The sequence below is a fragment of the Lolium rigidum genome, chromosome 7, assembly GCF_022539505.1.
Source record: "Lolium rigidum isolate FL_2022 chromosome 7, APGP_CSIRO_Lrig_0.1, whole genome shotgun sequence".
NCBI lineage: Eukaryota > Viridiplantae > Streptophyta > Magnoliopsida > Poales > Poaceae > Lolium > Lolium rigidum.
This window is the reverse complement of record NC_061514.1, coordinates 309525841-309595139: the sequence shown is the minus strand read 5'-3', so window position 1 is coordinate 309595139 and position 69299 is coordinate 309525841. Positions and strand designations below refer to the sequence as shown.

At 46.6% G+C, this 69299-nt stretch overlaps 2 protein-coding genes and 1 long non-coding RNA gene across 3 annotated transcripts; all 3 read left to right on the top strand.

The window, feature by feature from the left end:
- The first annotated feature begins 14290 nt into the window (after positions 1 to 14290).
- LOC124673149 lies at positions 14291 to 16544 on the top strand. The gene is made up of 4 exons (XM_047209277.1): positions 14291 to 14570; positions 15124 to 15208; positions 15993 to 16099; positions 16452 to 16544. Exons 1-4 carry the CDS (start codon positions 14493 to 14495, stop codon positions 16542 to 16544), a joined length of 363 nt encoding a protein of 120 aa, XP_047065233.1. The 5' UTR covers positions 14291 to 14492.
- Positions 16545 to 18724: 2180 nt separating this feature from the next.
- On the top strand, positions 18725 to 20447 carry LOC124669668. The gene is made up of 3 exons (XR_006992289.1): positions 18725 to 18789; positions 19472 to 19873; positions 20289 to 20447. It is a non-coding gene; the product is annotated as an uncharacterized LOC124669668 (long non-coding RNA).
- Positions 20448 to 43802: 23355 nt separating this feature from the next.
- LOC124673147 lies at positions 43803 to 46072 on the top strand. Its single transcript, XM_047209276.1, has 4 exons — positions 43803 to 44082; positions 44636 to 44720; positions 45521 to 45627; positions 45980 to 46072. Exons 1-4 carry the CDS (start codon positions 44005 to 44007, stop codon positions 46070 to 46072), a joined length of 363 nt encoding a protein of 120 aa, XP_047065232.1. The 5' UTR covers positions 43803 to 44004.
- Positions 46073 to 69299: the final 23227 nt, after the last annotated feature.

Sequence of the window (69299 nt, the reverse complement as noted above, 5' to 3'; positions counted from 1 at the left end):
GTGCCGTGGTGGTACCCGAAGCTATGCGCCCGGTGCCGGCTCTCGCTGGACCGCCGCGAGTTGTGGCGCCGGAACAGGCCGGCGCGCGGGATCGGCGGGAGCGCGAGGAAGTCGCCGGTGGCAGGGTTGGCCGGGGTGATGGCGCCACCGGGCTTGGTGTCGTCGCAGAGACGAGCACGCCGTTGCGGGCGCCGACCACCTCCATGTGCTTGTAGACGTACGTGCCGCCGCCGGCTGCGCCATAGCTCTCGGGCCGGTCGGGACTTGGACGACCCTAGGTCGCCCGGGACGTACACGGATTCCGTCGTGACGATGAGCGGCACGGTGTCGCGCGCGGCTGCTTCATCTCCGTCGTGCGCTTGTGGACGAGATCGCGCCGGGACCGGCACACGAGGCGCAGCCGCCGGCGCGAGGTCCATGGGAGCCGGCTGCGGGATCTCCACCACGAGGTCCGTCGGGATGATGTCCATCGCCACCGCGCGCGGCGGCTCCCGATATATCGGCGGGGGTGTTTCCTATCCGTTCGGTGTCGCCCCGGGAGCTCCGTTGCGGGGACCGAATTACCTCTTCGTGAAACACCCGTTTCGTCCCCGCCGCTCCCGCGAGCGCAGGGCGAAACCCTAGCCCTCCCCAACTCCAGCCCCTCCTCCCCCCGTCCCTCCCTCGCCGCCGCCAGAGGGCGTTGCCGGGCAAAGCCCCGGGGCGCCGGCGGCGGCGGGGCTTCTCTCTCCCCCGCGTGGCTGCGGTGGCGCGGGCTGGCGCGGTCGGTGGGGGCGCCGTGCTTGGCGTCTGGCGCGGCGGCGCGGTGGCTTGACCACGGCGTGGTGAAGGCGATTCTCCGGCGGGGTGGCGGCGCGGCTCGGCCTCCGGCCGGCTGGCGCGGCCTCGCGACGGCGCGCCGTGGCCATGGGTGGCGGCGGCGGGCCCGGATCCGGGCCGGCGGGCCTAGGTCCGGGCCTCATCGTGGCTGCCTCGGGTGGGCGGCCTCGATGCGCCTCGGTCGGCGAGCGGCGAGGGCGCTGGTTCGTCTCCCCGATGTCCCGCGGCGGGCATCGTGGTGGGTGCCTCGGTCCGGCGTCCTCGACTCCTCGGGATGTGAGGCGGCGGCGGCGCGGCGTCCGCGGCGTTGAGCTACGGTTCACGTCGGTTCGAGGTTGTAGCTGCTATCCCGGGCTCTCGCTCACCTTCCCCCACCTCCCGGACGAAAGTCCAAATCTTGTTGATTGGGCGGCGGCGACGCGCTGTTGCGCCGTGACCTTCTTGGAGGCGCCGCACTGGGAGGTTTCGGTAGGTTGGCGGAGCTGAAGGTTGCAGCTTTGGGCAATGTCGGTCCCGTGCGGCTGCGGTGATCTCTAGCCCGTATGCGTGCGTCGAGGCGCTCCGCCCCGTCCTCTGCAGGTGCTCCTGGCGGATTTCTCGTCGTTGGTGGATGTCCAAGTGCTCGGCAGTGCGGCCGGTATGGTGTGATCCTTGTCAAGGTAGTCTTCTCCAGGGTGGCGTCGGGTCCGGAGCCCAACACCTCTGCGGCTCTAGGGTGAGCCTCTCTCATGTCCGATGGTCCGACGCCTTCGAACCAGGCGAGTGGGCGGGGGCCCTCTTCGGCATGAGAACAGAGTTGGTGCTTCGGTGCTCGGAGTCCTGGCTGTTCTCCTCGGAATCAAGACTACAATTCTGCTCCGGCGAGTGCCTCGCCGTGCCTCCGGTCGGTGTCCTTGGTGTCGAACGGCGGCGGTCTGCACTCCTGCAAGCTTGTCCTCGCTCGTAGTGCAGTGTTGTAATTCGTTCTATACGTACCCGTGTATCTTTCCTGCCGTGGTGTGCGTGTGTGGTGTGGTGTCCTGTTGTAACTCCTGGCCGGTTGATGGCTTTGTTAATTCAAAGCCGGGCTTTCGAGCCTTCTGTTTAAAAAAAAGCTCCGTTACAGGGGCAACGCTTGAAGCGTTCGATCGTTCCGTGTGGGCCGGCCTATTTAGCTCCATCGATCGATGGTCCCATATAAACCCACGCCACGCCTGTAGTAGGAGCCGGAGTTGCTGGTATGCATCTCGGTGAGCTGATCGATGGGTCCGTTACGGTTTTCAACTGCTCGCTGTGGTGGTCCTCTCCGACTCCCGCGCGGGCCTCATCGCCCTCCTCCCGCTCCTCAGTCGCCAGGCGCCTTCTTCCTGGCCTGGCTCATCTGTACCGGAAACAGGGAGGTAATAAATGGATTTTCTCCTCCTCTCTTTCTTTCACGGTACCGGAAGCCAAATCACGATTTTCATTAGGATGCATTTGGCAGAGCAGTACGGAGTCCATTGCAAACAATACGAAAAGATTCAGTAACGCGAAATCCATCTGTCATTCACAAAACGAGCAAGACCTGTCAAACTGTAGAAATAATTGCCTTCCAGAATGCTACCAAACTCTACATCAAAACAAAGAACTGCATATTAATTCTCTGTGAACATTCTTTACGAAAATAACAACCGATTATTGAGAGTACTGATTCCATTGCAAGCAACAACAAAAAATCAACTAATGATACATCAGCTAATAATTAGAGAACGACTACCAGAAGGACAGATACAGAAGCAAACATACCAGCTGCAGCACCAAACTCGACGAACCCCTGTGAACAAACAGTGAAGAACTCCACAGCATCTCAAGCAGGCGTGTCCCAACCCCAGAAGCATGCTTCGTCCGCAGAGGAGAGTGCCCTCTCCTCTCCTCTCGTCGACAAGAAAAGTCTAAGTCTAAGTCACACACGCTCCCCGCACGCGGTGGGTGACAAGGGGCTTCTACTTATAGAGCTACATTCAGAGGAAGGAGAAAGAGAATAGTACTACTTAGGTTTGAACTATGTGTTGGAAGGAGCAGATGTTATCACGGGATGGATGTATCGGACGGCCGGTATGGACGAAGCACACGGATCGCTGACATGGCTTGTTGCCCCCATCTAGTCCAGTCCGTAAAACGATGCGGTTGAGTAATTGATTTGTGCTGGAGTCCCATGGGTACTTGTACGTAATAAATGCTTCCACTGACTGTTCATTTTCTTGCAAATCTACAGCTCAATTAACCAATTCCACTGACTATTTGTTTTCTTTGCAAATCTCTAGCTCAATCAATTTCATTGACGCTCTATCTCAATCAATCAATCCGTATTTCCACGGACTGGCTGGATTTATTTGTTTCTTACTGTACCATCACCTTGCTCTTTTTTCAACTACATTACTCACTTGTATCTCCTTATTGCTCACTTTCAACTATTATATTCACTTTCCCCGGAATTAAGTGACCTCACTTTTTCTAGACTCGCATGCAAATTTGCATCACTTACTCTGATAGAATAAGAATTTGTGTGTACCTTTATTTATACCTAGTCTTCAGTTTCCTTGCAAATCTATAGCTCAATCAATCAATCCGAATTTGTGTGTACCGTTTGCTCTCTTTCAACTATTATATTCACTTCGTTCGGAATTAAGTGACTCACATTTGTCTAGTGTCACGAACGCATCAGGTATCAAAGACAATGTCAGGATGATTAAGGATACATCAGGTATCCAACAATAATTCATTTTAAACTTCATCAAAATTTGGATGCACACAGTTGGTCAAAGTACAAAAGACACATTGATGTATGAACTCGTCTCAAGAATTAAAAACGGAGCCAACGCACCAGGTCCACAACATCAATAAACTAGCTCATGCCAAACTGTTTGTATTCAGGACATCAATAATAAGCCATCTCATGTCTCAACAAGGCAAACATCACACAACAAAACCTATTTGTTACAAACCTTTCAGCAAAAACATTGTACACCACAACGGTAAAATACGCCAGACTGTTGAAGATGCTCCAGGCCAGCATAGCTAACTAGAACTTAAGCCACTTCAACATCACAAAGAAAAGCATTTCCCGCTGGCCGGTTCAAGCGTCCAGATCCACATCGCATCTTCATGGGGAGAACAACAACATACGTGCTGCTCCGTCGCCTATGACTGCCACCAGTTGAACGAGCTCACCTCCTTGTCACCTGCACGACAACACTACCAAATAAAAGATTCACCTTCACATAAGGCAACTGGACAAGCATAAGCAAGAGATGGTAAACTGGAAATAGCAGGATAGTAGCAAAAGAAAGAAAAAGACTGAGAAGAATATCACTTGCAATCCATATCAGCCAATTATTCTCTGGGTCACATATTTCTGCGGGAAGAACAAAATGAGAGCACATATGTATCCACACCAATAATCAATCAAAACTTCGAAGCTAGCATCCCAATGGTAGTGTTCATGGATGTGCTACATAGATGAAGAAACAAAGACCCCATCAATAAGACAATACTTGTCATAGAGCATTTGAAAACAGAAGATAATAATGATGAGCATTACGATTTTTCTCAACACATGGAAACATGAGATGCATCCATAACAATTTTGCGTCTCTCACCGTAGGAAGGAAGTTTTCGATACAATTGTTCGCCCTTTTTGCATCACACGTTCCGTGGACTTGCATCGTAGAAATAATTTTCTTCTACGGATTACAACCATTCTATTGTTTTTCTGCAAGAGCACAATCTTTTTGCTACGAGAGCATAATCAGTGTGGCCCTTTTTTGCAAAAATGGAAAACCTATTTATGCATCATAGGAATATAATTTGTTTTCTACGTGGAAGCAGAGCCATAAGTGGTTTTTTCTACATCGAAGTTAAAGTGAAAATTTGGCAGAGTTGGAACACATGTTAAGCAGGGAGACGCCCAGCGTTGCCCCTTTTCTTCCCAATAATGGAAACCCTATTCATGCATAATTTAGTTTTTATTTTATGTTCGAGCTATTACGGATTTTACATGAACGCTTACGAAGAAATAGACAGAAGTCATTGGTGAAACACGCACATACACGTATGTCAATCACGGGCTATAGTTAATGCAAGAATTCTCCTGTTTTATCTCCCCAAAATTGTTTCAGAGGATTCTTATCAGAAAATAGCAACCACGAGAAGGTATGAACACTCAAAAAAGTGCAATAACAGAAACCTTGGTTGATCACAGACAAAAATTAAGACATCAAAAAAAGACCACTCAAAGATTGATAGTTGGACGAATTTTGATTCGAGATTAATCCGGTACTCTCAAACTAACAGTACAAATAAAAGAGAATTTGAACACAAACAGGTATAGTAGGATGTCTTTATCGCGAGTATAAATAAAAGAATTCATTCGTATCTCCTCACCAACGCCTGTAAACACCCAATGCATCCGTGCTCTTGACGTATGCAAACACTCGACAAATATCGCCTTTCATATTGGAAATGAACGCCTGTGGGTCACATGAGTTGATATGAACGGCGCTGCATTCCTGCCTCGTCACGTAAGAGTTGGGCCGACGACGATAAGGCCGCAATCTCTGGCTTTGGCCCTGAACCATGAGGATGTAGTCGCCGTGGATGAAGTTTGGCCGCGCCATCTGGATCGACGATGGACCGGGCAAGCAGGATAGAGAACGCAAACTGTATTGATGAACCCAGGTCTGCTCTTTACTCGTATTCTCGAGAATCCACACCTATGCAATCAGATCAAATTTGCAGATCATGAGATTTGTAAGTTCAATACAAGCATAAGTGCTTGCCGGATCGAGAGAGGTATTTGAAGAGTACCTCGATGGTCCCATCCCCACGCCCGTAGTAGTAGACGGAGCCGGGGTCGACCACTGGTTACAATTGCGACGCTCGGCCTGCGCCGCACCTCGGTGAGATGGCTGATGGGTGCGTCGGAGACGGGCAATGGCGTTACGGTTTTCACCTGCTCGCTCCGGTGGTCAAAGGACACGATCCTCGCTCTCCGACCCCTCCACGACCCGGTACGTCGCCCCATTCACGGCGACCACGCCGGCGTCGAGCCCGCACTGTCGCCGGGGCCGTGACCTCCCTCCAGGACGCCTCCCCGAGGGTGAACACACGGAGCGTCTCCTTGGTCTTGAAGAAGCAGGGAACGTGCACCACCTTGTACTGCCCCGTGCCGTGGTGGTACCCGAAGCTATACGCCTGGTGCCATCTCCTGCCGGACCGCCGCGAGTTGTGGCGCCGGAACAGGCCGGCGCGCGGGATCGGCGGGAGCGCGAGGAAGTCGCCGGTGGCAGGGTTGGCCAGGGTGATGGCGCCACCGGGCTTGGTGTCGTCGCGAGAGGCGAGCACGCCGTTGCGGGCGCCGACCACCTCCATGTGCTTGTAGACGTCCGTGCTGCGCCATAGCTCTCGGGCCGGTCGGGACTTGGACGACCCTAGGTCGCCGAGGACGTACGCGGATTCCGTCGTGACGATGAGCGGCACGGCGTCGCGGCGCTGCTTCATCTCCGTCGTGCGCTTGTGGACGAGATCGCGCCAGGACCGGCACACGAGGCGCAGCCGCCGGCGCGAGGTCCATGGAAGCCGCTGCAGGATGTCCACCACGAGGTCCGTCGGGATGATGTCCATCCCGATGGATCAGCAGGGGTGTTTCCTATCTGATCTGGACGGTGTCAGCCCTGGCAACGCTTGAAGCGTTCGTTCCGTGTGGACCCACCAGGCGCAGATGCCTCCTGAGTTTTTGTTGAGTGGGCCAGCAGTCAGCCGAACGTGACAGATGTGACCAACTGCGAGGCCGTGGATTCCGTGCACGCGCGCCAGGTGCGTGGCCGCGCGCTCCTCCGCGCTGTCGATTATTACCGCTTCGTAGTATTGTTTGCAGGTACCGCTTCGTGAGGACGAATTAATTAGGTTTCCATGTACAGTGGCAAAGTGACGCCAACCAGCATTAATTAAGTTTCCATGTACAGTGGCAGACGAATTAATTTGGGGCAGCACAAGGGAAGCCACGGCCGGTCGATGAAATGCACCAAAGTGGACTTACTATTCCTTGTTCAAACAATCCACGCGCGCGACAAGGTCGATCTGCGTCCACGAATTAATTGGATCCAATCCAATAAATTAAAGGAAAAGCCCGGCCCGTGTGAGTTCCAAAACTCAATCAATGAATCAGTTGAATAAAAAAAAAAAAAAAAGGAAACGACGGCGCTAGCTAGCTCCAAGTTCCAACTATACTACTACTAGCATGCAACGCCGCTTGGACGGCATCCAACTATACTACTACTCTCTCCGTCCCCAAATAAGTGGACATCTAGCGCTCTAAACTTTGTCCGCAAAAGAGTGTCACTCCTATCTTTCCAATGCAATTTAATTGCTTCTCCCTCATCGCACGGAAATCAAACCCAATAATATTGAGCACATATTAATTTTGGATGGAGCATTTCAATCTGTATATAGTTGCATGTTTTCATGTAAACATTTGCAAATGTGCAAATTACACTATCACAAGTTCTTGTTCAAAAAAAAAAAAAAACAATTTGACTCCACATTGTTGCCAATAATGTGCCGCAACGACCACCTCTCCCTCCCGTGCACCAGACCAACCGAAACATGCACACAAGCCAAAATGCACCAGCTGATGGTGCTCGGCCTCCACAAAAAAGCACTAAAGCAGGTGAATAAGATCCTTCGTGGATTCCATTGGGCTGGTCCATCAGAGAGATGGCGTCGAAGGTATACGCTCTAGTGCCGAAACGTCGGCGGAAGACAACCACGGTTCGGGAGGCGTTGGCTGGACGAACCTGGATCCCCGACATAGTTGGTGCACCGAGCGCCCTAGCACCGTGGCAATACGTTCAGCTATGGGGCCGGCTCAGGGACACCCAGCTTGGGGCGGATCCGGACAGGTTGATTTGGCGGTGGACGAGGGATGAACAGTATTCGGCCGGTTCCTGCTACGACACCCTCTTCCAGGGGCCGATCATCTCAGGTTCATGGAAGCTTAACTGGAAATCCTGGGTGTCGCCGAGGGTGAAGTCTTTAATCTGGTTGGCATGCCTTGACAGATGCTGGACGGGGGAGAGACTGACATGGCGCGGCCTTCCGCATGCGCCGAGATGCCCGCTCTGCGACCAATCTGTCGAGACCATGAGCCACCTGCTCACAGGATGTTCCTTCTCCAGGACGATTTGGTTTGAGGTTCTGTCGTGGATCCGATCCACCTCAGGCCCTCCCACGACTGAGGGTGACTTCGCGGAGTGGTGGTCGCTGGTGGTGCGGACTACCCCTCGCCAGCTGCGCAAGGGCACTTCGTCGGTGATCATGCTTACGGCATGGTGGATTTGGAAACACCGGAACGCGGCGGTCTTTGACAACATGCGGCCTTCAGTGTCATCCTTGTTCAACGACATCGTGGCCGAGGCGCGGTAATGGGCGGACGCGGGAGCCCGGGATGTGCGCCAGTTGCTCCCTAGATTAGTTTTTTTTTCTTGGGTCGAGTTGTACGGCGTGTTGTGTCCGTCCTCAGACTTGTACATAAACTCTTCTTTATCTATCAATGCATCGAAACGCAAGGATTTTGCGTTTTCGCGAAAAAATTGACTACATCTTTATTACTGGTACTATTACAGCAACTTCACATAGAGCACCGTCCAAAGCACATGTACCAGTACAGTTGTTATTATTATACTATGTATGTGAATTGATATTTGTTGCACGACAAGAAAAACTTATTATTTCTTGCATGAATACAAAATTGATGGATTATCTAAGGTTAATCCCCGTACGTGGAGCACTAGGTCTTGTCGTCTCATTAATTCTTCACCTTGCCCCCCACGAAGATGAACAATGCAAGAGAAGTAGTAGTACTACACAAAAATTGAGTTTGCATGTAGCAAGGGAAAGTATTAATTAGATCGAGCGGCACAAGGGAAGCCGCGGCCGGTCGTACATACATGCACGCGCGCGAGGTATCTCGATCGGGCCGTCGCGGCTTTCGTTCCTTTCTTGAACTGCGCATTAATTTTCTCCTCGCACAGCGGCAGCATCCTTTTTCGACGCATCACTTTTTTTTTTATTTCTCCATGATCGAAGCGCCTCAAATTAATGAGGCCCCAGCGCGGAGCCAGAAATCATAAACCACCCGACGTCTTTTATCGATTATCGCATATTCCTCTTCTTCCTTCTCTTTTTGTTTACTCGATCCACCCAATTGACCATTATGAATCCAACTAATGGGCAATATAAATAAAAAATTCTTACTACTACTACTATCTCCTCTCAGAGTACTAGTACTAGCTTGCATTACGAATACTGCAACCGATCCATGGATCAAGACAGCTGCTTTTTTTTGTTCAATAATACCATACGGCGAGATCAGCCAAACAAGCTAGGCTCACATGACTTGTTCTGCTAGCTTCCTCGCTACTTTACTCCATCCAAAACCTAAATACGGGTACTTATTATCGGAGGATCAGTAAATCTACAAATATTTTTGATTAAACCTGCAACAAGTATTTATGTCCTGAGGCCTGAGGGAGTACCTATTAAAATCTCATTAACAAGAGTGTCTGACTTAACATGTTCTAATTTTTGGGGCATTGCATGACTTCTCATTACAAGTTGTAAAATAAACATACGCAAATGTGCTAATTACACTATCACAAGTTCTCTCTTTTTTCTGACAAAATCTGTTAGAGTCGACATTATTACAAAACTTTAAGGAATACATTATGCACACAAGCAAAATGAAAACTTTAAGGAGGGTCTGGGCTGCATTAAACGGTGGTGGAACTAAAAGTTACGTGGAGGACTTCGAAATAAATTGAAATTATAACCAAGTCCTCAACTAATACAAATAGTACCCTAAAGTAAAATAGGAAATTACAAATTGGTCCTTCTCCAACATCGATGATGACACGCTTGATGTCGCGGCTTCCTACATGCCATCGCCGTTGCGAGGTCGCTCGAGGACCTCCTTGGCACACTGACCTAGAGGTTGAATATGTTGCGACGCTCGGAACGCCACAACACGGAGAGCCCTTGATGACTATGCATAAAACCGCGACACTGATTTGCCACCGTTGATGTAATCCGCCAGAAGTTGCAACTAGGTCGCCACATGGAGCACTAGATCCCCTCTTCTCATTCCCTCCTTCACCTTGCCCACGTAGATGAACCGTACAAGAGAAGTATTCCACCAATCTGAAGCTCGGTACCTCCAGTCTTCTCTTGGTCAACCACCATGTCCAAGCTAATAAGAATACATGGAGAACATGAGCTAACCAACTCGAAGTTATTACAAAAAATAAAAATACGGGGTTTGGGGCCAAGGGGGTTGAAGCAATCCCTTGCAATGGAACCAACAGAGAGGTGCCACCATAGGAAACATTGACACCCTCGCCGTGCCTCCCACCTTGTTTCTACGCAGTCAAGGAAGATAGGCGCAAGTGAGAGCTTCAACTGATCAATAACCGACCACCTTATTATTCACCTGGAGGGAGATGAAAAGAAAACAACATACAACTAATGAAAACCAGACCCCATACCCCTCACATTCACAGCCGCCCACCATTTTCGTCACCGTCAAGGGGCGAGGGTGGTGTGGGGCTCCGGGGAATAAAATCTCAAAGTGAATATTCGCCACAGGGGCACTCATGGGAGAAGACGAAGAGGGAGAGTTAGCGGATAAAATTCTGGAGCAATGCCTACTTTATTTCTTTGTCTATTGCCAGAGTGATCCACCGAGCATAGTCTTGTCGTGTTTTTTTTGTCCAATCCTACTAAAATAGCACGCCAAGTTGTTGGTACGAGACAGATTTTTTATGGTGCATGCTACCCATGATTCTTCTTTTTGGCACTGTACTTTAATATATATAGACCGTTTTTTGATTTATGGGATCTACCTATCATTTCATGTTTCATCTTGATTGACATTTGTTTTCATTAAATATTAACTTGATATAGGAGTATTTTGTGGGTAGTTTCTAGAAGAAAAGAATCAACCTAATACGAGAAGACAACATTCACATAAAATGATAGGTAAAATCCGTTTACAAGAATAAGACAATGACCCCAAATAATGCTTACCATCATCGGGGGCACATGAAAATGCATGACAGGTCATAGTCAAGGGCGGTCCTAGAAAAAGTTTTGACCAGGGAATATCATTTGAGTGGGGGCACTTCTTCTATGAACTTGCAAAATTTGAGTATTTGTCATTCAACACATTTACATGTACTAAGTGAATTCAAATTTTTTAGTGGGGGACTGCACACCTAGGCCCACTCTGGTCTTAGTCATCTCCTAGAATAAAATAATGACCTCTCGCACATTAAACAGTAGGTAGTATCCATCTCCCAACATGAAATAATGACCCTAGTAATGTGTGGCGATGTCATTGGCATATGGAATGATTAGTACTAATAACATGTGGTGGTGTGCTTGAGACGCGTTATCAACTTCCGTACCGGCGCATCTAGAGGTAAGAACCATGGACATTCAGCTGAGTCGGATCAACGACGACATCTCGCCGGACCCGGTTGGAAAAAGCTGTTGTTGCTCTTCATGCTCCAAACATGGGACCCAATAGATGGCTCAGAAGAGGAGGGGAGATGAATAAAATAATAATGGTGGCTCTGGCGATACCAAGGAGGGGGAGTCCTCACTCATAATATAATTATGGTTCTAATGAGCCAAGGACCGGGAAGACACCGTTGGGAAAGGCGGGGCACACTAGGGTTTGTCCAAAGTTTTGCCTACCGAGTGACATATGTTATCTATCGATATGAGTCTTGCTTACTTAATTTGGTTATTTAACATATGACTTCCCACTGTTGGTGCACTCAAATCGCATGGGACCCGTTGTTTCTTCATCGACTCATTCCTGACAGCATCGATCCTCATGTCTTTGACCATCAACCGTCGGTCCCTCAGGGCAAAGTAAGATCGCTTTTTGAAGGCATGAATCAACCATGTCTTTCGGAAAGCACATGGGCGTGTATGGCCGTCATCAACCAAACCTAACTAGATCGTTGGGATCAAACAAAGCTTCACTACACTATTTGCTCACAAAACAAGATAGCACTCCCGTTCCTTATTTCTCTCTCCCGTTCCTTCATCGGACGTGGGATAAATTTTTTGCAGTGCATCTAATTTAAAGGGGGTGTGATTGGCAGAAGTAAAGGAAGAAAGGGAAATTAGGTTTTAATTAGGGAGAAGCGAAACCGATTTGTAACAAATACAGTATCATGCAAATCTGCAAGCAACTTGATTCCCCACCCAATAAATGTGCCTCCTCGGTCCAACCTCCACCGGATCTACAACCATTGGGAATGAAAAATTCTCTGAAAATTTTCGCGCGCGTCCCAAGATTTTCTTATGGTTTCAAAAAGGGCTTTGGGGAGGAAAATTAGAGCCGTAATTCTGGCCCATCGCGACGTCTCTTTGCTCCCCTCACTTCCAGCCCCATTATTCATTTTCCTTTCTCCCAAGAACTCACCGTTCCCCAACCCCAACCTCGCAGCCGCCGGCGCAGCTCTGGATCCTAACCCCGCGGCCGAATCCCTAGCCTGCACCGCATCCAGGCGCCTCCAATCGCAGATTTTGGTAACCTGCCTGCCGGCGTCGAGGACGATGGGGCCTGGGCTCGCGCGGTTATACTCGCCTCCGGCCCGGCCTTGCCGTCGGTTACCGGCGGTGGGACATCTAGCACGTCGAGGGCTCGCCATCCCCGGTCAACGTCCGCCTTCGAGGTCGTTGACGCGTGCGAGCTCCGTCCGCTGCTCCGTCCGCTGCTCCGCCGGCGTGTTCGTGGGGTCGCCCGACGGACACGGCCGTGAACGCCGCATCTGAAGGCGGGGAGGGGCGCGTCCACATCCAGCAGGTGCTCGCCACAAGGCCCATCGCGACGTCGTCGTTCAGGAGGAGCTCCTTGTCGACATCAAGGTCAGATTTCCCCCCCCCCTTATTCGCGCTCCAATCGAGTCCGACCCCCTCCAAAACTATATGTCGAAGATTACCAATCTGGAACCACATGCAGGCAAGGGGATTTGTTGGACCTTCTGTCCGACGAGTCGCACTGTCATTCCTGTCGATGGAGGACGTATTATGTTTCCATCTCAACATACATATGTAGTTGTTGCTTGCTTGCTGCTCGTACATAGTACATACGTATATACTGCTACTAGGAAGATAATTTCGCCGAATGTATTCTTCTGCTCTGGAACTAGTACATCACGTACCAAGTGTTGATATATAGTCTTTCCAAAAGAGGGTAGAAGCTAATTATTCATCGTAGCACACTAAAATAAAATCCTTTTCCTGCAGGCTGTGACGGCTGTGCACGAGGACAGGTGCTCGGTCACCATTGATGATAGCGGTATCCTCAGCCTGCAGCAGCAGCGGGAGCAGGTACAGCAACGGGTGCCATTGCACACCCACAGATCATCAAGGTGCAGCGCCGGTTCAGGGGCAGCCGCGAAGAGCATGTTGTAGCAGCTAGAAAGCTCAAGGTCGTCTTGCTCTCCTTGTTGTTAAAAGGCCCTTTTTTGTCGGCCTTCTGGATTGGTGATGTGTAGTTCTCTTGATCAAATTTTGTTTATTTCCTGTGGTATTCTCTTGCCGTGGGTTGATTGTGATGATAGGCACATATAAGAACAGAATGGTAATACCTCCATCCCAAGAAGGATGTTGTGGATTTGTCTGAATTTAGATTTATCTATACACTAAATCGTGTGTAGATACATCTAAGTTTACTCAAATCAGCGACATCTTTTTTTGGACAGACGGAGTACTACAGGTGATCTTAGCTTATTAATCTTGGTATTCTTTCAGGCGCCTCCAATCGCAGGCCTCGAGGACGATGGGGCCTGGCTTCACGCGGTTATACTCGCCTCCGTCCCGGCCTTGCCGTCAACTTACCGGCCGTGGGGGGCGATTCTCGTCCATGCCATCTAGAGCGTCGAGGGCTCGCCATCCCCCGTCACCGTCCGCCTCCGATGTCGCGGGCCGCCGTCTGCTTTTCCACGCCGGTGTCTTCGCGGGATCGCCCAACGGACGCGGCCGGGAGGTGCGTGTCCGCGTCGTTCAGGAGCTCCCACCCCCCACCGCGACGCTGCTGCCGCTCAAGACTTCCTCTTCGACAGCAGGGTCAGATTTTTTCCCCTTACTTACTCGTGCTCCAATCGAATCCGAGCCCCCACCAAAACTGCATGTCGAAGATTACCGATTTGGAACCACATGCAGGAAGGTGGGATTTCTCGGACAGAAAGTCCGACGAGTCCCGCTGTCATTCATGTGGATGCAGAACATACTGTATTATGTTTCCATCTCAACATACATATATCTAGTTGTTGCTCCTAGGAAGATAATTCTGCTGAATACATCATGTATCAAGTGTTGTTATATGCAGTCTTAACGAAAGAGGGTAGCAGCTAATTATTCACGCTAGTTTCATCATGCCCTGTGCTTCTCCACAGTAACATAAAAGCCTTTTCTTGCAGGCTGTGACGGGAGGACATGTGCTTGTTCACAATTCACCATTCATCATAGCGGTGGCCTCAACCTGCAGCAGCAGCAGCGCAAGGACGTGCAGCAGGTTGAGATCAACTCAGGGCACAAGCCATATTGGGGGAGGCTTCCAACAGCATGTTGTAGCTGCTGGAATGCTCAAGGTCGTCTTTCAGATAGATCATGTGCGTGGTGTTGCCCTATCACTAGGTTGCTGGTTTGTAGATGACATGGTATGTACCGGTTTGTGCTTGCTTGGTTAGTACTACACGCTACTGTTACTTTTGAGAGCCATGATTGGCAAGCAGGTTGCACCTTTGTGGTTATGCTGATGTAGCTTCAAACTCATGTGATTCTGGTTTTCTTCAAGTACCGAGTTCTGTGTTATATCCTTAGAAGCATGGCGTATCTATCCATAGGAGTCCTTTGTGTATTTTTAGTGTTGCATTCTTGTTGTTGGCTTGTGATTTGGCCCGTGCTTGTACAATGTTGTACATACATATGCACTGCCGTTAGTAGCAATTGATCAAGCAACAATAAGTTGTTAAAGGGCCATTTTTTGTGTGGGCGTTCTGGATTGGTGATGTGTAGTTCTCTTGTGCATTTTTTTTATTTGCTGTGGTATTTGCTTGCTGTGGGTTGTGTAATCTTGTTGTTAACATAAATGCAATGAGCCAGTTATGCTTTTATGTGAAAATTTGGGGATCTGAATTGTCAAATAGTGGATGATTTTTTCATGTTCAGAACCTGCTATGTTCTTAATTCCAAGTGTCATGTTCTATGCAGGTAGTGCCCAGCTTCTCACCCCCAAGGCATACCGCAGCAATTCCGTCGCTGCTATTCAGCAGCTTGTCGACATTGGTATTTGAAGGTACCTCCTTGGTCACACTCAAGTCGATTGCTGCATTTGTTTTCATATATACTGCAGAAACTTGTAGGTGTGAGGATTTTTCTTCTCCATTAGTTTGTTTAGTGCTTATACAAATTTGATTTGCTTGCATGGATATGAATTGGATTGAACTGACAATAAGAGAGAATGATTAATAAGTGGCAATGACTGAATGTATTGCAAGCTTGTGATACTTTGATAGTTTGATTACATGTAACATGCTTTGCATTGAATCTTGTGCTGTAGCATGGTTTTTAAGGCGATGCCTTGGCGCCTTAAGGATGGAGGGCGCTTTGGCGGCGGGCGCTTTGGACGCCTAGGCGCCTAAAGCAGCTGTTTTTACAAAGCGGAGGGGGAGCGCCCTGACGCCTAGGCGTCGCCTAGGTGACAACTAAGCGACGCTTTTTAAACCATGAGCTGTAGTTTTGCATTTGTGTTCCATATTGAGGCTTGATCTCTTATTGTTTCCAGAAAATAAACTCCAGTAATTGTGCACACCACCCTTTTCTTTTAATATGTTTTTCGTGTGTTATTGAAAGTTTTTCTTATTGCTATAGTTGGCTATATATATGCTCTCTGCCACATTGGATGCCTGATCATCCACTGTTTACATGGTTGTTTATGCTGCCGTAGGACACTTATCCACCTAATTCATTTTCTTCTAGTGTGACATCATTTTCGTCACCTATCCTGCGGCCCTTGACTTTACCTCTCCGCCTCCAAACCTTGATTTCATCTTTGCTCATTCTCATGCCTGTTCTTGCAGTTAAGGACAATGATCTACTGTTGCTGCTCCTAACAGTGTCCCTGGCCTCGAATGGACCACAGGTCGGCATTTTACGGCGCGCACAGAGATCGCCATCCCCTTTTCAGGTAGCTATAGCTCTGCTCTAAGCTATTGCTGTGGCGTTCTAGCGTAAGGTTTTGCATAGTTAGGGTCCTGATGCCGCAAAAAAGATGCCATCTTTTGATTACACCGTCATCATGTTTTAATTATTACCTAGTTCTATATATGGAATGAGGGAATGTTTGGCATCTTGCTGAATATAAGGATTTCCATGTCTCCCGTGCCAATTTTTCATTATCTCGTGAAAGTTTAGTACATTCATGCCAGAAACCATCCTAGTATTTTTCTTGTACTAAAAAGAAGGTAGCAGCTAATTTATTCATCCTTAGTTTCATGCATTGTGCTGCTGCACTCTAATATAAAAGACTTTTCATGCAGGCCGTGTCGGGTGTGCTAGAGGACATGTGCTCAATCACCATTGATGGCAGCGCTAACCTCATCCTGCAGCAGCGGCGGCGTGAGGAGGCGTAGCAGGTCGAGATCGACTCCGGGCACAGGCCACTGCCCACCCAAAGATCATCGAGGTGCAGCGCAGGTTCAGGGGAGGCCGCCAAGAGCATGATGTAGCAGCTGGAAAGCTCAAGGTCGTCTTGCTTTCCTTTTTTATGTGCGTGGTGTTGCCCTATTACTAGGTTGTTGGAAGTACTGGCTGTTTGTAGATGATGTTGTATGTATCAGTTTGTGGTTCCTTGCGAAGTACTACATGTGACCTTTTGTTTTGATAGCCATGATTGGCGAGCAGGTACCACATTTGTGGTTCTCCTGCTGTAGTTTGAAACTCGCTGGTATTTTGGCTTTCTTGAAGTACCGAGTTCTATATTATATTCTCGTAGATGCATCGTGTAGCTCTCTATAGGAGTCCTGTGTGTACTTTTAGTGTTGCATTATTGTTGTTGGCTTGTGATTTGGCTGGTGCTAGTATAGTGTTGTATATACAAATGCACCACCGTTACTAGCCAGCTATCGAGCAAGCAACAATAATTAATTTAGTTGTTAAAGGCCTTTTTGTGGGCGTTCTGGATTGGTGATGTTTAGTTCTCTTCATCAAATTCTGTTTATTTGTTGTGGTATTCGCTAGATGTGGGTTGATAGCACGGATAAGAACAGAATTTTACTACATTTGATCTTAGCTTATAAATCGTAGTATTGTACCTTCACTGAACCTGTTAGCTTTTCTTGTTTTTCTTGTTGTTGAATGCCTCTTTTTGGTGGGCGACCTGGTGATGTGTAGTTCTCTTGATCAAATTTTGTTTATTTCCCATCGTATTCGCTTGCTGTTGGTTGATTGTGATGATATGCACGGATAAGAATAGAATGATAATACCTCCGTTCCAAGAAGGATGTTGTGGATTTGTCTGAATTTAGATTTATCTATACACTAAATCATATCTAGATACATCTAAGTTTAGTCAAATCGATGACATCCTTTTTTGGACAGACGGAGTACTACAGGTGATCTTAGCTTATTAATCCTGGTATTCTTTCTTCGCTTAATTTGTTATCTTTTGTCTCTATCTAATAATCAATGCTTTTATTTACCATTACTATCGCTTATTCGTGTCTGTATTTTGCTTCTGTTAAATGGTTTTACTGGACATTATGTAGTTAACCTAGCAATACTATCCTTACAAGTATTTGCTTTATTAATATTATCCTTAAAATAATCATTGCTATGATTTTTATGTACTTAATCAATTTCCTGTTAACGGGCCTTTTTCTTGTTGTTACTGGACATCACCGGATAGCTAGGTGTTGTGTAATCTTGTTGTTAACATAAATACAATGATCCAGTTATGCTTTTATGAGAAAAGTTGGGAACCTAAATTGTCAAATAGTGGAGGTTTGATCATGTTCAGAAGAACCATCTACGCTTGAGTAGGTTTTAAACCATTAAAATGTGTTTTGTTAATTCCAAGTGTCTTGCTGTATACAGGCACCGCCGAGCTTCTCAAAACTAGGCATACCGTAGTGGCCCCCGTTGTTCAATAGTTTGTCGATTTCGGCATCTGATGGTACCTCCTTGGTCACACTCAAGTCGATTGCTGCATTTGTTTTCATATATACTACAGAAACTTGTAGGGGGCTTCTCTGTTTTATTTGTTTACTGCTTATACAAATATGATTTGCTTGCACTTATATGAATTGGATTGAACTGACACTAGGAGGCAATGATTAATAACTGGTGCTGACTAAATGTATTGCAATCTTGCAATACTTTGGTTACATGTAATATGTTTTATATTGAATCTTGATCTCTAGTTTTCCATTTGTTTTCCGTATTGAGTCTTAGTCTGTTATTGTTTCAAAAAAAAAAAAAAAAAACTCTAGTAATTGTGCAGGCCATCCTTATCTTTTAGTCCATTTTTCATGTGTTACATTTCTTGTTGCTATAGTTGGTTATATACATGCTCTTCCTCACCTGACACTTAATCTTGGATGCCCGACCAGCTACTGTTTACATACTTGTTTATGCTGCTGTTGGACACTTATACACCTAATTCATTTCCTTCTAGTGTGACATCATTTTTGTCGCCTACCCTGCTGCCCTCGACTTTGCCTCTCCCTCCAAACCTCGATTTCATCTTTGCTCATTCTCCTACCCGTTCTCGGAGTTAAGGACGAGGAGCTACTGCTGCCCCTGCCAGCCTCCATGGCCTCGGGTGCACCACATGCTGGTGCTTTCCGGCGCTCAACGAGACCACCATCCCCATCTCAGGTAGCTCCAGCTCTGCTCAAAGCTATGACTGGTGTTTTAACGTTAGGATTTTCATAGTTAGGGTCCTGATGCTGCAGAAATTGCCATCTTTTGATTACACTGTCATCATGTTTTTAATAATTACCTAGTTCTGCCTACAGAATGTGGAAATTTTTGGCATCTTGTTGAATATAAGGATTTCCATGTCTCTTTGGTATCCAAGTGCCAAATTTTGATCTTGTGCTAATTTAGTCCATTCATGCCTGAAACCATCCTAATATTTTTCTTGTACTGTTGTTGCAGGTTTGATGTTGACAATCCTAGCTAACTTTGTCAAGTCAAAATTGTCTCCTTAACCCTGCTTGATTGATGCCATTCCAGTTTTATCATGTCCTTGATATGTGAGCTTTATATGTTGTGTGATGTAATCTTCTAGTGCAATGCAAAGCACCCAGTTTTGACATCAAGCATCCTGCTTTCTGTGGTGATTTAACAAAAAAAACTGTTACATATGACACAGCCTGGAATAGTTGAAGATGTTGCTAGAAAAACTTTAATTATGTACTTTGTTATGGTATTTCCTGCAAGTTAGAGAAATTCCTTGAAAGATATAAAATCCTATTTGACTCCATAGTTTGTTTCAACACTGCAGATTATATTTTAAGCAACCCTCTCATCATATTTCACTTGTCAATTTTTTCAGACTTCAACGCTGAAGATCTGGTACATCTGTTACAAGCTCTTCCTCGATCGCTCAACTTGGCCAAGGCGGCGAGGACTAAGCTCCAGGTGGCGGCCCTCGTCTCACCTTCCTCTTACAGGTTCCCCGCTGCCTGTCACTGAGCATCGGGGGTATTAAAGATGTCAGCGGTGGCAGGGAGCATGGGAGCGATGGCGAAAGCCGGACCGCAGGAGCTTTCTGAGGTGGTCCATGCCATGGAAGAGGGTGTCGCACACAAAAATTGAGAGAACGTCAGCACTGATATGGGAAAAGGCGTCGATGTGGTCATTGCCTTCTGAGATGACGCTCAAGGGAATGACGCGAGTAGGCCATCTGATTTGTCTCCTTCCTTGCCCCAGCAGCATGCTCATCTTCAGCTTGCAGGTTATGACCTTTCTCCCCCATCACTTCTCACTGGTTTGCTTTGTTCAGTACAACTACAACACATACTTATGGAAGTGCTTCTCACAGATCTTTGTTTATGCCTAGACTTGGCTTCTAGTTTTAGGGATGCACAGCATGTGGTTTTCCTTTGGATGCCTAATTCTGTTGTCTTCGGTTGCGTAATATGTTGCCTATGGATGAATGATTTGATTAATTAGCAACCCCTTTGAACAAAATTATGTTTGTAACGCATGTTCCTTGTACTTTTGAACATTTTCATTGTTTTTTATCAACATATACAATTATATATACGTCATATTATGATCTTTAGATTTCATCATTTCCATTTTTTTGTAGTATCAGTCCCACAACAATAAGCATGTCACCTGACCAACTGGCCACTTTCTTCCAACAGCTGATTGTTCTTTTCCTCGAAGCTACATCACGAAGATGGGGCACTGCAAAAGTATGAACTTTATGCATGGATGTCTTTCATGCTGCTCAACCCAGGCATGTTGTTGTTGTTGTGCCATTTTCTCTGAGATGGGGCTGGTGGTATTCACCGTGAAGGTACTTGAGGTGAGGTTGCTCTACCATTAGAACTTGTTTCTTTTGTTGGGTGCTAGTATACTTTCCAATTACATTTTGCTCATCTCCTGTCAAGCTGTCCACCAATGTGTAGCATAATTGGTGGTTACTTCTTGTTGGCATCGTGGAATCTAATCTTATAATCACATAGTAGTTATCGTAGTGAAAACGGAAAACATCTTTCGTCCTAATTAAACCTAGGATGTAGTTGTTTGTTCTTCTCTAGCTGTAGATCCAAATTAGTTTTGATTTTAATGCACCATCATGTTTGTTGGTTCTAGTTACACAAAAACTTGATAGCCTTCTAATCTTGCTGCACCATAATGTTGTTGGTTTAGATAATGTTGCTATTCAAATTGACCTTCTGGAAGACGTTCGTTATAATATTTTGCTTTGTTTATTTAGCTCTGGGCTCTAGTGTAGTTTAGATGGAGAGATGTCCAGTGTTGATTCCATTTTTCTAAAGTCAAATGAATATCTCGCATGCCCGCATTATTCACCGTTTCAGCTTAGCCATGTGCATTGCAATACTCATGAATGTTTCAGCTTTTCAACTCCATGCACATGTGCTCAAATTTCTGGTTTTCGAATTAGTTTATTTCACTGATTGCACATGTTTCACTGATTGCCTTCCTGTTTTGTTTGAAGTAGTCTAATGGTTTGGTCCATCAAATTTGCTGGCTCCAAATCTTATCATTTCTGTGGATTTCTGAGACGATGTCGAAGCAACTGTTACTCAGCTCACATCCTTACTGGTCATTCTTTGTGCCCGCTCTAGCTCTGAATTCTATCTCGTTTGTATGTTGAGTAGTAGTTTCTTGTGCCGTTCATATTGGTGAACCTTTCTTGGTGTTGTTTTGCAGGTGATGGATGGACTGCCCAACCAGTACATGCAGCAGCAAGCTGCCGTGGCGCCCTCTCGTTGGTGTTGGAGCTATGCAGGAGGGAGTGAGGGAGCCATGGCTGCTGGACCGAACCGAATGGAACAAAACATCTTTCAATGGCTAATTTCGAGTTGTTATAGTATAGCTGTTTGTCGTCCTCTAGCTGCAGATCCAATTTAGCTTTGATTTTCATGCACCATCATGTTTGTTGGTTCTTTTTACACAAAAAACATAATCGCCCTCTAACTGCGTATTGCTGCATCACCATCCTGGTTATTTTCTTCTGCTATCTGTAAGAAATTTGACTATGGTATGCATGTTCTCTGTCTAAGTTGTATCCATCTAATGGTTTCTTGTGAACTAATGCTAGTTGTTATGTTCTCTGTGTTGTGATGCTCTAGCAGCTGGTTTCTGATTTACTAGGTGTTGACACTAGTTGTTGTCACGTGCGTAGTAGTGGTTGGTTGAGTTAATTAATCTCAACCTTAAACCAGATTTTGATTTAATGCGTGGTGACCTAGAGTTTTAGTTATTGAAGTGTTGGTCTTGGTATATGCTATCTTGTGGTTGTTTGGAGCTGAACTGGACTTGACTGATGCAAGTGTCTGCTCTTTTGTTTAGTTGGCTAAGATGATCTTTTTGTTGCCTTATTGATGCTTGTGTTGTTGATTATCGAAAGATGGATTTATGTTGCCTGACTCAGAAATGGCTTTATCCATCCTTTCTATTTCATGATGAGTTATATATCGGATATGGATTTGATTCTGCATATGTCTTGCAGGAGAAGCATGATGTTGTGGTTGAGATTGAGAAAAGGGAAAATTTGCCACAGGACACCGTTATTTTTTGGCGTTTGCTGTAACACACCGCTCGATTGTGTCTTTGCCATGTACCATTACAATTATGTGGCACATTTGATAGAACACACCACCTGGCTAAAAAGGGAAAGTTTTGCACTTTATCTTCAAAACCAGTCATCACAACAAAAAGTGCAAAACTTTCCGTTTTTAGGCTGGTGGTGTGTTCTGGCAAATGTGTCAAAAATTGTAATGGTACTTGGCAAAGACATAATCGGGCGGTGTGTTTCGGCAAATGCCAGAAAATAACGGTGTCCTGTAGCAAATTTTCCCTTGAGAAAAACACCAAGCTAGAGGAGCAGTTGACTCCACTATCCCTTCTTTCATGTCTTTCAAGGTATTGACCGAAGGCACTCGTTGCATGATTTTAGAACTTATCAAGTTTTTGTACTTTTACATCTGCCTGTGAGAGAGCTTCTGATTCATATACATGCTAGTGCTACTTCTTTTAGTACTATTCTGCAAATGTGATGTGTGTTCTTGGTTTTTCCTTTGTATACTAATACTCAGTGTTGCTAGCTGTCTATTGTGTGATTTACGTAGGGCCTAGATTAATTTGACTAATCTGCTTTGGTTGTATGTGATTTTTCTGTCGCCTATAGATCTGACTGTTTGGAGGCAGTGATTTCGTATTTATTGTCATCCAATCACTATGCTCCCGGGTGGTGGGACATGTGGTCTTGTTTTCATTCATGGTCTTTTCTCTTTGTTTTGAGGGTCTTCGTTGAACTCATCAGCAGCTATCCGTTAGTTTTATACCTATGTATATCACTAATAATATTAAATATGTTAATTTGACTAATTCCAGAATAGGGTTCCAGGCTAATTCACGTAAAACACATGTTTTTGGCTTCGTCCTTATCGTAGTGAAAACGGAAAACATCTTTCGTCCTAATTAAACCTAGAATGTAGTTGTTTGTTCTTCTCTAGCTGTAGATCCAATTTAGCTTTGATTTTAATACACCATCATGTTTGTTGGTTCTAGTTACACAAAAACTTGATAGCCTTCTAATCTTGCTGCACCATAATGTCGTTGGTTTAGATATTGTTGCTCTTCAGATTGACATTCTGGAAGATGTTTGTTATAATATTTTGCTTGGTTTATTTGGCTCTGGGCTCTGGTGTAGTTTAGATGGAAAGATGTCCAGTGTTGATTCTATTTTTCTAAAGTTAAATGAATATCTCGCATGCCTGCATTATTCACCGTTTCAGCTTAGCCATGTGCATTGCAATACTCAGCAATGTTTCAGCTTTTCAACACCATGCACATGTGCTCAAATTTCTGGTTTTTGAATTAGTTTATTTCACTGATTGCACATGTTTCACTGATTTCACTGAGAAGATGTCGAAGCAACTATTACTCAGCTCACATCCTTACTGGTCATTCTTTGTGCCTGCTCTAGCTCTGAATTCTATCTCGTTTGTATGTTGAGTAGTAGTTTCCTGTGCTGTTCATGTCAGTGAACCTTTCTTGGTGTTGTTTTGCAGGTAATGGATGGACTGGCCAACCAGTACATGCAGCAGCAAGCTGCCGTGGCGTCCTCTTGTTGGTGTTGGAGCTATGCAGGAGGGAGTGAGGGAGCCATGGCTGCTGGACCGAGCCGAATGGAACAAAACATGCTTTATTTGTTAGTTTTTGAAGTGATGTTGTAGCCAGTTAGGTACTATTGAGCTAAGGTCCAATGCTGCTGCATCTTCAACTGGTTTCTTCACTATTAATCTCCGCGGATTGGCAGAGCTATGTAGGAGCTAGTTGAATGTGTTGCGTTTGAAGTGGAGCTGTCATTGAATTTCTGAACAGAATCGAAGTGAAATGCAGCAGCATCAAGGGAAGAGAAGTGGAGCTGGTGGTAGGCCGAAGGCAAGCTGGTGATCGCTGCATCCAGATGCATTTTTTATTTTTTGTTTCTTGCTTTTTATCTTGAGCTGATGTGCTGTACTGAGCGATGTTGATGCATCTGTTTTTGTCATGAGCTTGTTAGACACAGACGCTGCCGATTATTTGACTTCCATTCTCTTTGTTTAAATATGTGATCGATTGAATTATCTAATGTATTATGTATGATGTAAATGTTAAAAAAGTAATGAAGTCATGGAAAATTTTAATTAATATTTAACTTACTAGCAAATGTGTCCGCTAGTTTGTTCTACTAATGTTTGGACTAAGAGATTTTCCCGGTTGTGCGGCTATCCTAACATTAATAGTAAAATTTCTTGGTGATTCGAGATTTATATCTATTTTAACTAGTTCAACTACTACTTTTGTTTTTCCTTAAATCTCCCTTGTTTGTCATACCGTTAGTCGTTTTTGCTAGATTTCTTAGTGTATATGTATAATCTTTCTGTGAATATTTTCTCTTACCACATACATGGATAAATATTTGTTCCCAAAAAGAAAACTGGCAACGAACCTAATTCAGAAAATAACATTATGTTACGTCAATATGCAAGTAGTACCTCCGTCTCAGAAAGTACGATCTAGATATATCCAACACATGAACTGAAAAAGCTGGGGCGCACATGCCGTAGAGTAATAATCTTGTCGAGTATTAAATAGGATTTTTTCTGGCTACCTGTTATGTGAGATAAGGAAGGAGCTGCTCGGAGAAAAGGCAAACGAAAATCCAGTATTTATTTGAGGCTAGTAGAAACGTTAGGTCCTTAAATACTCCTTTTAAATTGGACCTACACGCATCGGTGCCAGCATAACCTGTGCTGATCCTGAAAAGTAGGAGGCATGTAGACAGACCCCAAGAGTCCTGTACCGGGAAACCGCTTAATTAAGGGGAAAACATCTAGTTGTCCGTCATAATTACTGGGCCATGGATGATTTGAGGATCGAGACCATTGTCCACGTCATGGATCCGTGGCACAATCAAATCTCAGCGGTCCATCGACCTCATCAGGCAAGAAGGAGAACATAGCACTGAAATACTTCCATGTCTTCTTCCCGCCATGTCTCTCTTCCTCAAAACTCAGACCTGCCTCTTCCTCTCTATAAATACTAGCCCACCACAATAGACCGCGTGCGGGGTGCGCGTGTGACTTAGACTTTGACTTTTACTTGTCGAGGAGAGGAGAGGAGAGGAGTCACGCCGCCTGCGAGGACCATGGACGACCATCGCAGATGGACATGCTGGCGGCGTCATGCAGAGAGGATTGGCGAGGCGAGAATAGCCGTTCCTCCGTCCGTCCTCGTTGCGGGGATCCATCAGGTAAACAATCAGATCTCTGGATGTTCTTTTATTGGAGTTCTTCTGGATCGTCTCATCTGACAAACAAAGCTGCTGTTGTACTCCTCTTCTAATTCCAGTTAGCTCTTTGTTGCATTCTTTGGTTTTCATCAGTCTAGCATCACCAAATATAGGCTGCAATGGAACAAAAGCTCATTTGCATTGAGGTGCTCGTCCTGTATCTATTCGGCCTTACAGAGTTGCTCCTGAGCTGAAAACTGAGTTGGAAAATCAGATTAAGGAGTTATTAGCTCAAGGTGTCATCACCCACAGCAACAGTGCCTTTGGTTCTCCAGTAATTTTGGTCAAGAAAGGTGACGGCACTTGGCGTTTGGTGGTTGATTATCGGCACCTCAATGCACTAACAGTCAAAGGAAAATACCCACTACCAGTCATTGATGAGCTCTTGGATGAACTTGCGGGCGCCAACTGGTTTTCCAAATTGGATTTGAAAGCGGGGTATCACCAAATTCGGTTAGCTCCTGGAGAAGAGTACAAAACAGCTTTTCAGACACACAGTGGCCACTATGAATTCAAAGTCATGGCCTTCGGTCTCACTGGTGCGCCAGCAACATTTCAGCATGCGATGAACGCCACCTTGGCACCGGTTTTGCGCAAGTTTGCTTTGGTTTTTTTCGATGACATCTTAATATACAGTTCCACGTACACAGAGCATTTGCAACATCTAGCTACTGTGCTTGCTATCTTGCAAAGGGATAAATGGCAGGTTAAAATGTCCAAATGTGCTTTTGCTCAAGAACAAGTGGCGTATCTGGGGCATGTCATATCAGGTGCTGGTGTGGCAACAGACAACACGAAGATTCAGTCCATCAGTTCTTGGCCTGTACCTAGTAATTTGAAAGAGTTGCGTGGATTTCTGGGCATCACGGGTTACTACAGGAAATTTATCAAGCATTATGCTATTATCAGCAAACCTCTCACACAATTGCTGAAGAAGGGATCCTTGTTCATTTGGACTGATATCACTGACACAGCCTTCAGGACATTGAAACAAGCTCTAGTCAGCGCACCAGTTCTTGCCTTACCAGATTATAAGCTGCAATTCACAGTGGAGACTGACGCGTGTGATGTGGGTATAGGAGCAGTTCTCTCTCAAGCGGGGCATCCCATTGCTTATGTCAGCAGAGCTTTGGGGCCAAGAAATCAAGGACTCTCTGTTTATGAGAAAGAATATCTGGCTATTTTACTGGCTGTGCAACAATGGCGTCCTTATTTGCAATTAGCTGAATTTGTTATTCGCACTGATCATAAGAGCTTAATTCATTTAACTGATCAGCGACTCCATACTGTATGGCAACAAAAGGTTCTTACCAAAATGATGGGGCTCAATTTTCGAGTGCATTATAAAAAGGGTATTCATAATGGAGCAGCAGATGCCTTGTCCAGGAGCCGGTACGAGTTCCCAGTTGTTCTCAGTTACAACCATTCAACCAACTTGGCTTCAATCTGTCATGTCCAGCTATGATGCTGATGAGAAAGCGCAACAACTCTTGCAGAAATTAGCCCTTGACCCATATGCGGACGGACAATACTCGCTGGACAATGGTCTTTTGCGTCATAAAGGAAGAATATGGGTTGGCCCTGATATAACACTGCAACAGCAGATTGTGTCTGCTTTTCATGATAGCCCACAAGGGGGACACTCTGGGTTTCCTGTAACATACCGCAGGATCGTTTCCTTGTTCAGTTGGCCTCGCATGAAAGACCTAATCCGGGAATGGGTGCGCAAATGCCAGGTTTGCCAGCAAGCCAAACCCGAGAGATTGCCACCTGCTGGGCTGCTTCAACCCCTGCCAATCCCTTCTGGGCCCTGGGAAGTAGCCACCATGGACTTCATCGACGGTTTACCTTCTTCCAACCACTACAATTGTTTGCTGATTATTGTTGATAAGTTCTCGAAGTATTCTCATTTCATTCCCTTGAAGCACCCATACACGGCAACCAAAGTGGCTGAGCTCTTTGTGGATAACATTTACCGTCTCCATGGCATGCCTAAGTCGCTGGTTTCAGACCGAGACCCTGTGTTTACAAGCAAGTTTTGGCAAGCAGTGTTCCGCTCACCGGCACCCAGCTCAAGCTTAGTACAGACGAATCATCCGGAAACGGATGGGCGGACCGAACGTGTGAATCAGTCAGTGGAATGTTATTTGCGTTGCTTTGCTAGCGCGCACCCTCACCATTGGGCCAAATGGATATCCTTGTGCGAGTTCTGGTACAATACTAATTGGCATTCCTCCTCTGGTAAGTCTCCATTTGAGCTCATCTATGGCCGCCAGCCCAGATACTTTGGTGTCACAGCTACTAGTCACATTGCTCCGTCTGATATCAAAGAATGGCTTGATGAACGCACAGTTATCATTGCATCAGTCAGGCAACACCTCTTGCGTATGCAGCAAAGGATGAAAGATCAGGCCGACAAACATCGCACTGAAAGGACCTTTGCAGTAGGTGACAAGGTCTTCCTCCGCTTGCAACCATATCTGCAGTCATCCCTGGTGAAACGTTCATGCCAGAAGCTGGCATTCAAGTTCTATGGCCCGTACAGTATTCTCGAGCGGGTTGGACAAGTGGCATACAAGCTTGATTTGCCAGAGACAAGCAAAATACACCCAGTTTTCCATGTGTCCCAGCTTAAGCTGTGTGTTGGCCCAAATTGCCAGGTATCGTCGCAACTGCCTTCGTCTGATTCTCTCTTCCAGATTCCTGTTCAGGTTCTTCACCGTCGAGCACGCCAAGTGGGGAACCGCACGGTGGCTCAAGTTCTGGTGCAATGGAGTGGAGCTCCATCGGACGCTGCTACCTGGGAAGATGTGGAAGCGCTTCAACAGCAGTTTCCGTTTGCACCTGCTTGGGGGCAAGCAGGTATTCAAGGAAGGGGGATTGTCAACGACCAAGCTACTCCAAGTCAAGGCTCCACTCAAGATGGTGCTGATCAAGCTCCAAGTCAAGAGGTGGGCCGGCCCAAGCGAAGGAGATGGGCCCCTAAGTGGCACGCTGGCGAAGAGTGGGCCCAGTAGTTGGCCACACGAGAGACGCGTCGGCATGTGCTACAAGTAGGGAGGGTGAACAACGTAAGAGGATTGGCTTGTATTTTGAACTCTATGTACCGGACGGCTGTGCCGTATGAACTAAGCAAGGGGGTGGTTGGGAGGAGATTGGCCAGCATCCGTCTGGATCTGGATCGCCTGTTCGTTTGTTCCTGCGAAATCTGTGAATAGGCTAGAATCCCCTTACATTCCTTGCCTGGCTCATCTGTACCGGAAACAGGGAAGTAATAAATGGATTTTCTCCTCCTCTCTTTCTTTCACGGTAAAGCGCATCTGTACCGGAAGCCAAATCACGATTTTCATTAGGATGCATTTGGCAGAGCAGTATGGAGTCCATTGCAAACAATACGAAAAGATTCAGTAACGCGAAATCCATCTGTCATTCACAAAACGAGCAAGACCTGTCAAACTGTAGAAATAATTGCCTTCCGGAATGCTACCAAACTCTACATCAAAACAAAGAACTGCATATTAATTCTATGTGAACATTCTTGGAAAAAGATACGGAGAGGCGCCGCACGGCTCGCTCCGCGTGCGGCGGTGCCTCAGGATTCGGGAAACGGCATCGTGGGCTCCACAATCTCTCAACTTCATCTCTTTTCAACTCAAAAAATATCCATATCCCTTATCTCCTCACGGGTGCCTCATGTCCACTCATTTCCCTCTCTCTCTCCGAAATCGGCGTACGGAGAACCGGAGGAGGCGTGCTGCAGGGGGCTCTGCCAGGCATCCGCCGATTCGCGCGAGGAGGAGGCGCGTCGCGGAGACGGCTCGGCCGCCGCCGACGGGCGCCAGGGGGTGGCACGTTGCAGCGAAGTCTCCGCCGCCGCGGATGAGCGCGAGGAGGCGTGCGGCGTGCCGCGCGGACGGCTTCGCCGCCGCCGACGAGCGCGAAGGGGTGACACGTCGCGGTGAAGTCTCCGCCGCCGCGGACTAGTGCGAGGAGGAGGCGCGTCGCGGGGACGGCTCCGCCACCCCGACGAGCGCGAGGGTGTCTCACCACCTTGTACTGCCCCGTGCCGTGGTGGTACCCGAAGCTATACGCCTGGTGCCAGCTCCTGCTGGACCGCCGCGAGTTGTGGCGCCGGAACAGGCCGGCGCGCGGGATCGGCGGGAGCGCGAGGAAGTCGCCGGTGGCAGGGTTGGCCAGGGTGATGGCGCCACCGGGCTTGGTGTCGTCGCAGAGACGAGCACGCCGCTGCGTGCGCCGACCACCTCCATGTGCTTGTAGACGTCCGTGCCGCCGCCGCCGCGCCATAGCTCTCGGGCCGGTCGGGACTTGGACGACCCTAGGTCGCCCAGGACGTACACGGATTCCGTCGTGACGATGAGCGGCACGGTGTCGCGGCGCTGCTTCATCTCCGTCGTGCGCTTGTGGACGAGATCGCGCCAGGACCGGCACACGAGGCGCAGCCGCCGGCGCGAGGTCCATGGGAGCCGCCGCAGGATCTCCACCACGAGGTCCGTCGGGATGATGTCCATCGCCACCGCGCGGCGGCTCCCGATATATCAGCAGGGGTGTTTCCTATCTGTTCGGTGTCAGCCCTGGGAGCTCCGTTACAGGGGACTGAATTACCTCTTCGTGAAACACCCGTTTCGTCCTGCCGCTCCCGCGAGCGCAGGGCGAAACCCTAGCCCTCCCCAACTCCAGCCCCTCCTCCCCCGTCCCTCCCTCGCCGCCGCGAGGGCGTTGCGCGGGCAAAGCCCCGGGCGCCGGCGGCGGCGGGGCTCTCTCTCCCCGCGTGGGCTGCGGTGGCGCGGGCCGGCGCGGTCGGTGGGGGCGCCGTGCTTGGCGTCTGGCGCGGCGGCGCGGTGGCTTGACCACGGCGTGGTGAAGGCGATTCTCCGGCGGGGTGGCGGCGCGGCTCTGGCCTCTGGCCGGCTGGCGCGGCCCTGCGACGGCGCGCCGTGGCCATGGGTGGCGGCGGCGGGCCCGGATCCGGGCCGGCGGGCCTAGGTCCGGGCCTCATCGGGGCTGCCTCGGGTGGGCGGCCTCGATGCGCCCGGTCGGCGAGCGGCGAGGGCGCCGGTTCGTCTCCCCGATGTCCTGCGGCGGGCATCGTGGTGGGTGCCTCGGTCCGGCGTCCTCGACTCCTCGGGATGTGAGGCGGCGGCGGGCGGCGTCCGCGGCGTTGAGCTACGGTTCACGTCGGTTCCGAGGTTGTAGGCCGCTATCCCGGGCTCTCGCTCACCTTCCCCCACCTCCCGGACGAAAGTCCAAATCTTGTTGATTGGGCGGCGGCGACGCGCCGTTGCGCCGTGACCTTCTTGGAGGCGCCGCCCGGGGAGGTTTCGGTGAGGTTGGCGGAGCCGAAGGTTGCGGCTTTGGGCAATGTCGGTCCCGTGCAGCTGCGGTGATCTCTAGCCCGTATGCGTGCGTCGAGGGCGATCCGCCCGTCCTCTGCAGGTGCTCCCGGCGGATTTCTCGTCGTTGGTGGATGTCCAAGTGCTCGGCAGTGCGGCCGGTATGGTGTGATCCTTGTCAAGGTAGTCTTCTCCGGTGGTGGCGTCGGGTCCGGAGCCCAACACCTCTCGCGGCTCTAGGGTGAGCCTCTCTCATGTCCGATGGTCCGACGCCTTCGAACCGGGCGAGTGGGCGGGGGCCCTCTTCGGCATGAGAACAGGTTGGTGCTTCCGGTGCTCGGAGTCCCGGCTGTTCTCCTCGGAATCAAGACTACAATTCTGCTCCGGGCGGTGCCTCGCCGTGCCTCCGGTCGGTGTCCTTGGTGTCGAACGACGGCGGTCCGCACTCCTGCAAGCTTGTCCTCGCTCGTAGTGCGGTGTTGTAATTCGTTCTATACGTACCCGTGTATCTTTCCTGCCGTGGTGTGCGTGTGTGGTGTGGTGTCCCGTTGTAACTCCGGCCGGTTGATGGGCTTTGTTAATTAGACGGGCTTTCGAGCCTTCTGTTTAAAAAAAGCTCCGTTACAGGGGCAACGCTTGAAGCGTTCGATCGTTCCGTGTGGGCCGGCCTATTTAGCTCCATCGATCGATGGTCCCATATAAACCCACGCCACGCCTGTAGTAGGAGCCGGAGTTGCTGGTATGCATCTCGGTGAGCTGATCGATGGGTCCGTTACGGTTTTCAACTGCTCGCTGTGGTGGTCCTCTCCGACTCCCGCGCGGGCCTCATCGCCCTCCTCCCGCTCCTCAGTCGCCAGGCGCCTTCTTCCTGGCCTGGCTCATCTGTACCGGAAACAGGGAGGTAATAAATGGATTTTCTCCTCCTCTCTTTCTTTCACGGTACCGGAAGCCAAATCACGATTTTCATTAGGATGCATTTGGCAGAGCAGTACGGAGTCCATTGCAAACAATACGAAAAGATTCAGTAACGCGAAATCCATCTGTCATTCACAAAACGAGCAAGACCTGTCAAACTGTAGAAATAATTGCCTTCCAGAATGCTACCAAACTCTACATCAAAACAAAGAACTGCATATTAATTCTCTGTGAACATTCTTTACGAAAATAACAACCGATTATTGAGAGTACTGATTCCATTGCAAGCAACAACAAAAAATCAACTAATGATACATCAGCTAATAATTAGAGAACGACTACCAGAAGGACAGATACAGAAGCAAACATACCAGCTGCAGCACCAAACTCGACGAACCCCTGTGAACAAACAGTGAAGAACTCCACAGCATCTCAAGCAGGCGTGTCCCAACCCCAGAAGCATGCTTCGTCCGCAGAGGAGAGTGCCCTCTCCTCTCCTCTCGTCGACAAGAAAAGTCTAAGTCCAAGTCACACACGCCTCCGCACGCGGTGGGTGACAAGGGGCTTCTACTTATAGAGCTACATTCAGAGGAAGGAGAAAGAGAATAGTACTACTTAGGTTTGAACTATGTGTTGGAAGGAGCAGATGTTATCACGGGATGGATGTATCGGACGGCCGGTATGGACGAAGCACACGGATCGCTGACATGGCTTGTTGCCCCCATCTAGTCCAGTCCGTAAAACGATGCGGTTGAGTAATTGATTTGTGCTGGAGTCCCATGGGTACTTGTACGTAATAAATGCTTCCACTGACTGTTCATTTTCTTGCAAATCTACAGCTCAATTAACCAATTCCACTGACTATTTGTTTTCTTTGCAAATCTCTAGCTCAATCAATTTCATTGACGCTCTATCTCAATCAATCAATCCGTATTTCCACGGACTGGCTGGATTTATTTGTTTCTTACTGTACCATCACCTTGCTCTTTTTTCAACTACATTACTCACTTGTATCTCCTTATTGCTCACTTTCAACTATTATATTCACTTTCCCCGGAATTAAGTGACCTCACTTTTTCTAGACTCGCATGCAAATTTGCATCACTTACTCTGATAGAATAAGAATTTGTGTGTACCTTTATTTATACCTAGTCTTCAGTTTCCTTGCAAATCTATAGCTCAATCAATCAATCCGAATTTGTGTGTACCGTTTGCTCTCTTTCAACTATTATATTCACTTCGTTCGGAATTAAGTGACTCACATTTGTCTAGTGTCACGAACGCATCAGGTATCAAAGACAATGTCAGGATGATTAAGGATACATCAGGTATCCAACAATAATTCATTTTAAACTTCATCAAAATTTGGATGCACACAGTTGGTCAAAGTACAAAAGACACATTGATGTATGAACTCGTCTCAAGAATTAAAAACGGAGCCAACGCACCAGGTCCACAACATCAATAAACTAGCTCATGCCAAACTGTTTGTATTCAGGACATCAATAATAAGCCATCTCATGTCTCAACAAGGCAAACATCACACAACAAAACCTATTTGTTACAAACCTTTCAGCAAAAACATTGTACACCACAACGGTAAAATACGCCAGACTGTTGAAGATGCTCCAGGCCAGCATAGCTAACTAGAACTTAAGCCACTTCAACATCACAAAGAAAAGCATTTCCCGCTGGCCGGTTCAAGCGTCCAGATCCACATCGCATCTTCATGGGGAGAACAACAACATACGTGCTGCTCCGTCGCCTATGACTGCCACCAGTTGAACGAGCTCACCTCCTTGTCACCTGCACGACAACACTACCAAATAAAAGATTCACCTTCACATAAGGCAACTGGACAAGCATAAGCAAGAGATGGTAAACTGGAAATAGCAGGATAGTAGCAAAAGAAAGAAAAGACTGAGAAGAATATCACTTGCAATCCATATCAGCCAATTATTCTCTGGGTCACATATTTCTGCGGGAAGAACAAAATGAGAGCACATATGTATCCACACCAATAATCAATCAAAACTTCGAAGCTAGCATCCCAATGGTAGTGTTCATGGATGTGCTACATAGATGAAGAAACAAAGACCCCATCAATAAGACAATACTTGTCATAGAGCATTTGAAAACAGAAGATAATAATGATGAGCATTACGATTTTTCTCAACACATGGAAACATGAGATGCATCCATAACAATTTTGCGTCTCTCACCGTAGGAAGGAAGTTTTCGATACAATTGTTCGCCCTTTTTGCATCACACGTTCCGTGGACTTGCATCGTAGAAATAATTTTCTTCTACGGATTACAACCATTCTATTGTTTTTCTGCAAGAGCACAATCTTTTTGCTACGAGAGCATAATCAGTGTGGCCCTTTTTTGCAAAAATGGAAAACCTATTTATGCATCATAGGAATATAATTTGTTTTCTACGTGGAAGCAGAGCCATAAGTGGTTTTTTCTACATCGAAGTTAAAGTGAAAATTTGGCAGAGTTGGAACACATGTTAAGCAGGGGAGACGCCCAGCGTTGCCCCTTTTCTTCCCAATAATGGAAACCCTATTCATGCATAATTTAGTTTTTATTTTATGTTCGAGCTATTACGGATTTTACATGAACGCTTACGAAGAAATAGACAGAAGTCATTGGTGAAACACGCACATACACGTATGTCAATCACGGGCTATAGTTAATGCAAGAATTCTCCTGTTTTATCTCCCCAAAATTGTTTCAGAGGATTCTTATCAGAAAATAGCAACCACGAGAAGGTATGAACACTCAAAAAAGTGCAATAACGAAACCTTGGTTGATCACGAGACAAAAATTAAGACATCAAAAAAAGACCACTCAAAGATTGATAGTTGGACGAATTTTGATTCGAGATTAATCCGGTACTCTCAAACTAACGAGTACAAATAAAAGAGAATTTGAACACAAACAGGTATAGTAGGATGTCTTTATCGCGAGTATAAATAAAAGAATTCATTCGTATCTCCTCACCAACGCCTGTAAACACCCAATGCATCCGTGCTCTTGACGTATGCAAACACTCGACAAATATCGCCTTTCATATTGGAAATGAACGCCTGTGGGTCACATGAGTTGATATGAACGGCGCTGCATTCCTGCCTCGTCACGTAAGAGTTGGGCCGACGACGATAAGGCCGCAATCTCTGGCTTTGGCCCTGAACCATGAGGATGTAGTCGCCGTGGATGAAGTTTGGCCGCGCCATCTGGATCGACGATGGACCGGGCAAGCAGGATAGAGAACGCAAACTGTATTGATGAACCCAGGTCTGCTCTTTACTCGTATTCTCGAGAATCCACACCTATGCAATCAGATCAAATTTGCAGATCATGAGATTTGTAAGTTCAATACAAGCATAAGTGCTTGCCGGATCGAGAGAGGTATTTGAAGAGTACCTCGATGGTCCCATCCCCACGCCCGTAGTAGTAGACGGAGCTGGGGTCGACCCTGGTTACAATTGCGACGCTCAGCCTGCGCTGCACCTCGGTGAGATGGCTGATGGGTGCGTCGGAGACCGGGCAATGGCGTTACGGTTTTCACCGCTCGCTCCGGTGGTCAAAGGACACGATCCTGCTCTCCGACCCCTCCACGACCCGGTACGTCGCCCCATTCACGCCGACCACGCCGGCGTCGAGCCTGCACTCGTCGCCGGGGCCGTGACCTCCCTCCGGGACGCCTCCCCGAGGGTGAACACCGGAGCGTCTCCTTGGTCTTGAAGAAGCAGGGAACGTGCACCACCTTGTACTGCCCGTGCCGTGGTGGTACCCGAAGCTATACGCCCGGTGCCATCTCCTGCCGGACCGCCGCGAGTTGTGGCGCCGGAACGAGCCGGCGCGCGGGATCGGCGGGAGCGCGAGGAAGTCGCCGGTGGCGGGGTTGGCCGGGGTGATGGCGCCACCGGGCTTGGTGTCGTCGCAGAGGCAGAGCACGCCGTTGCAGGCGCCGACCACCTCCATGTGCTTGTAGACGTCTGTGCTGCGCCATAGCTCTCGGGCCGGTCGGGACTTGGACGACCCTAGGTCGCCGAGGACGTACGCGGATTCCGTCGTGACGATGAGCGGCACGGCGTCGCGGCGCTGCTTCATCTCCGTCGTGCGCTTGTGGACGAGATCGCGCCAGGACCGGCACACGAGGCGCAGCCGCCGGCGCGAGGTCCATGGAAGCCGCTGCAGGATGTCCACCACGAGGTCCGTCGGGATGATGTCCATCCCGATGGATCAGCAGGGGTGTTTCCTATCTGATCTGGACGGTGTCAGCCCTGGCAACGCTTGAAGCGTTCGTTCCGTGTGGACCCACCAGGCGCAGATGCCTCCTGAGTTTTTGTTGAGTGGGCCAGCAGTCAGCCGAACGTGACAGATGTGACCAACTGCGAGGCCGTGGATTCCGTGCACGCGCGCCAGGTGCGTGGCCGCGCGCTCCTCCGCGCTGTCGATTATTACCGCTTCGTAGTATTGTTTGCAGGTACCGCTTCGTGAGGACGAATTAATTAGGTTTCCATGTACAGTGGCAAAGTGACGCCAACCAGCATTAATTAAGTTTCCATGTACAGTGGCAGACGAATTAATTTGGGGCAGCACAAGGGAAGCCACGGCCGGTCGATGAAATGCACCAAAGTGGACTTACTATTCCTTGTTCAAACAATCCACGCGCGCGACAAGGTCGATCTGCGTCCACGAATTAATTGGATCCAATCCAATAAATTAAAGGAAAAGCCCGGCCCGTGTGAGTTCCAAAACTCAATCAATGAATCAGTTGAATAAAAAAAAAAAAAAAAAGGAAACGACGGCGCTAGCTAGCTCCAAGTTCCAACTATACTACTACTAGCATGCAACGCCGCTTGGACGGCATCCAACTATACTACTACTCTCTCCGTCCCCAAATAAGTGGACATCTAGCCTCTAAACTTTGTCCACAAAAGAGTGTACTCCTATCTTTCCAATGCAATTTAATTGCTTCTCCCTCATCGCACGGAAATCAAACCCAATAATATTGAGCACATATTAATTTTGGATGGAGCATTTCAATCTGTATATAGTTGCATGTTTTCATGTAAACATTTGCAAATGTGCAAATTACACTATCACAAGTTCTTGTTCAAAAAAAAAAAAAAAACAATTTGACTCCACATTGTTGCCAATAATGTGCCGCAACGACCACCTCTCCCTCCCGTGCACCAGACCAACCGAAACATGCACACAAGCCAAAATGCACCAGCTGATGGTGCTCGGCCTCCACAAAAAAGCACTAAAGCGAGTGAATAAGATCCTTCGTGGATTCCATTGGGCTGGTCCATCGGAGAGATGGCGTCGAAGGTATACGCTCTAGTGCCGAAACGTCGGCGGAAGACAACCACGGTTCGGGAGGCGTTGGCTGGACGAACTCGGATCCCCGACATAGTTGGTGCACCGAGCGCCCTAGCACCGTGGCAATACGTTCGGCTATGGGGCCGGCTCGGGGACACCCGGCTTGGGGCGGATCCGGACGAGGTTGATTTGGCGGTGGACGAGGGATGAACGGTATTCGGCCGGTTCTCGCTACGACACCCTCTTCCAGGGGCCGATCATCTCAGGTTCATGGAAGCTTAACTGGAAATCCTGGGTGTCGCCGAGGGTGAAGTCTTTAATCTGGTTGGCATGCCTTGACAGATGCTGGACGGGGGAGAGGCTGACATGGCGCGGCCTTCCGCATGCGCCGAGATGCCCGCTCGCGACCAATCTGTCGAGACCATGAGCCACCTGCTCACGGGATGTTCCTTCTCCGGGACGATTTGGTTTGAGGTTCGTCGTGGATCCGATCCACCTCGAGGCCCTCCCACGGCCGAGGGTGACTTCGCGGAGTGGTGGTCGGCGGTGGTGCGGACTACCCCTCGCCAGTCAGCGCAAGGGCACTTCGTCGGTGATCATGCTTACGGCATGGTGGATTTGGAAACACCGGAACGCGGCGGTCTTTGACAACATGCGGCCTTCAGTGTCATCCTTGTTCAACGACATCGTGGCCGAGGCGCGGTAATGGGCGGACGCGGGAGCCCGGGATGTGCGCCAGCTGCTCCCCTAGATTAGTTTTTTTTTTCTTGGGTCGAGTTGTACGGCGTGTTGTGTCCGTCCTCAGACTTGTACATAAACTCTTCTTTATCTATCAATGCATCGAAACGCAAGGATTTTGCGTTTTCGCGAAAAAATTGACTACATCTTTATTACTGGTACTATTACAGCAACTTCACATAGAGCACCGTCCAAAGCACATGTACCAGTACAGTTGTTATTATTATACTATGTATGTGAATTGATATTTGTTGCACGACAAGAAAAACTTATTATTTCTTGCATGAATACAAAATTGATGGATTATCTAAGGTTAATCCCCGTACGTGGAGCACTAGGTCTTGTCGTCTCATTAATTCTTCACCTTGCCCCCCACGAAGATGAACAATGCAAGAGAAGTAGTAGTACTACACAAAAATTGAGTTTGCATGTAGCAAGGGAAAGTATTAATTAGATCGAGCGGCACAAGGGAAGCCGCGGCCGGTCGTACATACATGCACGCGCGCGAGGTATCTCGATCGGGCCGTCGCGGCTTTCGTTCCTTTCTTGAACTGCGCATTAATTTTCTCCTCGCACAGCGGCAGCATCCTTTTTCGACGCATCACTTTTTTTTTTATTTCTCCATGATCGAAGCGCCTCAAATTAATGAGGCCCCAGCGCGGAGCCAGAAATCATAAACCACCCGACGTCTTTTATCGATTATCGCATATTCCTCTTCTTCCTTCTCTTTTTGTTTACTCGATCCACCCAATTGACCATTATGAATCCAACTAATGGGCAATATAAATAAAAATTCTTACTACTACTACTATCTCCTCTCAGAGTACTAGTACTAGCTTGCATTACGAATACTGCAACCGATCCATGGATCAAGACAGCTGCTTTTTTTGTTCAATAATACCATACGGCGAGATCAGCCAAACAAGCTAGGCTCACATGACTTGTTCTGCTAGCTTCCTCGCTACTTTACTCCATCCAAAACCTAAATACGGGTACTTATTATCGGAGGATCAGTAAATCTACAAATATTTTTGATTAAACCTGCAACAAGTATTTATGTCCTGAGGCCTGAGGGAGTACCTATTAAAATCTCATTAACAAGAGTGTCTGACTTAACATGTTCTAATTTTTGGGGCATTGCATGACTTCTCATTACAAGTTGTAAAATAAACATACGCAAATGTGCTAATTACACTATCACAAGTTCTCTCTTTTTTTCTGACAAAATCTGTTAGAGTCGACATTATTACAAAACTTTAAGGAATACATTATGCACACAAGCAAAATGAAAACTTTAAGGAGGGTCTGGGCTGCATTAAACGGTGGTGGAACTAAAAGTTACGTGGAGGACTTCGAAATAAATTGAAATTATAACCAAGTCCTCAACTAATACAAATAGTACCCTAAAGTAAAATAGGAAATTACAAATTGGTCCTTCTCCAACATCGATGATGACACGCTTGATGTCGCGGCTTCCTACATGCCATCGCCGTTGCGAGGTCGCTCGAGGACCTCCTTGGCACACCGACCTAGAGGTTGAATATGTTGCGACGCTCGGAACGCCACAACACGGAGAGCCCTTGATGACTATGCATAAAACCGCGACACTGATTTGCCACCGTTGATGTAATCCGCCAGAAGTTGCAACTAGGTCGCCACATGGAGCACTAGATCCCCTCTTCTCATTCCCTCCTTCACCTTGCCCACGTAGATGAACCGTACAAGAGAAGTATTCCACCAATACGAAGCTCGGTACCTCCGAGTCTTCTCTTGGTCAACCACCATGTCCAAGCTAATAAGAATACATGGAGAACATGAGCTAACCAACTCGAAGTTATTACAAAAAATAAAAATACGGGGTTTGGGGCCAAGGGGGTTGAAGCAATCCCTTGCAATGGAACCAACAGAGAGGTGCCACCATAGGAAACATTGACACCCTCGCCGTGCCTCCCACCTTGTTTCTACGCAGTCAAGGAAGATAGGCGCAAGTGAGAGCTTCAACTGATCAATAACCGACCACCTTATTATTCACCTGGAGGGAGATGAAAAGAAAACAACATACAACTAATGAAAACCAGACCCCATACCCCTCACATTCACAGCCGCCCACCATTTTCGTCACCGTCAAGGGGGCGAGGGTGGTGTGGGGCTCCGGGGAATAAAATCTCAAAGTGAATATTCGCCACAGGGGCACTCATGGGAGAAGACGAAGAGGGAGAGTTAGCGGATAAAATTCTGGAGCAATGCCTACTTTATTTCTTTGTCTATTGCCAGAGTGATCCACCGAGCATAGTCTTGTCGTGTTTTTTTGTCCAATCCTACTAAAATAGCACGCCAAGTTGTTGGTACGAGACAGATTTGTTATGGTGCATGCTACCCATGATTCTTCTTTTTGGCACTGTACTTTAATATATATAGACCGTTTTTTGATTTATGGGATCTACCTATCATTTCATGTTTCATCTTGATTGACATTTGTTTTCATTAAATATTAACTTGATATAGGAGTATTTTGTGGGTAGTTTCTAGAAGAAAAGAATCAACCTAATACGAGAAGACAACATTCACATAAAATGATAGGTAAAATCCGTTTACAAGAATAAGACAATGACCCCAAATAATGCTTACCATCATCGGGGGCACATGAAAATGCATGACAGGTCATAGTCAAGGGCGGTCCTAGAAAAAGTTTTGACCAGGGAATATCATTTGAGTGGGGGCACTTCTTCTATGAACTTGCAAAATTTGAGTATTTGTCATTCAACACATTTACATGTACTAAGTGAATTCAAATTTTTTAGTGGGGGACTGCACACCTAGGCCCACTCTGGTCTTAGTCATCTCCTAGAATAAAATAATGACCTCTCGCACATTAAACAGTAGGTAGTATCCATCTCCCAACATGAAATAATGACCCTAGTAATGTGTGGCGATGTCATTGGCATATGGAATGATTAGTACTAATAACATGTGGTGGTGTGCTTGAGACGCGTTATCAACTTCCGTACCGGCGCATCTAGAGGTAAGAACCATGGACATTCGAGCTGAGTCGGATCAACGACGACATCTCGCCGGACCCGGTTGGAAAAAGCTGTTGTTGCTCTTCATGCTCCAAACATGGGACCCAATAGATGGCTCGAGAAGAGGAGGGAGATGAATAAAATAATAATGGTGGCTCTGGCGATACCAAGGAGGGGAGTCCTCACTCATAATATAATTATGGTTCTAATGAGCCAAGGACCAGGGAAGACACCGTTGGGAAAGGCGGGGCACACTAGGGTTTGTCCAAAGTTTTGCCTACCGAGTGACATATGTTATCTATCGATATGAGTCTTGCTTACTTAATTTGGTTATTTAACATATGACTTCCCACTGTTGGTGCACTCAAATCGCATGGGACCCGTTGTTTCTTCATCGACTCATTCACGACAGCATCGATCCTCATGTCTTTGACCATCAACCGTCGGTCCCTCAGGGCAAAGTAAGATCGCTTTTTGAAGGCATGAATCAACCATGTCTTTCGGAAAGCACATGGGCGTGTATGGCCGTCATCAACCAAACCTAACTAGATCGTTGGGATCAAACAAAGCTTCACTACACTATTTGCTCACAAAACAAGATAGCACTCCCGTTCCTTATTTCTCTCTCCCGTTCCTTCATCGGACGTGGGATAAATTTTTTGCAGTGCATCTAATTTAAAGGGGGTGTGATTGGCTGAAGTAAAGGAAGAAAGCGAAATTAGGTTTAAATTAGGGAGAAGCGAAACCGATTTGTAACAAATACAGTATCATGCAAATCTGCAAGCAACTTGATTCCCCACCCAATAAATGTGCCTCCTCGGTCCAACCTCCACCGGATCTACAACCATTGGGAATGAAAAATTCTCTGAAAATTTTCCCGCGCGTCCCAAGATTTTCTTATGGTTTCAAAAAGGGCTTTGGGGAGGAAAATTAGAGCCGTAATTCTGGCCCATCGCGACGTCTCTTTGCTCCCCTCACTTCCAGCCCCATTATTCATTTTCCTTTCTCCCAAGAACTCACCGTTCCCCAACCCCAACCTCGCAGCCGCCGGCGCAGCTCTGGATCCTAACCCCGCGGCCGAATCCCTAGCCTGCACCGCATCCAGGCGCCTCCAATCGCAGATTTTGGTAACCTGCCTGCCGGCGTCGAGGACGATGGGGCCTGGGCTCGCGCGGTTATACTCGCCTCCGGCCCGGCCTTGCCGTCGGTTACCGGCGGTGGGACATCTAGCACGTCGAGGGCTGGCCATCCCCGGTCAACGTCCGCCTTCGAGGTCGTTGACGCGTGCGAGCTCCGTCCCACCGCCGTCCGCTGCTCCGCCGGCGTGTTCGTGGGGTCGCCCGACGGACACGGCCGTGAACGCCGCATCTGAAGGCGGGGAGGGGCGCGTCCACATCCAGCAGGTGCTCGCCACAAGGCCCATCGCGACGTCGTCGTTCAGGAGGAGCTCCTTGTCGACATCAAGGTCAGATTTCCCCCCCCCCTTATTCGCGCTCCAATCGAGTCCGACCCCCCTCCAAAACTATATGTCGAAGATTACCAATCTGGAACCACATGCAGGCAAGGGGATTTGTTGGACCTTCTGTCCGACGAGTCGCACTGTCATTCCTGTCGATGGAGGACGTATTATGTTTCCATCTCAACATACATATGTAGTTGTTGCTTGCTTGCTGCTCGTACATAGTACATACGTATATACTGCTACTAGGAAGATAATTTCGCCGAATGTATTCTTCTGCTCTGGAACTAGTACATCACGTACCAAGTGTTGATATATAGTCTTTCCAAAAGAGGGTAGAAGCTAATTATTCATCGTAGCACACTAAAATAAAATCCTTTTCCTGCAGGCTGTGACGGCTGTGCACGAGGACAGGTGCTCGGTCACCACTGATGATAGCGGTATCCTCAGCCTGCAGCAGCAGCGGGAGCAGGTACAGCAACGGGTGCCATTGCACACCCACAGATCATCAAGGTGCAGCGCCGGTTCAGGGGCAGCCGCGAAGAGCATGTTGTAGCAGCTAGAAAGCTCAAGGTCGTCTTGCTCTCCTTGTTGTTAAAAGGCCCTTTTTTGTCGGCCTTCTGGATTGGTGATGTGTAGTTCTCTTGATCAAATTTTGTTTATTTCCTGTGGTATTCTCTTGCCGTGGGTTGATTGTGATGATAGGCACATATAAGAACAGAATGGTAATACCTCCATCCCAAGAAGGATGTTGTGGATTTGTCTGAATTTAGATTTATCTATACACTAAATCGTGTGTAGATACATCTAAGTTTACTCAAATCAGCGACATCTTTTTTTGGACAGACGGAGTACTACAGGTGATCTTAGCTTATTAATCTTGGTATTCTTTCAGGCGCCTCCAATCGCAGGCCTCGAGGACGATGGGGCCTGGCTTCACGCTGTTATACTCGCCTCTGGCCCAGCCTTGCCGTCAACTTACCGGCCGTGGGGGGCGATTCTCGTCCATGCCATCTAGAGCGTCGAGGGCTCGCCATCCCCCGTCACCGTCCGCCTCCGATGTCGCGGGCCGCCGTCTGCTTTTCCACGCCGGTGTCTTCGCGGGATCGCCCAACGGACGCGGCCGGGAGGTGCGTGTCCGCGTCGTTCAGGAGCTCCCACCCCCCACCGCGACGCTGCTGCCGCTCAAGACTTCCTCTTCGACAGCAGGGTCAGATTTTTTCCCCCTTACTTACTCGTGCTCCAATCGAATCCGAGCCCCCACCAAAACTGCATGTCGAAGATTACCGATTTGGAACCACATGCAGGAAGGTGGGATTTCTCGGACAGAAAGTCCGACGAGTCCCGCTGTCATTCATGTGGATGCAGAACATACTGTATTATGTTTCCATCTCAACATACATATATCTAGTTGGTGCTCCTAGGAAGATAATTCTGCTGAATACATCATGTATCAAGTGTTGTTATATGCAGTCTTAACGAAAGAGGGTAGCAGCTAATTATTCACGCTAGTTTCATCATGCCCTGTGCTTCTCCACAGTAACATAAAAGCCTTTTCTTGCAGGCTGTGACGGGAGGACATGTGCTTGTTCACAATTCACCATTCATCATAGCGGTGGCCTCAACCTGCAGCAGCAGCAGCGCAAGGACGTGCAGCAGGTTGAGATCAACTCAGGGCACAAGCCATATTGGGGGAGGCTTCCAACAGCATGTTGTAGCTGCTGGAATGCTCAAGGTCGTCTTTCAGATAGATCATGTGCGTGGTGTTGCCCTATCACTAGGTTGCTGGTTTGTAGATGACATGGTATGTACCGGTTTGTGCTTGCTTGGTTAGTACTACACGCTACTGTTACTTTTGAGAGCCATGATTGGCAAGCAGGTTGCACCTTTGTGGTTATGCTGATGTAGCTTCAAACTCATGTGATTCTGGTTTTCTTCAAGTACCGAGTTCTGTGTTATATCCTTAGAAGCATGGCGTATCTATCCATAGGAGTCCTTTGTGTATTTTTAGTGTTGCATTCTTGTTGTTGGCTTGTGATTTGGCCCGTGCTTGTACAATGTTGTACATACATATGCACTGCCGTTAGTAGCAATTGATCAAGCAACAATAAGTTGTTAAAGGGCCATTTTTTGTGTGGGCGTTCTGGATTGGTGATGTGTAGTTCTCTTGTGCATTTTTTTTATTTGCTGTGGTATTTGCTTGCTGTGGGTTGTGTAATCTTGTTGTTAACATAAATGCAATGAGCCAGTTATGCTTTTATGTGAAAATTTGGGGATCTGAATTGTCAAATAGTGGATGATTTTTTCATGTTCAGAACCTGCTATGTTCTTAATTCCAAGTGTCATGTTCTATGCAGGTAGTGCCCAGCTTCTCACCCCCAAGGCATACCGCAGCAATTCCGTCGCTGCTATTCAGCAGCTTGTCGACATTGGTATTTGAAGGTACCTCCTTGGTCACACTCAAGTCGATTGCTGCATTTGTTTTCATATATACTGCAGAAACTTGTAGGTGTGAGGATTTTTCTTCTCCATTAGTTTGTTTAGTGCTTATACAAATTTGATTTGCTTGCATGGATATGAATTGGATTGAACTGACAATAAGAGAGAATGATTAATAAGTGGCAATGACTGAATGTATTGCAAGCTTGTGATACTTTGATAGTTTGATTACATGTAACATGCTTTGCATTGAATCTTGAGCTGTAGCATGGTTTTTAAGGCGATGCCTTGGCGCCTTAAGGAGGGAGGGCGCTTTGGCGCCTAGGCGACGCCTAGGCGGGCGCTTTGGACGCCTAGGCGCCTAAAGCGGCTGTTTTTACAAAGCGGAGGGGGAGTGCCCTGACGCCTAGGCGTCGCCTAGGTGACAACTAAGCGACGCTTTTTAAACCATGAGCTGTAGTTTTGCATTTGTGTTCCATATTGAGGCTTGATCTCTTATTGTTTCCAGAAAATAAACTCCCGTAATTGTGCACACCACCCTTTTCTTTTAATATGTTTTTCGTGTGTTATTGAAAGTTTTTCTTGTTGCTATAGTTGGCTATATATATGCTCTCTGCCACATTGGATGCCTGATCATCCACTGTTTACATGGTTGTTTATGCTGCCGTAGGACACTTATCCACCTAATTCATTTTCTTCTAGTGTGACATCATTTTCGTCACCTATCCTGCGGCCCTTGACTTTACCTCTCCGCCTCCAAACCTTGATTTCATCTTTGCTCATTCTCATGCCTGTTCTTGCAGTTAAGGACAATGATCTACTGTTGCTGCTCCTAACAGTGTCCCTGGCCTCGAATGGACCACAGGTCGGCATTTTACGGCGCGCACAGAGATCGCCATCCCCTTTTCAGGTAGCTATAGCTCTGCTCTAAGCTATTGCTGTGGCGTTCTAGCGTAAGGTTTTGCATAGTTAGGGTCCTGATGCCGCAAAAAAGATGCCATCTTTTGATTACACCGTCATCATGTTTTAATTATTACCTAGTTCTATATATGGAATGAGGGAATGTTTGGCATCTTGCTGAATATAAGGATTTCCATGTCTCCCGTGCCAATTTTTCATTATCTCGTGAAAGTTTAGTACATTCATGGCAGAAACCATCCTAGTATTTTTCTTGTACTAAAAAGAAGGTAGCAGCTAATTTATTCATCCTTAGTTTCATGCATTGTGCTGCTGCACACTAATATAAAAGACTTTTCATGCAGGCCGTGTCGGGTGTGCTAGAGGACATGTGCTCAATCACCATTGATGGCAGCGCTAACCTCATCCTGCAGCAGCGGCGGCGTGAGGAGGCGTAGCAGGTCGAGATCGACTCCGGGCACAGGCCACTGCCCACCCAAAGATCATCGAGGTGCAGCGCAGGTTCAGGGGAGGCCGCCAAGAGCATGATGTAGCAGCTGGAAAGCTCAAGGTCGTCTTGCTTTCCTTTTTTATGTGCGTGGTGTTGCCCTATTACTAGGTTGTTGGAAGTACTGGCTGTTTGTAGATGATGTTGTATGTATCAGTTTGTGGTTCCTTGCGAAGTACTACATGTGACCGTTTGTTTTGATAGCCATGATTGGCGAGCAGGTACCACATTTGTGGTTCTCCTGCTGTAGTTTGAAACTCGCTGGTATTTTGGCTTTCTTGAAGTACTGAGTTCTATATTATATTCTCGTAGATGCATCGTGTAGCTCTCTATAGGAGTCCTGTGTGTACTTTTAGTGTTGCATTATTGTTGTTGGCTTGTGATTTGGCTGGTGCTTGTATAGTGTTGTATATACAAATGCACCGCCGTTACTAGCCAGCAATCGAGCAAGCAACAATAATTAATTTAGTTGTTAAAGGCCTTTTTGTGGGCGTTCTGGATTGGTGATGTTTAGTTCTCTTCATCAAATTCTATTTATTTGTTGTGGTATTCGCTAGATGTGGGTTGATAGCACGGATAAGAACAGAATTTTACTACATTTGATCTTAGCTTATAAATCGTAGTATTGTACCTTCACTGAACCTGTTAGCTTTTCTTGTTTTTCTTGTTGTTGAATGCCTCTTTTTGGTGGGCGATCTGGTGATGTGTAGTTCTCTTGATCAAATTTTGTTTATTTCCCATCGTATTCGCTTGCTGTTGGTTGATTGTGATGATATGCACGGATAAGAATAGAATGATAATACCTCCGTTCCAAGAAGGATGTTGTGGATTTGTCTGAATTTAGATTTATCTATACACTAAATCATATCTAGATACATCTAAGTTTAGTCAAATCAATGACATCCTTTTTTGGACAGACGGAGTACTACAGGTGATCTTAGCTTATTAATCCTGGTATTCTTTCTTCGCTTAATTTGTTATCTTTTGTCTCTATCTAATAATCATTGCTTTTATTTACCATTACTATCGCTTATTCGTGTCTGTATTTTGCTTCTGTTAAATGGTTTTACTGGACATTATGTAGTTAACCTAGCAATACTATCCTTACAAGTATTTGCTTTATTAATATTATCCTTAAAATAATCATTGCTATGATTTTTATGTACTTAATCAATTTTCTGTTAACGGGCCTTTTTCTTGTTGTTACTGGACATCACCGGATAGCTAGGTGTTGTGTAATCTTGTTGTTAACATAAATACAATGATCCAGTTATGCTTTTATGAGAAAAGTTGGGAACCTAAATTGTCAAATAGTGGAGGTTTGACCAGGAGCCCAAATCTGATAGTCAAGAAATTATACTTATCGCTGACCCAAAAACATCATCCACACAAAGATTGAAAATGAGCCTTCTTCCATAATACAGCCTAAAATTGTGGATGCTACACTGATGAACACCAAGGAATGCAGCAAAGAGCTAAGTGGCATCAAAAAGGGAGCACAACAATTTTGTTTGTCAGATGAGACGAGTAGGACTTGACACTGCACGAGTCTGTCTTCACTGCTCCACCATCCCCACATTTCTGGAAGAACGTTTACAGGATGGTATTCTCTTTCAATTTTATAGCATTACTGTCTTGCTTGTAAAATTATATGAGAAACAATGCTCTCCCAGTTAAATAAGAAATCTTGTTTGTCAACAGATCATAATAATTCCTAGACAAGTTTTTAGTGGTATATATAACGATGCCAAGAATGATATTTGTATTTGCAACAATGTGATCAAGGGAATACACTAAAAGAACATCCAATCGGCTTTGCAACCTTAGACTAAGGGATATATGGCGAGAGGCAGTGCTTGTCGTCCTCGGGGTGGTCCTTGTTGATCGTCGCAGCCTCCGTCCACGGTAGAACCTGCCACTCCCCGGTGTCCGATGAGAACACAACTGGACGCACCTTCAAGCCGTCCGCATGGATGCAGACAAGGCGGAACGACCCATGGCGTTCTTCGGGGGAGGACAGAATATAGAGCTCGCGGACCGCCTCCGGTGGCGAGGGGATCCGATGCAGCACCCCGTCGAGGGGGCTGTAGGCGGCTAACACCCTGTTTTGCCAGTTGTGGAGAAGAAGGTACCCGTCGCGGCAGTCGTCGATGTTCCAGAAGCCTTGGTCGTCCGGGAGGCGGGTGAGGAAGAAATCGGAGCCGCGGATGAGGGCGGCTTGGTCCGGATCGGCGCGGCCGCGGAGGGGGGCGAAAGAAGGGATGTCCCCGACGCGGTGCATGAGGAAGAGGCCGATGAGGGGTGGCGGGTGGAGCGCACGGAACCTGGGGCGGAAGGTGGGGAACGAACGGACGGCGTGGAGGAAGCTGCGGCAGGCGAAGGCGGCGCGGACGAGGGTCGCGAGGGAGGGGAGCCGGACGAAGATCTCCAGGAGGAGGTCGTCGCCGATGGTGAATATGGTGGTCGGAGCGGGTGGCGGAGATTCCGCCGCCGCCGGCAGTTGGGACGACATGGCTAGTTGAGGAAGATGACAACGGAATCATCAGATGTCAGACCATTTTGTCACGGTCGCTGCTGGGCCGTGCTATGGCCCATAAAGGATATAGCCTCACAGCAAACAATCGGCCCAGAAGAAAGGGCAGTGCTGAGCGTCCCCCGGGGGATCCGAAAGCAGATCCCCCGGGTCGCCAGCCGTCTGATCGAGTCAACGGATCGCGCGCGTCCGTCCGATGTCCATCATGCACGGGAGACTTTTCTCCACCACGTGGGTGGTCCCCGCCATCCACATGCCCCAGCTTGCATCGCATCTGAAAGCCATGGCTGGGAGTGGACGCCACCGGGGAGTACGCCGCCGGAGTGGACGACGCCGGAGTGGACGCAGCCGAGTAGACGCCACCGGGAAGGACGCCGTCGGAGAAGACCACTTGTAGCAGCGTCGGCGCCGTTTGTAGCAACGACAACGACCTTGTGTAGCAGCCATGGCGGCCTTCCGTAGCAGCGCCACCGACAACTTGTAGCAGCGCCGCCGGCCACTCGTAGCAGCGCCGCCGGTAGCTTGTAGCAGCCTCGACCGACGATTGTAGCAGCGCTGCCGGCCCCTCGTAGCAGCCTCGACGGTCGACCGTAGCGGCCGCCGCCGATAACTTGTAGCGAGCCTTGACGGGTGATTGTAGCGGCGCCGCCGGCCACTCGTAGCATCACCACCCGTAGCTTGTAGCAGCGCCGCCGGCCATTTGTAGCGGGGCGCACAAGCAATTGTAGCAAGGCGGACGGACGATTGTAGCGACGATCGCCGACGACTTGTAGCGGCGGCGGCGGAGATAGAATTCCTCCGAGGTTGAGAGGGGGTGGCCGGAGCTAGGCGAGCAGAGATGAGGTTGAGAGGGAGGCGCGCCGGCTTGGAACGCACCGATGGCGGCGGCGCGGAGGCCGGCCATGAGCCCGGTGGCGGCGCGTCGCCCTACCGGCGGGGAGGAAGAGAGCTGGGCCGGCCAGGCGGGCCAGCGGCGCGGGGGACGGAGCAGAACTCCAGGTTGTCGTCCTGCTCGTGCGGAGAAGAAGAGTGCGCGGTGGGGAGGAGATGGGGAACGAACGGAGGAAAATTCTCCACAGACGATAAGGTGGGCCTCACCTGGGCACGTGGTGGTCGGTCGCAGGACACGCGTCCGCGGATGGACCCGGACGATCCAAGCAGGGGCGGAGCTCCCCTTTGGGCAAGGTATGGCAGCTGCCCTACCTTGATTTTTTGCAAAAAATCGCATATATATATGCATCTATAAACATACAATCAGTTTTGTACAAATTCTGTCCGTTTCCAGTGTTGCTATGTTGCTGTCGATAGGAAATGGGCTGAATGGATTGTTGTGCTGCTATGTAGCTAGCTGGGCTGCATGTGCGCGTGTATACCGAATGGGCCTAGCCAGGTCGTAGGACGATCGAAGGGATGGGCAGGGATTGTATACGGATACGGAATGGAGTCGCGGTCGCGTGCTCCAAGAAAACCACCTGCGCCTCATCTTGGACGCGATCACGGGAGTAGGCGCGCTGCGACGGGATACGGCACTCCGGCCTCATCGTCATTCACTGCGCCGCGCCGCCGCCCGACGTCCTGCCCTGGCGGCTTCCTCCGAACCGGATCCCTCTAAATTTCCCTGCCCGCCAGCACGTCCCTAGCCCTGTGGAGATCACCCGGCGCCGGTCTAGGTTATCTACCAGATGGATAAGAAAGAGAAGAACGCTGCAGCTAAAGGGAGAGGTACAATTGTAGATTTTTTTTGTCAATTGGATAAAGTTTAAATTTCTGAATTGTAAGATCGGTAACATGGGAAAACTATTAATGTATTTTATGTTTTCAATTGCAGATTCCAAGAGATTCATTTTCTAGGTTCAGTGTGAATAATTTTGCTCGTCTTACGTAGATTTATCGTGATGATTTCTCTGATTATGAGCGAGATCATATAGAAGACTTCCATAAGCTATTCCTTATTCATATGAAGAGGGTTGAAGATTCCAGAGTTTGTCTTGACATTGCAAGCCTAGCTAAAAAGATGGTTGAACTTGAAAGGCACATCATGTTTCCTACAGTTTACCGCCTTATTAAGTTGGCAATGCTTTTACCGGTGGGGACGGCAATAGTTGAAATTGCATTCTCAGCTATGAAGATTATCAAGACAGAGTTGCGCAACAAGATGTCCGATGGTTGTCTTAATGATTTGATGGTGTGCTACATCGAGCGAGGTATATTTAAAAGTCTTGATCTTGGTGAAATTAAAAAAGATTTTCAAAAGGAAGGTAGAGCTTTGCCATTGCCTGGAACTTCTAGAAGACATTAAATCTTCATTATCGGTACGTTTATAGGTTTTACTTATATTTGAACATGTTGTTATTACCACAGTATTTAGTGACTATGCTTACCATAATATAAACTATTAATGTGCCAAGATAGTTTAGTATTTTGCGTCCTTTTTTTACGTTTAAAATTTTGCCCGACCTCAAATTTTTTTCGTCCTTCGCCACTGGATCCAAGACGTAATCCCCCGGGGGAACAGCAGCGTTTCCCCAGAAGAAACCACTCTATATAAATGGGTATCGTTACGTAGAGACCGACCTCTGAGAAGGGAAAAACCAATCCCGCGCGCGCTCTCTCGCGACAACACGTGTCGCGCGCGGAACGTGTCCCCGGAAAACACGTGAATCGTTTTCCGGGTTTTGTTTTTTCCCTTTACGCTCCGGTAGACCCGTTAACAATATGCGACCCGTTAAGCTTCTTTTTCCCTTTACGCGCGCAGTATGTTTTCAAAAAATTGGGCGGGACTTCCTTTTTGGCTTTTTCCCTTTGTATTTCCGGGCTGTGAGTTTTCTAGGGAATTAATGGGAGGGAGGTAGCACTTTCAAATTACAATTTTTTTTTTAAATTCCAAAAGAGTGCTACAAGAAGACATATGTCGAAGCGATTGCTATGGCTCGGCTTCGCCTCGTATCAAGGCGCCTTCGGCGCATCAAACATTAATAAACATAATGAATGACATACATATGTCGTTGTCCCCGTTTGTCGTTACCCCCATATGTCGAAGCGATTGCTACGGCTCGGCTTCGCCTCGTATCAAGGCGCCTTCGGCGCATCAAACATTAATAAACATAATGAATGGCATACATATGTCGTTGTCCCCGTTTGTCGTTACCCCCATACGTCCAAGCGATTGCTACGGCTCGGCTTCGCCTCGTATCAAGGCGCCTTCGGCGCATCAAACTGTTGTTTTTTTTCTATTTTTTTATTATTTTCTTTTGGAAAGTTTTCCGTTTTCTCTTTTATTCTTTTGGAAAGATTTCCGTTTTCTCTTTTGATTTATCTGGAAAGATTTCCGTTTTCTCTAGCGCAGGTACATGTTCGAATGGTTGCGAAGTACAAGAATGACGTATAGACGAGTACAACCTAGTTAGGAAGAGGAGCATGGTACTGTATTTCTCTTTTGATTTATCTGGAAAGGTTTCCGTTTCCTCTATCGTAGGTACATGTTCGAAGTTGTGTGAAGTACATCCCCGACGTAGAGACGAGTACAGGTTAGTTCGGAAGAGGAGCACGGTACTGTATTTCTCTTTTGATTTATCTGGAAAGATTTCCGTTTCCTCTATCACAGGTACATGTTCGAAGTTGTGTGGAGTACATCCCCGACGTAGAGACGAGTACATGTTAGTTAGGAAGAGGAGCACGGTACTGTATTTCTCTTTTGATTTATCGCAGGTACAGGTTCCGTTTCCTCTATCGCAGGTACATGTTCGAAGGGGCGTCGGGTACGGCGATGATGGCTAGGCGAGTACAGGTCTGTTATTCTATGGAAATATTTCCGTTTGATTTTCTCTTTTATTGTCTGGAAAGATTTTCGTTTTCTCTAGCGCAGGTACATGTGCAAAGGCTTGTGAAATACATTCGCGACGCAGAGACGAGTACAGCGTCAGAACCAAGAAGAGTACGATGTCGTTTCTTTGTTTGTTCCTCTTGAAAGATTTCCGTTTTCTCTATCGCAGGTACATGTTCGAAGGGTTGCGAAGTACAAGGATGACGTAGAGACGAGTACAGCCTAGGTAGGAAGAGGAGCACGGTACTTTGTTTCTCTTTTGATTTATCTGGAAAGATTTCCGTTTTCTCTAGTGTAGGTACATGTTCGAAGGAGCGTGAAGTACATCCTCGTCGTAGAGACGAGTACAGCCTAGGTAGGAAGAGGAGCACGGTACTGTGTTTCTCTTTTGATTTATCTGGAAAGATCTACGTTTTCTCTAGTGTAGGTACATGTTCGAAGGGGCGTGAAGTACAAGAATAACGTAGAGACGAGTACAACCCAGGTAGGAAGAGGAGCACGGTACTGTGTTTCTTTTTTGATTTATCTGGAAAGATCTCCGTTTTCTGAAGCGTAGGTACATGTGCAAGGCTTGTGAAGTACATCCGAGAGGTAGACACGAGTACAGTGTCAGAACCAAAAGGAGTACGAGGTCGTTTCTCTGTATAGATTTCCGTTTTCTCTAGCGCAGATACATGTTCGAAGGGTTGTGAAGTACATCTGCGACGTATGAATGAGTACGGCGTCGGAACCAAGAGGAGTACGAGGTCGTTTCTTTGTTTGTTTCTCTTGAAAGACTTCCGTTTTCTCTAGCACGTGTACATGATCGAAGGGGTGTGGAGTACAAGAATGACGTAGAGACGAGTACGAGGCTAGGTAGGAAGAGGATCACGGTCTTGTGTTTCGTTTTGATTATCTTAAAAGATTTCCGTTTTCTCTAGCGCGGATACATGTTCGAAGGGTTGTGAAGTACATCTGCGACGTATGAACGAGTACGACAACGGAACCAAGAGGAGTACGAGGTCGTTTCTTTGTTTGTTCCTCTTGAAAGATTTCTGTTTTGTCTAGCGCAGGTACATGTTCGAATGGTTGCGAAGTACAAGGATGACGTAGAGACGAGTACAGCCTAGGTAGGAAGAGGAGCACGGTACTTTGTTTCTCTTTTGATTTATCTGGAAAGATTTCCGTTTTCTCTAGTGTAGGTACATGTTCGAAGGGGCGTGAAGTACATCCTCGTCGTAGAGACGAGTACAACCTAGGTAGGAAGAGGAGCACGGTACTGTGTTTCTCTTTTGATTTATCTGGAAAGATTTCCGTTTTGTCTAGCGCAAGTACATGTTCGAAGGGTTGCGAGGTCCTGTTCACGGCGGGATCACCTCGATCCGCGTCCATGGCGGGCCAGGGCTGTGGAGGGCGCCTCTACACGCGTCACGCGAGCATCTGCCCTTGCCACTTGCCTCCACAACTTCACCAGTCCCTTCCACTTCGAGCTCACCGCCGATAGCTAGATTCCTACCGAAATCCAGGGCAAATCGGAGGCTGACGCTGGCGATCTGCGCGGATGAGGGGGAGAGGAGGTGGAGGAGAAGCCGTGGTGGTGGGAGTGTGGTGTCGGAGGCATGGAAGAGGAGGTGGGATCTCGCGAGGGCGCTGCGGGTGCGCAAGCTAGATCGACAATGGCGAGGCAGAGGTCGCCGTGCCGAATGCAAGGTGAGAATGGAGTTCAATCGCCTCGGCGCGGGGGCTTCAGCTTCTGCGTGGGCTCGTTTGGGCCAATCGCCGTTGATTCCGACCTCACCTTCCTCGGGACAACGGCGGGGTTCGAAGCTCCAGGCGGCGCAAGTAGCATCAGACGTCGCGGATGTGGCTCTGGCGCTGAAGGCGCCGTTGAAGGGGCAGAAGCCTGGTCCGAGGTTCGTAGTGATACAGGAAGCGGTGCAGAGGGATCTGGAGTTCAAGGACACGGCACAGAGCTTGCCGGGAAACAAGCGGCGCCCGGAGGAGTGGATTTTGCCGGCGAAGGAACTGTCCCCTTTCGATTTGGCAGTCCAGCAAGCTCAAACACAGCTTCCTCCGCACTGGAACAAGAGGCCTCGGCCGCTGGGGCTGGCAGCATCAGAGTTGAAGGCGGCGCATGCACTGCTGATTCTCAATCATCATGCGCAGCTGTTGAATCTGCTAGTAGAAGATTGCGAGGCGTCCGAAGCTTGATAGGGACTGGTGCTCTGAGTTTTGGCGGGAAAGGGGAGAAAGTGGATATGGTGGTAGGTTCCAGAAGCTTGTCCATGGCGCAGTGGACCGGGTCAAAAAGCTTGGACATGGAGGATAAAGAGATCGAGCTGCTTTTTGAGCAACTCTGGAATATGCCACAGCATCTGGCCAAGTCACAAAAGAGGGGAGAGGCATATATAAATCCCTCTCTTCGCTCTAGGGTTCGTAGCTCTCCCTCCCCGCCGCCATTGCCACCAGAGAGACCAGCTCTATGCTATTTGGGGGCTGAAGAGTGTGAGTTTGTAGATCTAGAGGTAGAGGAGCGAGCCATGGCTGATCGGGGCCGTGGTGGGAGAAACAGGGGAAGAGGCTCTGGTGGAGGAGGAGGTGACAACTGGAATCGACAGCAACAGAGCAACCAGTTCAACTAGAATCCCCAACAGCAGCAGCAGCAACCTTTCCAGGATTTCCAGAACCAAGGTGGTTTTCCTTTCCCTCCTCAACCATATGGGTTTGTGCCTGGAGGGATGTGATGACCCACAAGTATAGGGGGTGTATCGTAGTATTTTCGATAAGTAAGAATGTCGATCCCAACGAGGAGCAGAAGGTGTTGACAAGCAGTTTCGATGAAGGATTCACTGTAAATGCTCACAGACAAGTATTCAGGGGGTTTTGATGTAACGGTTGAATAAAGTACGAGTAAGTAAAGTGCGAGAGTAACAATTGCAGCGAGTGGCCCAATCCTTTTAGCACAAAGGACAAGCCGGTTTGTTTACTTATAATGACCAAACGTTCTCGAGGACACACGGGATTTTAGTCTAGTGCTTTCGCTACATACGGCTAAATAATCTTCATTGTTATGATAAGTGTTGTGTGGGTGAACCTATGCTAATGTACCGCCCTTCCTAGGACTAATACATACTTGTGATTATACCCCTTGCAAGCATCCGCAACTACAAGAAAGTAATTAAGAATAAATCTAACCACAGCCTTAAACTCTGAGATCCTGCTATCCCTCCCGCATCGATATACCAACGGGGGTTTAGGTTTACGTCACTCCGGCAACCCCGCAATTGGCAAACGAATACAAGATGCATTCCCCTAGGCCCATAAATGGTGAAGTGTCATGTAGTCGACGTTCACATGACACCACTAGAAGAATAACACCACAACTTAAATATCATACCATTGAATATTACTCAACCATAGTTCACTACTAACATTTAGACTTCACCCATGTCCTCAAGAACTAAACGAACTACTCACGAGACATCATATGGAACATGATCGAGAGGTGATATGATGATGAATAACAATCTGAACATAAACTTGGTTCAATGGTTTCACTCAATAGCATCAACAACAAGTAGAGATCGATACCGGGAGAGTTTCCCTTATCAAACAATCAAGATCAAACCCAAATTGCTACGGCGGTGACGGCGTCCAGCGGTGGAGACGGCGGTGATGATGGTGGAGATGATGATGATGGGGATGGAGATGATGTCCAGCTCGATGACGGTGACGATGGCGTCGATTTCCCCCTCCCGGAGGGAATTTCCCCGGCGGATTCCTGCCCGCCGAAGAGCTCTTTTCTCTCTGGTGTTCTCCGCCCCGCGAGGCGGCTGTAACTCTTCGCGAGGTACCCTCTCGTGGCTTAGGTTTTCGGGACGAAGGATTTCGCGAAGAAAAGGAGGCGAAAGGGGCTGTGGGCCCCCACACCACATGGCGGCGCGGCCGGGCCATGGGCCGCGCCGCCCTAGGGTGTGGGCCCACCCCGGGTCCTCCCGGCTCCTCCTTCTGGCTTCCTTCGTCATCTTGAAAAATAGGATTTTTGGTATAATTTCCTTCCATAGTTGATCTTCCGAAATATTGCGTTCTGACGGTGCTTTTTCCAGCAGAATCCTGGCTCCGGTGCTTGATCCTCCAATAATGATGAAACATGCAAAATAGATGAAATAACATAAGTATTGTGTCCCAATATGAAATATATCAATGAATAACAGCAAATTATGATATAAAATAGTGATGCAAATTGGACGTATCAGGATGCCTCCCCGTTGGGCTTTCCAGGGTACATATCCTCAATTCCCTCCACAGCAGTTTGGGTATCCATCCAATCAATGGATTGCTCCAAACCCTGAAGATTTCTCTCAGAACAATCAGAATGCAGAGAGTGTGAATGCTGCTAAAGGAAAAAGTGGAGAACCCAAGCAGTTGCAGAAAAAGAAAAGTGGAGGGAGTGGGGAATCTGCTCAGGTGATTCCAAATCAAATGTCCTATGTGGACACCATCTGCCTTGAATGTGGAGAGCCTGGGCATTTCAAGCAGTCTTGTGAGAAGAAGGCCTTTTGTTTTATCTGCAAGACAACCAACCATGCTGTTGAGGGTTGTCCAGTGGTCAAAAGGCCTCCTCAGGTAGCTAAGTATATTGGAAGTGCAGCAAATGGCCTGGGATTCTTCCACATTGAGATCCCTGAGGTTGTGATGAATCCTGTTGCTACTACCAAAAACTGTGGCTTGGTGCTGATAGAGGAGGGGAACATAACCAAAGCAGAGCTAGCTAAAGAGTTTGCTGGGATATATAGGACAAATTGTCCTTGGCAGATCAGGGAGCTTACTCAATGGTCCTATCTGGTCAAGTTTCCACCACATCTCCCAGTGGATCAGGTGATTGGGTATCCCAGATTTGGTTTGACAAAACCTGGTGTTTGGGTGAAAGTGGAGGCTTGGGATGATGATCCTGATCCTGTGGCTGTGATGCGAGAGACATGGATGAAAATCCATGGGTTACAACCCCCTTGGTGTGAATGGAACTGTATTGCTCAAGCTGTTTCTGTATGTGGCATCCTGGAGGAGATAGACTGGATGAGTGTTTTTAGAGATTGTGCTGAGGTGGTTAGGGTCAAGATAAAATGTAGAGATGCAACTAGAATTCCTGCTGGCAGGCCCTTTCATTTTCAAGGAAAGTTTCATCAGTTGCTGTTTGAAGCAGAAGGAGAACCTGCAGTTGGGGTGGCTGAGGATCCTCCTCACCCACCTCCTCATCCTTCAGATGGAAATGATGAACATGGAAATGAAGGACAAACTGATGAAAGAGAACCCGGAGGAAGATGCTTCAGTTCATGTTGTGCTGTGAAAAAGGGTCAGCTCGTGGTGTGTAATAGCTCTAGTTTTGCTTCTTAGCTGTTGCCGTGATAGTTTGTTGGTGGAGTGGTTTAGTTGCTGGACTTAGCTTTATCTGGTGGCTTTTGAGATGTTTGTGGCTTTTGTTTTGGGCGGTAGGCTTGGCCCTGTTCCAGGTGTGGTTTAAAACGCTGTGAGCGGGGTGTGTGTTGACATTGTGGTTTCATTTTATCATATGAAATGGAACCGGGGAGGTGTCTCCCTGTGAATCTAAAAAAATGTTCGAAGGGTTGCGAAGTACAATAATGACGTAGAGACGAGTACAGCCTAGGTAGGAAGAGGAGCACGGTACTGTGTTTCTCTTTTGATTTATCTGGAAAGATTTCCGTTTTCTCTAGCGTAGGTACATGTTCGAAAGGGTGTGAGGTACAAGCACGGCGTAGAGACGAGTACAGCCTAGGTAGGAAGAGGAGCACGGTACTGTGTTTCTCTTTTGATTTATCTGGAAAGATCTCCGTTTTCTGAAGCGCAGGTACATGTGCAAGGCTTGTGAAGTACATCCGAGAGGTAGACACGAGTACAGTGTCGGAACCAAAAGGAGTACGAGGTCGTTTCTCTGTATAGATTTCCGTTTTCTCTATCGCAGATACATGTTCGAAGGGTTGTGAAGTACATCTGCGACGTATGAATGAGTACGGCGTCGGAACCAAGAGGAGTACGAGGTCGTTTCTTTGTTTGTTTCTCTTGAAAGATTTCCGTTTTCTCTAGCGCAGGTACATGATCGAAGGGGTGTGGAGTACAAGAATGACGTAGAGACGAGTACAGCCTAGGTAGGAAGAGGAACACGGTACTGTGTTTCTCTTTTGATTATCTGGAAAGATTTCCGTTTTCTCTAGCGTAGGTACATGTTCAAAGGAGTACGGCGATGATGGCTAGTGGTTTCGCATCAAAATGCGTGTTAAGTACAGCGGCGATGGCGAACCGAGTACATGTTTCGCACCAAGAGGAGTACATGATGTTGCCTCTTTCCGTTTTCTTTAGCCGAGGTACAGGTGTAATAGCGTGTCGAGTACAGCGGTGACCGGGTGTCGAGTACAACTTATGTAGGAAGAGGAGTACAGGACTGTGTCTCTTTCCTTTTTCTCTAGCGTAGTTACAGGTGCAAAGGCTTGTCGAGTACAGCGGTGATGACTAGTCGAGTACAGTTCGCAGCAAATGAATTTCAGTCATATGACACTAGCATTAACATTACAGTGTCAATAAATTCGAGGAGTTTCTCAAATATTACATATAAAATATTGACGGAAATCTAGCATTGAGCCAGGCACATTGACACTACCATTGACTAATAACCAAATACAAATACTTGTACGTAATTCGTTGCGTGGTTCACATTGTTTCAGTATTGACACATTGTACTTATTTTAACTTACGCCTCAGTTTGTAGCTTTGTTATGACAAGCTTGAGCCAGGCACTGCCATGTAAGAATGGAGATCCTCTTTCATCTTTGAAACTAAATGAGCAAATGTCTCCTTCTTTCAGGTAAAATTCTTCAACTATATCTAGGAAACCTTTCTTTATTATAGCTTTCCCATTCTTATCCATCTTCATGGTAGCATACATTGTAATGTCTCCCGATGTGCAGCTGACAGCAACTTTAACCGGTTCTTGTATGAATCCCCGAATGTGTTCATTAGTGAATTCTTCTGAAAATTTCTAAAAAGATATTAACGAACCATTATTAGTTTTGTGGTACACTATGTCAGAAGTTTCTTGTCATGAAGACACTAAGTATTTTATATAATTGACGAGATAGACTTAGAAAAACTCCGATAAACTTACCATCTTACATATGCCTCCTGTAACAAATGATTTAGGCATGGTGCAAATATAATGTTTAATAGCTGGTGTCTGGTTCGTGATGACTTCTTGAGTGTAATTCATCTCCACGTGGTTTCCAAAGACGCATGCTTCGTCAAAATTTTCGTCTCCATACAGTCCAGGTCCTACAATCAAGAGGTATTATAAATTTTTCATTGAAAACTATATATTGACTGTAATGTTTGCTTTTTTAGTTGCTAGTATTTGTACCTCTAACAGTTATTTTTCCCATAATTGACAGGAACTGTGCATAACTTTCATCAATATCTGTGTCAACACCTTTGTCTGTGATGTCCTCACTTTCATCGTCGCTTTGGCTCTTTTCAGTGGCGGTGTTTCTTGGAGCCTGATTACTTGTTGCGTGAATTTCCTAAATATGACGTTTCATTGATTGTGGATCATGTGGGAGTTTTGATCGAAAATTGAGATTTAAATAAAATTAAATAAATTTTCTAAAACCTGGTTATGAGGGTCGATGCCGCATATTGAACAGCTCTTGCACAAGGATCCAGTCTTCTCTTCGCTGGATTGCCCGGCCTCTTGAATTCTTTCGAGCTGTGTTTCCTAAAGATGACATTTGAATTATTAATGCATTCAATGTAAATCATATAGTATACGACGAAGCATTAAATTTGGATATTTGAAACCTGGTTATGAGGGTCGACATCGCATATTGGACAGCTTTTGTACAACTGTCTGTGCACTTGTACCCTGTATTGCGCATCCTCTTGCATTTTTGCAAGGTGTGTTTCCTAAACATGACATTTCAATTATCAATACATTAATTGTAAATCATATAGTGCAGATGCATTGAAATTTAAATAAAATTAGGTCAATTTTTATTGCACGGGATGAGTAAAATATTTTTGTGTGCTGCAAAGCATTGAATTTGATTATTTCAAACCTGGTACAGCGTCGCATATTGGACAGTTGCTGCACAAATATCCGTACTTCTTTGCCCTGTAGTGTGCTTCCTGCTGCAGCCTTGTAAGCATTTTCTATGTAGAACAGAAAAGGTAACCATCAAATTACATATGCTTGCAATACATTTTGGAGATCAGATAACTACAGATTATGCACGAATGTAAACAAATACATTTTGGAGATAAGTAGTTTTTTTTAAATTTAGTTTGACTTGATAATGAAGTTCATGTGATTTATACTTAGAAGTCGTTTGGAAGCCAGGTTTTCATTTCATTTGTAGCATTTTGAAATGAATACATGTATTCATTTCATTTGTAGCATTTTGGAAGCCAGGTTTTCATTTCATTTTCAGTTTAGCAAAGAATATACTTTTCTTGACCTATACTAATCATTTAATCTTGTTTTCTTGGCTGACCTGGAACTAAAATTTGATAGACTTATAGATCCCTCTATGTATGCCGACATTTATTGTTTTGAATGTACTATGATGTATGTGTGTAATGTTTTTTCCTAGTAGATCCATCGGCGGAACTTCAAATTGGTGCTTGATTTCACGAGGTGGAAAAAGAAAGCGTAGTGAGACTGTTTTCCAGTAGACCCTAGATCTGTTTTCTGCGTTATTGTGGTATGCGACTGATCTATTTAGAACATAGAGTTTCCACCGAATCTATAAGTTTTGGAGATATACATACCAATGATCCGAAACCTTGGATAGTTTTCTGAAATGCAGCTGGTGTGCTGTGATGGAGATGCCGGCGATGCTCCCTTGCTGTTGTTGCTTTCTTTTCCTGTTTTGGATAAGGAGGTGGATTCTTGCAAAGCGGTTGGTGTGGAACTGTTGATTTTAGAAGCCAAGTAGAGTAGTTTTGGTGTGGTTTCTACCCAAAGACATTTCTGACCTATTTCGGGGTGTTATTGTCCATTCACTTTTATATTTATTCGATTATGCCTCTATACATTTGGGACCTACTTGGGGGCATTATCGTCCAGTCTCTTTTATGTTTATTCTATTCTGCCACTATTACATCCGGGAGCTACTGTGAGGTCTTGTCGTCCACTCTCTTTTACACTTATCCTATTCTACCTCTATGACATACGGGACCTAGTGCGGGGTTTTGTCGTCCAGTGCCTTTTACATATATTATATTGTTCCAGCATGCTGTGGATGTTGTGGTTCATTAGTTTCCGATGTGTGGATGGGATTGTTCTCAAAAAGATAATAATATGAAAGACAATAGCGCGGGTACGAATGGGAATAAGAAAAAATTCCTTCTTCTTCAGCGCAGGTACAAGTGCAAGGCTTATACAGTACAGCGGTGGCGGAAATACGAGTACAGCGTCTTCACTAAGAGGAGCACTTGACCTTGTTTCTCTTTGTTTCTCTGGATTATTCCCGTTTTTGTCTATTGTAGTTACAGGTGCATGGCTTGGTTGGTACGGAGGTGAGGGAGAAACGAGTACAGCGTCTGCATCAAGAGGAGCACGTTCTGTGTTTCTCTGGATGATTTTCATTTTTGTCTAGCGCAAATACAGGTGCAAGGCTTGTGGAGTACAGATGTGAGGTAGAGACGAGTACAGCATCCGCACGGTGAGGAGCACGGTACCGTGTTTCCCTTTGTGATTTTCCGTTTTGTCTAGCGCAGGTACAGGTGCAAGGCTTGTGGAGTACAAATGTGAGGGAGAAACGAGTACATCATCCGCACAGTGAGGAGCACGGTACCGTGTTTCCCTTTGTGATTTTCCGTTTTTGTCTAACGCAGGTACATGTGCAAGGATTGTGGAGTACGGAGGTGACGGAGAGACGAGTATAGTGTCCGCACCAAGGGGAGCAGGGGTCCGTGTTTCTCTTTGTTTCTCTGCAACAGTTTCTGTTTTGTCTAGCGGAGGTACATGTTCAAGGATTGTGGAGTACAGAGGTGACGTAGAGACGAGTATAGCGTCCGTACCTAGGGGAACACGCAACCGTGTTTTTTTTTGTTTCTCTGCAACAATTTCTGTTTTGTCTGGCGGAGGTACATGTGGAAGGATTGTGGAGTACAGATGTGACGGAGAGACGAGTACAGCGTTCGTACCAACCGTGTTTTTTTTTTGTTTCTCTGCAACAATTTCTGTTTTGTCTGACGGAGTTACATGTGCAAGGAATGTGGAGTACAATGGTGACGGAGATACGAGTACAGCGTCCGCACCAAGAGGAGCAAAAATTTGTGCTGCAATCTTTTGTTTTTGATATTTTTTTCTTCTGCGAGGTACAATGCAACCAACATGGTTCGAAAAGAGTACACTTGTTTCACATTGGTAATCACTGGTTCAAATCAGGAAGTTATGCAATCATATGTTTGCGGAGTTTCAACTTTGCAGACGTTTACAAAAGTACAGACACTAAAAAAGTTGTAGGTAGTTCAAAGCAACGTCTTAGTACAGATGTTTATCACACTTCAGTTGTAGAAGTAAAAGTTTTCTGATGCTTCCTTTGGGCCATCATCTTGCACCTGTAAATCAAATATATAACATAAAAAGTTTATTATGAAAAAATTATTTATTTTGTAAATTCACCACAGCAACTTAATAGTATTACTTTATTTTGTATTCAATGAACAAGTTAGTATTATCTTCATTTTTTGATTGTACCTGGATCCTTTCTTTTGTAGAAGCAGGTTACTTCGCAACCTGTTACGATATGTTAACAAGTTAGAAAAACAATTTAAACGGTTGTTGTATTTGTAATTGAGGTTAACTCATATGTAGTTGAGGTTAACTCACATTTTTTCCACTTCTTTTTTTTTCTGCAGTGCCTTCTTGAGTTGGAGATGCAGCTTCTTTGTCAACCTGGTTTTTTGTATTTAAACTTTATTAGTCTTATATTGTTGTATTTGGAACTTTAAAATTATGATCTATAAGTAGTTAGATTAGTTAAATTTGAACAAACACAACAAAAAATTGCCAGTGTGATTATGTCTTTTGTCGTACCTCATTATTTGCTACACTTTCATCTTGCTGAATTTGCTTGCAACGTTCATCCTGTGCTTTCTTGAACAATGCAAAAGTTTTTCTGAGATGAAATGTTGTCTTCTGTAAACTTTCTATAACTTTAGCTTCGTTGTCAGAAATTTCTTTGACAGTAGTTGCTTGGTTTTCAGCAGCTGTTACATTTTTGAGGCGGTCAAATGTAGTTGGTACTTTGTGTGATAGTTCGTATGCGCTAGTCAGCAAGTTGTCAATCTGTTCCAATGTATCTTCTGATACACTGGTGTTTTCTTCTTCAACGGAACCACCAGCTGGAATGCTTGATCCTCTGAAAGTACGCTTTGCCGACATCATTTGGTCTTCATGATGCGGATACATTCTTTTCAGTGGATTCCTTTTCTGGTAGTAAACTATGTCATTTGGTGCTTTCCACTGTTAGGATGAGAAAATGAAAACATTGTATTAACTTATGCGTACGAGATATAATTAACAAAAAAGATAAAGGGTCGTTGAAATTTTCTTACGAGTAAGTTTCCAAATATCCGGGTATTGGGGTCTTCCCCGCCTTTTTAGCACGATCCGCTGCAGCGATGCTCTTTAGTTTTTCATAATCCATGAAGTGTGTACGAGGTGTTCTTGTGTCCGGGTCTGAAAGGCCTTGTTTCATACAACAGTCAAGATATAACGAAGCCGGTGCTATGATGCAGCCAGGCAGGGCAGTCCATTTTGATTTAGATTTTCTGTACTGGATGACTGCTCTCTTGAGCTCATCTACAAGCAACTGACATAAATCCATGTCCTTCAACTTCGATATGTCCAGATTTTTTACCATTGCCGCCTCCCTTGACACATGGACAGCTGTTCCAGGGCATATGAATTTCATGTACATTATCAACACAAATACTTTCAGAGCCAAATCGTCGTTTGCTTCGTCTTTAACCAACAGCCTTAGGAGCTTGCGAAGGTCATCAGTATTCATATCCTCATTTTTTCTAAATCCAAGCTCAATCTTCAACTCATGCAATGTTTTGTCGTTGCCACTTTCTGATGGTCTAGGAGTTGTGTTTGAACCGTCTGGCAGTCCAAAAAGCAGATGGATAGCATAAGAAGTAATCTCAATTACTTTGTTTGCTACTCCTAGATTCAGAGTCATGGTTGTTGGATCTATTCTATTCATGAGGAAGCAGGCAAGTCGGATATTAATGTTTTGCCTGATCTTGCTATCAAGCAAGGGACCCAAACCTGCATCCCGAAGCCTTTTTATATGCCGTTCCTCCAATATTTCAACACAGGTGAATAGCTGTCTAAGTGAGCATCTTACTGTCTTATTGATCGTTCTGGCTATAAAATTTATTTTTGCCTTTTTTGCAATCCTTCTTGCCTTTTCCTGTTTATTGCCTTTATTTTTTTATCTTCTGAATTTTCAGATACGTTCTGCATGATTAAAATCAATTGTGTTAGATAAAAATGTTTAACAATATAATAAATGCATTTATTTTGCATCTAAGGTACTAAGAAAATACTCATATTTACCTCGTTGTATTCATCATTTCTTCATCGTTGGTGTTGTTCTCTTCGTTGTCGTCATGCTCAGCGTGATGTTTGCTATTGCGATACGATTTTCTCATTGCGGCGGTGTTTTCTGATTTCTTTCCTTCTTTGGCAGATTTTGTAGGCTGTGTTTTTTCTTCTTCATTGATATTTGGAGCACTTTGGCTAGAGCTGGTGACTACTGTCTCTTTTGTACATGACAATCGTTTGCTTCTCCTTGGACTTTTAGAACCAATATCGGCAGTTTTCTTTATCATGTTTTTAGACTCTTTTTCCATTCTTGCTGCCTCTTTCTCTGATGATATATTCTTGTGCTTTCTTCCTGCAAGGCTATTCAAAATGTTTCTGCGAGGAGGAGGTCTGACAGCTGTCGCAATATTTTTAGAGGAATCTGCGCTCGTTCTTGCTTCACAATTTTTCCTTTCAGACTGTATATTTGCATTGAATGCATTTATGTTGTCTTGTTCTTCTGGGAACACAACAGCCAGTGGCTTCAAGTTTAGTGGGGCAATTGGAGCTTCCTCATGATTTATAGTGGCTGCAATAATATCGTAGAAATCATCTATCCAAAGGTTAATACATGGAAATCGTATTTAAAATTTAATATAATTGTTTGAAGCTATTATAGTTTTATATAGACGCATTTTAGTTGTAGAGACGTTTTAGTTAATCTTAAACTCATTGTCACGGATGGTGAGTACTAGAATTTTTTTATATTAGAAACTTTGAATTTTTTTGTTTTAATATGCTTTAAATATAAACCGGTTTGACTTCAAAGGAATCATAAAAGTAACACATTTTTGCATTGAGGGATAAGTTTGTACATTACCTTCATTCAAGTACGGTGATTCCTGCTGACTTGTCATACCGGAGATTTGCTATTCTTCCTGAAATTGAAATGCAAAAATCTGCATGGGAGGAAAGCAACTGTTTAAATTTATCATGGAAACTATTCTTAAATTAATTTTGTTAAGATGAGTGCCATAGCGCACTTTCACACATAAGGCTGTAATTATGTCCTAAATTGATAAGGCAATATGTGCAGGGGGTTAAAGTTATTATTTAAATTTTCCTTGGTTTCTACTCATGGTTACACACATAAGGCTGTAGTTTTGCCTTAGATTAATAAGGCTTGTACCTGCAGTTACAGAGTGCATTGCAGAGCTAATACTGTTTACAACAGTCAGACTAATAAGCAAATAAATATTTAATAACGAAAGGTCTGCTTTAGATGCAGATGCCATTTACTTCCTTAATTTCTATACCATTGGAGAAGAAACTAAAGGATGAGCCATCGGTGGAATTGATCCATACTGTGCCCGAACTCACAGATCTCTAAAGGCACGCGCCGTCGCGGATTGAAGGGTTGCCGGCGGAGTCGGCGGAGTGAGTAGAGTAGCCACTGTAATCCCCGCAGCAACAACTCAGATCTCCACAGCTTCCTTCACCGCTGGTCGACGAGGAGGAGTGGAGTGTAGAGAGGATAGGTGTTTGGCGGCTCGCTATGGTTTGCCCTTACTTTTTGCTGGACCGGTGCTGGGGGAAGAAATGGGAGCTGCCGCACAGTCTATGTGTTCTAATTTGTATAAAAGGAATACAGGTGTGGAGACAACGAATTTAGGCATCGTAGTGCAGTCTGTTGCTTAATGGGAAACTAACCTCGGATGGAGTAGCAGTGGAGACTATCTTGATTCTCCGACAAGTTCTTGTACGGGGTCGGCCTGTACCGCGTCCTTGCGCTGAGTTCTTCCGTGGGTGTTTGAGTAGATTAGAGTTGAGTATGTAGGTTTTTGCCCTAATACAGTTCTAATATAGATGTAGAAGATGAATTGGTTGATATTGTGGGACCCACCACGTCAGCGTTTTGCGGGATTTTTTGATATTCTGAACAATACCACTTATACTCTAGCGATTTAATTCATTATTTTAATAATGGATATTATTACCAGGTTGTTTCTTTTGGTTTTGGTTGCAGCTGGGGAAATTACAGATGCGGCACGAAGATCAGATATTGTATCTTTTTGGTTTTAGATGATAGTTTTTGTTTTCTTTAATGTCTAATGTTGTTGATATTATGTAGTACGGTTGTGCTGTATGCGCGAGTACAGGCGCGGCACGAACACGGGTACAGACTGTTGGTAAGGGTTGAACCAAGGTTGCACATGTACCTCCGGTGGCATGTGGCAGGACGCGTGACACGTTGCTAGTATTTTCGCCGCGAATGCGGAACGGCAGTTGCTATGGTGCCGTTGGATCTGCCTCGAGAGAGGAATCGTCGAGTCTCATCCGTCGCTCCGAAAACTGTTCCGGACTGAAGACTGTGGGGAGCTCATTCATGTCCCATCCGTCGCCTCGGAATCTGTTTTCGCTCTCTATATAGATTGTGTGGAGCTCTCCATAACTTCCTGTGCTTCTCCGTTGCTCCAATCCACCAAAGTCTTGTCTTGTTAATCTTTTTCAAGTTGGTTCATCTACGGGTTCTGTGGTAAAACTGTCATCAGTACAGCTGTGCAACGGAAACGAGTAGAAATATCGTGACTGTTGGTTTTATTAAATAATTTCTCTTTCGTGTAGGTACAGGTGCTAAGAGGGCGGAGTACAGGAATGAAATTGACGGGAGTACACCTGATTTACGAAGAGCAGCAGCAGATTGTTTCTGTTTGTTTTTGCTCATGTTTCATTTTATATAAGGTATATATTCTTAATAGCCTGGAGTACTCCGTTGCAACTTAAAGGAGTACAGGTGCTGCATGGAGAGGAGTACGAGATTGTTTATGTTGGTATAGTTGGTTTCTTCGGTTCTATGGGATATGTATAGTTACTAATAGCGTAGAGTACAGTGTTGCAACTAAATCGACGACAGTTGTGTCATGTAGAGGAGAACCAGATTGTTTCCGTTGGTTTCTTCTGTTCTATGTGATAGGTACAGTTGGTAATAGGTTAGAGTACAGCTGATCCCAGTTTATAGTTATGGAGTATAGTCCAATCAGAATCACGAGTACTATTACATAGTATGTATAAGTACCGAACGATGTGGTGCATAGGTACATTTATGTTGTACAGCATGATGCATAAGTATGGTTGCATAGCATGCAATGGATGCGTAAGTGCGGTTACATATCATGAAATGGATGATTTTAATGCTCTGTATTAAACTTATTTTTGGAATTGATGGACGATCCCCTCAACCCTGTAACTGCTTTCACCCCCACTACTTTTGACGGTTTTATAGGTGTTGGCGCATAAGTGTTTTTCATGGTCTATAATTAGCAACCGCTACTACTAACTGCCAACTCCAGTCCTTATATTCTGAACATTTTCTTGTATCTCTATCACATCATCCGCTGAGAAACAACAACATACTGCCGTACAGGAATATCCACTCTTCTTCCCTGCAATCATCATCAATGGAGCAGGGTTCTTCGTCTCTCGTTTCTGAGATCACTTCTGGTCCATTGACGCATATTAGCGCTCACTCAGACGTCATCACCGTTGCTAGAATGTCCCGTGGTATGCCAGGTATGCGCAATGCTATCCGTGAGGATGCAAGGTTTCCTTTTGGAACGCCGTGTCTGCTGCATTCTGATCCTAGTTCATGGCCCGCTGATCGCACTGAAGAGGTATTCATTGTTTTCGATGGATTGCAACAAAATGTTTGTGTACTGTATTTCATAATAGAAAATTCGAAAATTCGCAGGGTATTGACGCATCGCTGATGCCACTAGACGCTCCTTTCACAAAAGCATTTGTACCTTGTACACAGGTCGGGCCAGGCGACAAGCACTGGGTTGGTTCCAATGGCGAATGGGTTGCAGTTGTTCAGGAGCAAGCACGGTGGTCTGCGCTAACGTCTACACGAGACGAGGAGATCCCTCTCGCCATCCGTTCGTAACGTTGGCATCGCTCCCGATGGGCCTTTCTTGTATCGGTATGATTTGGCACACATGCAGTTGTTGAAGATTCAGATAACTGCTGAACCATACAGGGTTGGAAACAAATGGAACTACTATGTCATAGCAGTGTTTGATAAGATGATTGCAATCATGCGTGGTGGTAGTAGGGACGTGCGCATGGAGGATCCTTCGCAATGATTTCCTTGCACCGTCAAGGTATGTTGATGCCATTCTTACCGGTGGTAGGATCTACGTTATTCTTGCACCCGGAGGGGATGTCCTTGTTTGGGATCC

Coding starts and splice junctions, on each gene's coding strand:
- LOC124673147 (XM_047209276.1), top strand. CDS start 44,005: ATGCTCAAGGTCGTCTTTCAGATAGATCATGTGCGTGGTGTTGCCCTA. Junction 44,721..45,520: donor GTCGACATTGGTATTTGAAG/GTACCTCCTTGG, acceptor CTGTTCTTGCAG/TTAAGGACAATGATCTACTG. Junction 45,628..45,979: donor GATCGCCATCCCCTTTTCAG/GTAGCTATAGCT, acceptor CTTTTCATGCAG/GCCGTGTCGGGTGTGCTAGA.
- LOC124673149 (XM_047209277.1), top strand. CDS start 14,493: ATGCTCAAGGTCGTCTTTCAGATAGATCATGTGCGTGGTGTTGCCCTA. Junction 14,571..15,123: donor GCTGGTTTGTAGATGACATG/GTATGTACCGGT, acceptor TGTTCTATGCAG/GTAGTGCCCAGCTTCTCACC. Junction 15,209..15,992: donor GTCGACATTGGTATTTGAAG/GTACCTCCTTGG, acceptor CTGTTCTTGCAG/TTAAGGACAATGATCTACTG.